At 42.2% G+C, this 61,056-nt stretch overlaps 1 protein-coding gene across 3 annotated transcripts; it reads left to right on the top strand.

The window, feature by feature from the left end:
- Positions 1-5,584: 5,584 nt before the first annotated feature.
- SLC25A30 (solute carrier family 25 member 30) lies at positions 5,585-29,162 on the top strand. Of its 3 annotated transcripts, none has more exons than XR_002824145.1 (10): positions 5,585-5,658; positions 14,722-14,841; positions 16,485-16,632; positions 20,660-20,754; positions 21,670-21,755; positions 23,687-23,782; positions 24,511-24,635; positions 25,915-26,053; positions 26,422-26,581; positions 28,054-28,114. XR_002824145.1 is itself a non-coding variant. In XM_004376596.2 (10 exons), the coding sequence occupies exons 2-10, from the start codon at positions 14,778-14,780 to the stop codon at positions 29,116-29,118; spliced, it is 876 nt and encodes a 291-aa protein (XP_004376653.1). In that variant the 5' UTR covers positions 5,585-5,658; positions 14,722-14,777; the 3' UTR covers positions 29,119-29,162. The 3 variants fall into 3 exon arrangements, 2 of the variants coding, with proteins under 2 accessions (XP_004376653.1, XP_023587365.1); XM_004376596.2 differs by lacking the exon at positions 26,422-26,581 and adding an exon at positions 29,077-29,162 and having other exon boundaries at positions 28,054-28,134; XM_023731597.1 differs by lacking the exon at positions 28,054-28,114 and having other exon boundaries at positions 26,422-27,179.
- Positions 29,163-61,056: the final 31,894 nt, after the last annotated feature.

Below are 61,056 nucleotides of genomic sequence, written 5' to 3'. Positions count from 1 at the left end.
TTTTGGATTTCTAATTGTTGTTTTTGTATGATTTCTAGTTGTGAATTTATTTTAGCATTTTGTTCCTGAATTATTTTCTTGAATTCTTCCATTTTTTGTTTGTATTTTCCATGAATTTGTCTATTTTTCCTCATTTTTGTCTGCTTTTTTCTTCAACTCTGGGATAATTCTGAATATTAGAGATTTGAATTCCCTGTCAGGTAGTTCTAGTGCTGTTTCTTCTACTGGAAAGTCATCTGGTGTTTTATTTTGGACTCCTACTGAAAACATCCTGTCTTTTTTTTTGTATGTATTTTGATATTGTCTGCTGTCTTTGGGGCATTCAGTAGTTATTTTCCTCGTTTATTGGTTGTAGATTTGTTTGTTTCATCCTGATTTTTTGTTTTATTTGGTTATGTCTGAGCAGGCGGGCTGTGCGTTCTTTGTTGTTTGCTTATCTGTGGGCACAATACTTTTCACCTCCTTCTCCAATGGGCAGGGTCAGTCACTCAGGTAAGGTACAGCATGGTAGGTCCAGCTGAAGGGGAGTTGCTGGGATGGGTTGTTTGTAGCACGTACTAAGGCCGACAGGGCAGGCCAGGAATCACTGCAGGGCAGGTTCCGGTAGGCCATGCCTGTGCTGCTTGGGGGTGTGATGTTCAGCACACAGTGCAGGTAGGCAGGAAGGAGGGGGGAGATTGTGATGTGTGGAGCTAAGATGGGTATGGGAAAGAGGAAAGAGGAACAGGAGCCAAAAACATACACATAAACAATCAAACAAACAAAAAAGAGTGCTAAGGGAGCTTGCTGTTGGAGTGGATAGATGAGAGACTGAGAAATGGAGAAAAACAAAAAGGAAAAAAAAGAAAAAGGGTAAAAGAAAAAAATGAATAAATAAAAATTAGAGGGGAAAAAAAAAAAAGAAAAGCCCCCAGGGATCCCACCGGTGTGGCTGCTAGGACTGGGGACGTTGCTCCTAGGCCGTGAAGTACAGCCTGGCTAGATGGGGTAGAGGTGTCACACAGCGCCAGGTATTCAGGAGACAGGAAGAGAAGGTAAGTATAGAGAGATGAGACTAGAGTTCCAGGTGGAGAGCAGAAAAGGGATTGAGTAAGCCTGACCTGGGGCTTGAGCTGGAGATACAGGAGGAGGGAGTGAGAGATGGCCCTGGTTTTGGCACATTCCCTTATCTATAAAATAGACATAACACTGGCTTGAATGAACTAATAAATGTAAAGATTCCTGGAGTAGCACCTGGCATAGAGTCGGCACTCAGTAGATGCAAGTTTTACACATAAGCTTTCACCCATTGACCCAGCAATCCCACATCTTGGACTTTACCCTGAAAGTACACCTCCACCAATACAAAAGAATAAATGCATGAGTTTATTCATTTGCAGCATTATTTGTCATAGCGAAATATTGCTAACAACCTATATCCCACATATATAGTTTATAGTTATATATAGTTTTTTATTGCCTTAAATAACTACAAACTGAGCAGCTTAAAATAACATCATTTATTAGCTTACAGCTCTGTAGTCAGAAGTCTGGCGTGGCATGGCTAGGTTTTCTGCTCAGGGTATCACAAGGCTGAAATTAAGGTGTTAGCTAGGCTTAGTTCTTGTCTGGAGAACTAAGGGAGATGAATCTGCTTCCAGGCTCATTCTTATTACTGGCAGAATTTGGTTTCTTGTAGGACTGATGTCCTGGTTTCCTTGTTGACTGTCAGCCAAGGGTCACTCTCTCAGCTCCTACAGGCCACCTACATTCCTTGCCACATGGCCCCCTCCACCCTCAAGCCAGCAATGGCATGCCAAATCCCTCTTGGGATTTGAATCTCTGACTTCCCCTCCTGAGACCAGCTAGAGGAAACTCCGTGCTTTTAAAGGAGTGGTGATTAGGCCAGACCCACTGGGGAAATCTCCCTATCATAAGGTCAAGTGATTTTGGACTTTAATGCTTTCACAGCAGTACCTAGATTAGTGTTTGAATAACTGGGAGAAGGTGTGTGTATGTTAGGAGCCAGAACTCTTGGGCGGCCATCTTAGAATTCTGCCTATAACACCGTAGGAAATTCATTGAATAATTTGATGTCCATCCATGCAATGCAGAGCTATGCTTAAGTAATAAGGAATGAGGAAGTTCTCAGTGAACTGCTCCAGAGTGATTTTCAGGATACAGTATACATTGTTAAGTGAAAAACCAAGGTACAATAAAGTGTACTGCCTTTCATAATGTAAGAAAGGAGCAAGAAAAAGAAGTATATTGTGGTGGGCAGCCTCTAAAATGGCCCCTAACCATCCCCGCCTCCTTCCTGGTGTTCATGCCCTTGTATAATCCCCTCCCCTTGAGTGTGGGCTGGACTTACTGATTTGCTTCTGGCAAATAGAATACAGCAGAAGTAGTGGGATGTCACTACTAGGTTAAAATACAAAGACTGTGGCGTCTACCTTGGAAACTCTCTCTCTGTGTCTCTCTGGGGGGAAGCCAGCTGCCGTGTTGTGAGTAGTCCCATGGAGAAGCCCATGAGGCAAGAAACTGATATCTCTGGCCAACAGCCAGCAACGACCTGGGGCCTGCCAACAGCCACGTGAGTGTGCTTGAAAGAAGCGCTTCTGAGGCCTGCCAGTTGCTATGTGAGTTGACCTTGGAAGTGGCTCCTACCCCAGTCAAACCCTGAGGTGACTGCAGCCCCAGCTGACACCTTAATTGCAGCCTTGTGAGAAACCTGGAGCCATGAGGCACACAGCTAAGCTGCTCCTGGATTTCTGACGCACAGACACGGTGAGATAATACATGTTGTGTAAGCTGTTAAGTTTTGGGTTAATTTGTTATGCAGCAATAATAACTAATACATATAATTCTGGGGGGGGGGAAGCAAAATGGTTTCTTATACCGGGTGAGTGGGAACGAAGTGGAGGAATGGGAATGGGAGTGAGACTTCTCCCATTATAACTTTTATAGGATTTGGTTTGGAACCATGTGAATGTTTTATACATATGAAAAATGCTAATAAAAAGGATGAGAAAGTAAACCCTAGAACTGATGCAAATAAAGATAACTAACTTAACAAGTATATCAAATTAATAACATAACCATCTTGAAAAGCAAATTAATTCAATAATTCTGAACACACTTACTCTGACACACTATTTAGAAGGATTTAAAAAAAAAAAAAGATAAAAGACGAAAAGAATTTTAAAGAAATCTTGAACTTTACCCAGAAAGTGCTGGTGGTAGTACTGCCAAGTCTAAACCTATTTTGTGAACGTTGTAGTACAGAATAAATGAATACATATAGTGATGCTGACGGGAACCAGGATTTTCACTGATGGAGAAGGAAGATACAAATACGGAAAGAGGAACTCTGTGGTATTAGATTTTGAATTGAAGGTATCAGGATGAAATCATGATTTAAACATAGTTTTCGGTAAAGTGTATACTGGTCACTTATATATATTCTTGGTCCACTGAAAGGTGCTAGAAGAAATGAATCCCAGGAGATATGAGCACACCAACTGCTCAAATCTAATTTCTTACTCGTATTTTTTACTAAAAGTAACTAGAATTTTTTTGCCTAGGGCAGAGAGAAAATACAAAGAGAGCTAGTAGGACTTGTGTCAGAAAGCAAGGAAGTACTCAAAGATTGATGGGATATGTAAAATGATACCCAGGTCCTTGGGTGGCACAAATGGTTTGTGCACTCCCCAGGTAACCTAAAGGTCGGCAATTTGAACCCGCCCAGTGGTGCTGCGAAAGAAAGACCCAGTGATCTACTTCTGTAAATACTACATCCAAGAAAACCCTATGGAGCTCAGTTCTGCTCTGTAACACATAAGGTCACCATGAGGTGGAATCAACTCCACAGCAATGGCAACAGGTATAAAAGCATACAGGAGCCAGGCGAGGGGACTTCACTGGCTAAATATGGGCAATTTGTGGCACCAGAAATAATAATGGTATTAGATTATAATAATTGAATACAAAAAGAATCCAGGAGTCCATACTGATATTGGAAAAGAGACAGGAGGAGTTGAGGAGGGAGGAGAAGGAGAAGGGTGAGGGAGAGGAGAAAAAGGAGAAAAGAAAATAAAGAGAAAAGGGGGGTGGGTAAGAGGGTGGTTATTTTTCTTTAGACAAGAATGCCAGCTAATAAATGTACAAGGAATGATAAATTAGAAATTACCATTTCGTAACTACTGTATTAAGTGTTCATCAGTGAATGCTACACCTACTGAGTGGAAGATTGCTCGGGGCGGGGGTGGGGGGCAAAATATTCACCTGGTTTCAGCCTGTCCCTGCAGAGATTAATCATCTGTTGCAGAGGGAGAGAGGTGCCTTTCTAGTGGAAGTATCTGCCAGACACCCCTTGACAAGTGATCAAATTTGGCGTCACTGGTAATAGGGCAAACCCACACTGTGTGCCTTCCGATGTGAAGCAGTATAAGACATCACCTCGCATTTTTTTTTTTTTTTTTTTACCAAAAAGTTTAACCTAAATTTAAACACGAGAAAACATGTTTGATGAACCCAAGAACATGGTACATTCTACAAGACAATTGGCCTGGACTTTTCAAATACAGTATGTCAAAGTCAGGAAGATTGAAGAAAAAAAAAGCCAGAGTTGTGTTGTACATTGAAGGAGCTTATACAGAGAGACAAAACCAAACGCAAACGCAGTGGGTGAATCTTCCCAAAACCAAACCCACTGCCCTCGAGTGGGTTAGGACTCATAGCAACCCTATAGGACAGAGTAGAACTGGCTGATAGTGTTTCCAAGGCTGTAAATCTTTACAGAAGCAGACTGCCACATCTTTCTCCTGCGGTGCAGCTGCTAGGTTGGAACCCAGACCTTTCAGTTAATAGCCAAGTGCTTTAACCACTGCACCACCAGGGGTGACTCTTCAGTATATCCAAATTGAAAAAAAAAAAGTGTGTATGTGAGACATTTTGGAACAAAGGAAATTTAAGTACGGAGAGTATATTAGGTATGATGGAAACATTAAATTTCTTGTATGTGATCATGGTTGAGGTTTTTAGGGGTATTCGCAGTGTGTTTTTTAAGTTTCAAAGGGTTCAGAGAAAAGAAACCTATATTTAAAGAGATAAGGCAAATGTTGCAAAGTTAGCATTCGGTGAATCTGGCTAAAGGGTATAGTTTTCAAAGTACTACTCTTTCAACTTTTCAGTCAGTTTGTAAATTTTGTAACTAAAAAGCAGCTTTCTTCCTTCACGACGGTGGAGGTTCACGTTACACAGAAAATCAGCATCAAGAAAGCTCCTTTTCCGTGGCCCTTTCCTAGCTCAGGACCTGGGCTCTCGGTGCGTTCCCGAAGTTTCTCTTTCACCCCTGAGTCGGGACCAGAGGCTGTAGGAGACGGCAGAGTCCCCAGAAGCTCCCAACCCAGCTTGTGTGAAACTGGAAGGCCCAAGCTTCCGCAGTCAGCGCCAACGCCAGCGGCCAGTAGCTGAGCTTCGGAGGGCGTGGCCCGGGCGGCTGGTGCTGGTGGTGGCCAATGGGCGCCGAGGCGGGGGGCGGGGCCTCGCGGGGCGGGCCCGGGGGCGGGGCTCCGCGCCGGCTCCTGGCTGCCCCAGCCGCTCAGAGGTCTCTTCTCCGCCTCCTTCGCCGCAGCCGGCTGTGGCGGCTGCTGGTTCTCGGAAGGCCGCCACCGCCGGGTAAGTGCCGCGCCTCGCCCTCCTGCGGCCCGCCCCCCTTCCTCCCGCAGCGCCAGGAACCTGGAGCCAACGGCCGCTGGCCGCGCTGCCGCTCTGGGCTTCTGCGACTCGCGGGCTGGAGGTGGTCGTTGGGGTGGCGGTCTCGGAGAGCCTGGCGCGGCCGGGTGTGCTTAGGGGCTGCTCGGGACTCTCCAGTTCCTGTGCAGCCCGGGCTCAGTGGGACGCCAGGTTCCGGGACTGGTCCCCGCTCCCTGCTCCTTCTGTCAGGCCGGTTCTGATGATTGTTGGTGATGTGATTGGTTCCTGTTATAATGACATCAAGACCCAAGCCCATGCTGGCATCTGGGCGTTTGCGCCCTTGCTCCCCCGCGTGTGTTTTCTCGGTCCTCTGCATCCCTCCCACTCAATGGTTCATTTAGGGTGCAGCTGGAGCACCTGCGAGCTTCGTGCCCTGAGAAAGGGGACGCGATACTTTGAACTGCTTGTGGAACATGCCAGGTTGTAAGGACGGGGAGAATTAGTGTGCTCGTAAAGTTAATACAGCTCTCTAAGGTTTTTCTAGGTCTAAGTAATTTCATGTAAAGTAGTTGCAGTTATCAGCATTATCGTTCCTGCGCAAACATAGCAAATAATGTTCAAACTGCCCTGCAGCCTAGATTTTTCCTCATGTAGTGAGAATAGTTGTGCTGTCAAAGTTGTGACAGTAAACCAAAAACCAAATGCTGTGAGTGGATCCACTCATGGCGACCCCATGTGTGTCAGAGTAGAACTGTGCTCCATAGGGTTTTCAATGGCTAATTTTTCAGAAGTAGATTGCCAGGCCTTTCTTCTGAGGCACCTCTGGGTGCACTCAAACCTCCAACCTTTAGTTCAGCAGCCAAGTGTGTTAACAGTTTGTACCACCAAGAGACCATGGGAAAATTCATGTGAAATGAGGGGTTGATCTAGATATGATTTCTCAGATTCCTTTTAAACATTTCATAAGTCTGTGATGAGCTTTTTTTGGCTCTGTATCTTTAAAAAGAATAGGAAAAGTCTGGAAAGGGCAGCCCTGTAGGGAACGATGATTTATGAGAGCACAGACCTTTAGAGACTGATTGCTTATGACTGCAGACCGAAAGGGGAACACCAAGTAACATTGAAAGGGCTTACCCAGAATTAATTATATAAGAGAAACTTGGAAAGCTTTCACAGACTTGGAAAGTTCCAGCAGCAGTACTGTATTTTAATTACCTCTTCTCAGCCCTGGTGGTGTAGTGGTTAAGAGCTTGGTTGCTAACCGAAAGGTTGGCAGGTCAAATCTATTAGCCGTTCCTTGGAAACCGTATGGGGCAGTTCTACCCTGTCCTATGGAGTTGCTCTGAGTTGGAGTTGCTCTGAGTTGGAGTTGACTCAATGGCAACAGGTTTGGTTTTTTTTTCCCTGCAGCTGTTCAAAAGAAGTAAAGAGAAAATAAGTGCTGAAGAACCATATTAGAGAAAATGTAGTAGAAAGGACATGTAACTTAGCACATACCTTAAGCACAGGGAGAATCGTTTGGATTTCTTTGTTTGTACGGACATTTCCGCCCTGAAAACGCTTAGTTTTTTAATAGATGTATTTTCCCACGTAGGAAAATGTAGTATTTATTCTGAATATGTAGAATTCCTCACTCTGTCATCCATCAGTATTTTTTAGCAGCCTTTGGAAGATAGTGTTGGCTGTGTAGTGCATAGAGGAAGATGGTGTGTTCCTTCAGTGAGACCTTAGTTTGAATACTTGGTAGCTGTGTGATGTTGGGCAAGTCACGTTTCCTCTCTGAGGCTGTGTTTCCTCAGTTGTAAAATGACATCAAGTGAGCATGAAATAAAATCCCTAACGCGGAAGCCATACAGCAATGGCTGACGTATCACACATTCAGTAAATGACTGTGATTGTTCGATTGTGTTCATAATGCAGCAAAGCGAGCTGGTCAGTGGGTTTTAGCCTGGCTCCAACCATCATGCACTAGGCTACTAGCTGAAAGGTTGATAGTGGGAACCACTCAGAGATGCCTCAGAAGAAAGGCCTGTAAGAAGGGCCTGGTGATCGGAAGAGTTCCTAGGTGGTGCAAACGGTTTAGTGCTTGACTGTTAACCGAAAGGTTGGCAGTTCAAACCCACCTAGAGGCCCCTCGGAAGAAAGTCCCGGCAATTACTTCTAAAGGATCATATCCTTGAGAAGTCTACAGAGTGCAGTTCCACTCTGCAACACATGGGGTTGCCATGAGTCAGACTCAATGGTTATTGTTTGGTTAGAAGGCACGGCCTAAAGGGGAGTACGGTGGTCAGCAACCGCGTCTGGAATTTATGCAAAGTCCTAATCCCTTCCCTAAGCTCATGCTGAGATGTTGCCCTAACACTCTTGTCTGCCAAGGACACTTCAATCTCCCTGACTCTCTTTGCCTGAGTACTGCCAAATGCACCTCAGTAGATAGACTTGGGATTTTTCCCAAGAAATGTGTTAGGAAGTTAAGGATTTTGGTTCAGGAGAACCCCTCAAAAGAGAGCCCAAATGCAAAGAATAGTTTAATTTACAGAACAGAGATGTCAGCCTAAAATAACTAAAGCCTTGTTACAGGTTGCTCTGCACAGCACAGCTTACTGGGTACATGGCCCCCATGCTAGCCTTAGCTAGAACCTTTTCTTGTTTGGCTGTTTGACCAATTGCTGAGACCCTCTGCTTCTATTTAGACCAAACTATTTTCCTGTTACTCAGCAAACATTATCTGTGGGAAGGTCCAATAGTCTTAACTGCTCAGGGATCTAGTTCTAGCATTTGGAAAGAAAAGAGGAAGAGAGCCAAAAGTAATTTTCACCTGCTCTTAAAAATTGTGGCTGATTCTAACTCACAAAAAAAGACCAGATTTACTGGCCTGGCTGATTCTAACTCACAAAAAAAGACCAGATTTACTGGCCTGACAGACTGGAGAAACCCTGAGAGTATGGCCCCTGGACACCCTTTTAGCCCAGTGGTGAAGTCACTCCCAGAGTTCACCCTTCAGCCAGGGATTGGACAGCCTCATAAAACAAAACGGGACTAATGAGGCACAGCAGTCCAGGGACAAGGACTAGTAGGCAGGAGGGAACAAGAAGGCTGGTGATAGGGAACCCATGGTTGAGAAGGAACAGTGTTGCCATGTCGTGGGGTTGTTAACCATTGTCATAGGGCAATATGTGTACCAGCTGTTTAATGAGAAAGTATTCTGTCTGTAAACCTTCATCTAAGGTACAAAAAAAAAAAATTATCTGTGTGAGATCAGATTGACAATAGCACCTCAAAAGGTTTGATGGGAAGCCTGGGGGGCAGTGAGTTGAAGATAATGGTGATGGAATAATTTGGAAAAGGACAGTGAAAATAGCAGCACAACGGGAAGAATATAATCCATGTCACTGAATTGTACATGTAGAAACTTTTGAAATGGTGTAACTTTGGCTATGTGTATTTTCACCAAAAAAAAAGGTCCTCCAAAGTTGAGAAGGGAGAGTGTTGACATGTTGTGGGGTTGTTAACCAATGTCATAAAACAACATGTGTACTTACTGTTTAACGAGAAACTATTTGTTCTATAAACCTTCATCTAAAGTACAATAAAAAATATATATATATAAAACAAACTGTAGTTGAATAGAAAGTACTTTCTTATAGATTAACCAGGGATACTGCTAAGGAGAGGACACTAATTTGTAGAAGGTAAATTTATTGTGGCGGCACATCTCAATTAGAAACGAATGAGTGCGTGATTCCATCCTGTGTGATTCCAAACCCAAAACCAGAAAAACTAAACCCATTGCCATCAAGTCAATTACTACTCACAGCGACCCTATAAGACAGAGTAGAGCTGCCCCATAGGGTTTCCAAGGCTGTAAACTGCCGCATCTTTCTCCCGTGGAGGGGCGGGTGAATTTGAACCGATGACCTTTCTTTTGGGTTAGCAGCCAAGGGCTTAATCACTTCGCCACCAGGGCTCCTGATTCTAAACCACCGAGAGGCAATTCCATAACAAATCTGAGCTCTAGTTGAGTATTTGCATATGGGTATACCCCAGACCCTCTGGGCTTTTATTCTAACTAACTAAAAACCCAATATAAAACTTGACAAGGGAAAAAGTAGCCAAATCTCATTAAAAAGAAACTAGCAAAACAAATGAAAGCAGTGACAGGAAATCAGAAAGTTAATCTGTGATGGTATTAGGTCATATGACAGTAGTCTTAAAAATGTTTTAAAATTAAAAATAACTTATAACCCCATTTCCCATTCATCTTTGATGACATTCTGAGGATCTTCTTCATGTGTTTGTGTGCGTAGTTTATATATTCCCTGTAGAGAGAAGAATCACTAAATAAGATAAATAGAAAGAATCAACTCTAACATCATCATCCAGAATTACCTACTTAAAATAGGAATCTAAGTGATAGCACAGTGTTCCATTGCATGAATTGGCCCCCAATTCTTTAAATAACTGATTTTCAATAACAACACAGATGCTTGGGCTGAGTCCCGAAGATCCTCATTCGATAGACAGAGCCCCGGTGTCTGTACTTTAGGAAGCTCTGCAGTGCGGTTAAGAACTACTAGTAAGGAACCCTGGGTTCACATGCTCAGCTGCTAACTGAAAGGTTGGAGGTTTGAGTCCACCCAGAGACACCTCAGAAGAAAGGCCTGTGATCTACTTCTGAAAAATCAGCCATTGAAAACCCTAAGGAGCACAGTTATACTCTTATGCATATGAGGTCACCGTAAGTTGGAATGGACTCAATGGCAACTGGAGGAAACAAAAAAAAAGATCCAATGTAGATGCCTTGTTGCATGTATGGTATCATACCTAAGAAAATAAGAATCATATAAGCACTATCTTTATATACTAGTTGTTAAAAAAAACAAAAACATTGCTGTTTAGATTGACTGTCTCCCTTTGAATATTATTTTTTTCTCAGGATTTTTTTTTTCTTAATTTAAGCCCGTTTTTATTGTTTATAAGATGCATCTTATCAGTAGTACCTTTTGGAAACTGCTTACTAATATTTTCTCCTTAATTAAAATGAATAGGCTATCTTAAGTCATTACAACCTACCTGCAGGTTCTTTGTTTTAAAAAACATCATCACTTCCTTACTGATAGTGTATAGTCTCAGGTTGCAGCAAAAAAAAAACCCTACAGTTGGAGTCAGAGCAATTGAGGTTAGAGGCCCAATTCTGCCCCCATTAGCTGTGTGGGGCTCAGTTTCCTAGTCTGTTTGTGGGAATGGTGATATCTGTCCTCCTACTCCAAACTTGTTGGGAGGAGTCTAATGAAATTATTTATATAGATCACTTTGTAATGGTAAACTCTAAGCCAAAAAAACCCGTTGGTATTGAGTCAATTCCAACTCATAGTGACCATGTAGGACAGAGTGGAACTGCCCGATAGGGTTTCCAATGAGTGGCTGGCAGATTCGAACTGCTGACCTTTTGGTTAGCAGCTGTTAGCTCTTAACCACTGCACCACCAGGGCTCCAGTGGTAAGCTCTAGTACCTCCAAATGCCACTGTGATGTAGTTGTTGTTTTGTTTTTTAACTTGCAGTCAGCACATTCCAAAAATGGATTGAGGAAGGTACTAGCAGACAGTAAATGAATTACTGGATTTATTATTAATGTGTTCTTACAATCTGTAACTTATCATGTTAATCATTATATTAACTATGAATTTCATGAGGTTAAGAATTAGTTAGGAGTCCCTGGGTGGCACAGAAGGGTAAGCAATTGACTACTAACTGAAAGGTTGGTGGTTCGAGTCTACTCAGAGGCGCTTCGGAAGAAAGGCTGGGCGATCTGCTTTCTGAAGGTCATAGCCTTGAAAACCCTATGGAGCACAATTCTTATCTGACACACATGGGGTCGCCATGAGTTGGAATCAATTCGACAGCAACTAGGTGTTTTTGTATTTTAAGAATTCGTTAAGTAGAGGTATTAAATGTTTCTAAGGACAATAGGGAGATGAGAGTTTGTTTTTTGTTGGGTTGGGGGCCTTGTCCTTCAGTGCTGAAGTACATGAGAACAGAGGACAATTTTCAAGATCTGTGCTGAGGGAGACTTCTGCGTTGTTCATTTGTGACTGCTCTGATCTTGGTTAGTACCCATAAACGAGGAATAGCTCTCGGTAGATTTATTCAGGGTCCTCTTTGGAGTCCTTCCTTGTGACTTCTCTTACTTAAGCAAGCCCCTTGCATTGTTGAGAACTGGAATTCTGGGCAGTGGTGACTTGTGATGGGCCCCTCCTGGGAAATGCAGACTTGTGAAATCCCTAGACACGTGCAGAATAAACACATTGGGTATATTGTTGGCCGTAATGACTATAATAAGAAACTTCCTTTTAAAACAACAGTTTTAGTTGATAGTATATACACGAAAGTGAATTAATTTGCCCGTGTGTCCTGTCTGGGCATGAGGTCAGATTAACTGCAATCACATATGATTACAGAGCATCTAGTGCACGTGGAAAAGGGCCCCCAGTGGTGCAGTGGTTAAGAGCTGGGCTGCTAACCAAAAGTTCGGCGGTTCAAACCCACCGGCCACTCTGCGGGAGAAAGTTGCGGCAGTCTGCTTCCGTAAAGATTTACAGCCTTGGAAACCCTATGGGGCAGTTCTACTCTGTCCTAGAGGGTCATGATATGTTGGAATCAACTCGACAGCAGCAGTTGATTCCACGTGGAGGTCCTGGGCTGTGGCGTGCCTGTAAGTATGTGCCGCAGAGCATATGTGCCGCAATGTGTGAGTAGGTGCCACGGTGCTTCAATATGTGTCACAGCATGTGCCACAGTGTGTGAGGACCTGCTAAGGGAAAGGAAAATGGAAGGCAACATTTGTGGAGTGCCTTTTTTGTGCTAGGTTTTTAAATATGTGATAATGAATCCAAACCAAAAATCAAACTTATTACCATTGAGTCGATTCCAACTCACAGTGACCCTATAGGACAGAGTAGAGCTGCCCTAGGGGGTTTCCAAGGCTGTAAATCTTTATAGTAGCAGACTGCCACATCTTGTTCCTGCGGAGCTGCTGGTGGGTTTGAACCACTGACCTTTTGGTTAGCAGCTGAGCACTTAACCACTGTGCCACCAGGACTCCTTTTAATCCACACAATAGGCCTAAAAGGTAGGCATTTCATTTAGCTTAGTGATATGGGCTCTACCCCTAACTGGTTGTGTTGGCTGTTATGAGGATGATGCTACTGATGAAGAAAACAGCCTAGACTGAGGTTCAGCAGGAACTTCCCTAGGAAGGAAGTGGGTGGTGTGGCTCTGACCCCAGCTTCTGCCTCCTTCCTCATGCTGGGCCACCTCCCAGCTCCTAACAGAATTTGAGCAAGAGAAGAGAGCTCCATTTGTTGAGTGTGAGTAAAAGTTTATTGTGGTAATTTTAAGTAATTAAGTAATTAGTGGGGAGAAAGTTGAGCCTGTTAACCAATACAGGAGTTTTAGGACTTATTCTGGATTGCATTTTCCCTTATGACACTGTATATTCATTTCCCAGGGCTGCCGTAACAGAATTCCACAAACTGGGTGACTTATAAGAACAGAAGTTTATTGTCTCACAGGTCTGGAGGCTGGTAGTCCAAGGGAGCATCTTTCTGCAAAGTCTGCCAGTTTCTGGGAGCCCCCAGTGTTCCTGGGTTTGCTGATGCACGTTTGCAGGGCCGTCCTGCCTCTGTCGGTCTCTGTTTCTTCTCCTTTGTTTATAAGGATTCCACTCAGATCGGATTAGGGCCCACCTTCACAGGCACCAGCGGTTAGACTTCAGTATACCTTTTTTTGGGAACACCATTCAGTGGTTTGCAAAATTTTTCTGCTCTGGTGCACACTGGGGGTGTGATGCCCCCTCTTGTTAGCTGCCATGAGTTGGCACAGTGGAATGAAACACTGCCCAGTCCTGTACCATCCCTGTGATTGGTTGCATGTCTGACCATTGTGACCCATAGGGTTTTCATTGGCTGGTTTTTGTCAGTAGATCACCAGGCCTTTCTTTCTAGTCTCTTTAGTCTGGAAGTTCCACTGAAGCCTGTTCAGCACCATAGCAACACGCAAGCCTCCACTGCCCCCCTGTAGGGACTGTCTCCAACAGTGACAAAAGAACAGCAGATATTTATTGGGTGAGGAAGAACTAGATGTAAGATAAAATAGACTACCCAGAAAATTGGCTCCACTGCACCACACTGAATACATACACACATAGCAAGATGTCAGCATGCTCAATTACGTCCTAAGGCATGAATGAAAATTAGGGCAACTGATGAAGTGAGGGATGTATATGTATGTGTGTGTGTAAGTAAATATAATGTTCCCTTCCTCCTCTGTGCAGTTGGGACAGCAGCCCCTACACTGTCACCATCACCATGCAACCATTTTTTTCTATGAGATTAGTAATTGCTGATTTGGGGTTTAGGACATAGGGGTTCTTTGTCTTATCAAGGCAGGGCTCCCCTTGGGGATTGTTACAGGACTGGAAGGGTGGTTGCAGGGGGTAGAGGGGGATTGTTGCAGGGGGTGGAGAAGGCTTGTAGGGTGTGAAAGTGGACGTTGTTGTTGCAAGAGTTGGAGAGGGGTGTTTTGCAGGGAGTAGAGGGGGCGTTGTTGCAGAGGGTGAAGGGGTTGTTGCTGGGGGTGGAGGGGAGTGCTGTTGCAGGAGGTGGAGGGACATTGTTGCAGGAGGTGGAGGGGGCGTTGTTGCCGGGGGTGGAGGGGGTGTTGTTGCCGGGGGTGGAGCGGGGTGTTGTTGCAGGAGGTGGAAGGGGGTGTTGTTGCAGGGGGTGGAGGGATGTTGTTGCAGGAGATGGAGGGGGGCGTTGTTGCAGGGGGTGGGGGGGGCGTTGTTACATGGGTGGAGGGGGGTGTTTTGCAGGGAATAGAGGGGGTATTGTTGCAGGAGGTGAAGGGGGTGTTGTTTCAGGAGGTAGAGGGAGGTGTTGTTGCAGGCAGCAGAGGGCATTGTTGCAGGGAGTTTAATAGAGTTGAGAGAAGAAACTACCAGTGTGAGAATTTACAACTTTGAAACATCTTGCTTTTGCATCCAGGAAAACCCCTGTTGGAGGCTATGTTCCTGTAAATCAGAGAAGGGAGGTTGGTGAGAATGTCGGCGCTCAACTGGAAGCCGTTTGTGTACGGGGGGCTGGCCTCCATCACGGCCGAGTGCGGTAAGCAGCATCCATTCTGGACTCGCTTTGCCTGTAATGGTGTTTAAAATTTAACGTCACACTTTGGGAGTTGGCGTGCATGTAGTGCAAGCACAGAATGTGTGTACTTAGGAACCCTTAATCTCCTAATTCCAAATTTTTTCCTTCTTCTGGTATATTTTTCAGACAAAATAGTCATTTTGGCTACTTATTAACAGTGTAGGGTTTAAAGTTTAGTGGAGAGAAAGTTGGGCTTGCTGATCAAACAGAAGTTTTATGATTCCTTTTTAGACTGCATCCATCCCTTTTTTCCTGGTCTTTTTCTGCACTGTGCCGCAGTTAACACATTGGGCTGTAAGGAGGTTTTGAGATGCTCAAGGGTCTTCCTTGAGCCAGAGTAGACCGACTGTAATTATTCACTTCATTTCTGCTTGTGCACATTTGTGACTTCCTCATCCGGTGGTTCCACACCAGATCCTGGTAGTCTGTTTATTCTCTCGATTCATTCATTCAACAAATACCGACTGAGCAGCTGCAGAGTGCCAGGTGCTGGGCTGGATGCCTGATTTGCTCCCAGGGCTCTGGTCACTGCTGTCTGAGGACCCACTGGAGCAGCAACCCCTGAGGAGCCAGCAAGGACCTGAACTGAGGGGCTGAGACACATTAACCCCCCACCAGCTTAGGTTCTCTGCTCTTGGGCTTTCCCACTGATGTCATGAATCAACTTTACTGTCTGAGTATGGGCTTTATATATTTGGGTGAACTGTCTGTTAGGTCCCTCGGTGGCGCAAATGGTTTGCACTCAACTGTTAACCTAAAGGTTGGTGGTTCGAACTCACCCAGTAGTAGCATGGAAGAAAGGCCTGACGATCTGCTTGCTTCCGTTAAGATTACAGCCAAGAAAACCCTATAGAGCAGTTCTACTCTGTAACACACAGGGTAGCCAAGAGTTGGAATTGACTCAATGGCAACAGGTTTGTTTTTTTTTGTTTTTTGTTTTTGCTACATTAGGTACTATATTAAACGTTTTTAGCTGCATTATCAGTGGTTAAGAGCTTGGCTACTAACCAAAAGGCTGGCAGTTCAAATCCACCGGCCGCTCCTGGGAAACCTTATGGGGCAGTTCTACTCTGTCCTGTAGGGTCACTGTGAGTTGGAATTGACTCAACAGCAGTGGCTACAGGCATCAGATTTAATTTTAGACTATAAAATCAGTCTTTCTTAAATGAGAAACGTGAATCATTAAGAAAATGAACTCTTCTACTTCATTCATATTGAACCCAGTTTTAGCCTTCACATATGTAAAGAATAGTAACTTGTTTCTTAAATGGATTTTTCTGTTTGTATAAATCACTCCGTGTATTGGTAATATCAACAGCAATGTAGGCTTCTCAAATCCTGTGGGGAATAAGGCAGGGTGAAAATTGTAAAAGTACAGAAAGGAAAATGCATATGTGTATATTTTTTTGAGTTTTGTTCATCTTTTGGTTCCTAAAAATAATTTAAAAAAAGAAAAAAGACTGCTAAGTGCCTACCATTTAGTTTTGTTTCTTGGTTTATATTATAGCCTGAATGTTTTCTCAGTAATATACCACTATGTATCTTTTATTTTGTGGAACTTCTGTTAGATTAAATGAAATTTTTTCTTTCTTTAAAATTTTAAGGTACATTTCCGATCGATTTAACCAAGACACGTCTCCAGATTCAAGGCCAGACACATGACGCAAAGCTTAAAGAAATGAGGTATCGCGGAATGTTGCACGCGTTAGTGAGGATAGGCAGAGAAGAAGGGCTGAAAGCACTGTATTCGGGGTGAGTAGACCTTTGTGCATTACAGTTCAGTGTTTAGTATGTATTTTATGTAGTAAGTGTTTGGTGAAACTACATTTTTATGATATTCAAGTGCAGACAATAATGTAAGAATTACGTTTGTTTTAAAACATTGATTTTGCACTCTGAAAATAGCCCTGCCCCTTAGCTGTTCTGAATTGCTGAGGTTTTTTCCATAATAGAAATGGTACGGCATCCTCCATGGGTGAGAGTTGCAGTGAACTCCTTTTTCTTCCTTCAGCATTTAATGAATGGTGTGCTATAGGCACTGGATGGGAAAGTGAATAAGACTCTCCCTATACCGGAGTCCCTGTAGAAAACAGTTCCTCAGATGGTTTAAATGAAGGAACTATTTAAGGGCTAAGGGGACAAATGAAAGATGCTGTGGCAGCTAGAAACTAGCAAAGTGAAACTAGCAAACCCTAGGACCGAGGGGCGAGGGCAGGGAATAGTGTCACCAGAGCCCACCGAGAGTGGGAGCCTTGCAGGAGAGCCCACCTAGCTCAAACAATACTTGTAGAGGAGGCTTTGGTAGAGCCCAGGAAGGAGGGAGTCGGGGAGAGGACTCCCTCCTTCCCTCTCTTCCTTCCTGTCTGCTACCCGTGGAACCCGCCTGGAAGTCAGCTGGCAAGGGAGCGTGGGTGATGCAGTGTGTAGGTGTAGTCCATAGAAATCATCCTCTCAGGGCCCAGAGCTGGACAGAGACGGGTAAGAGCTGATCTAGGGGGACAGACAGAGACTCAGCAGCACACTGTCCTTAAGGAGCTGTAGTTTTGTGGGGGCTGCAGATGTGTAAACAGGGATTACGGTGGAGTCTGATAATCACGAGAGTCTGGTAGAGGCAGGGCATCCATCCCAGACTGTGGGAACAGGGGAGGTGGGAGGTTTCCAGCTGCTCTATCCAGGTAAAGTTAGAGGGGACCTATATTCACACACAGCCAGTAGCATATGTAAGAAAGTGTGACACATTTTAGGGACTGCAAGTAATTTAATTCTGCACGGATATGTTGTGGGGGTAGGTGAGGAGAAAGAGATGGAGCTGGAGTGGTGGTAAGGGATCAGGACATGGACAACCTCATGCCATGCTAAGCAGCTTGACTTTATCCAGTACACAAGAGGTTGCAAACTGGCAGCCCACAGCCCCCTCCCCAACCTCCAAAGGTTTTTGTTTCAATGGATCCAATATTTTAAAATGAGAAATTACACGTGAAAAATCTGTGGTTTCATCTTCTCAAAAAATTCAGCACTGGATCCGCATGCATTTGTTTATTAACCACAGTAGCTGGAGTTCAGGATGCTTTCTCTGGTTTACCAAGACCTCTACTGCTCACGTAGTGTACGTGTGTGCAGGTAGACCCTGGCCACTTCACTCACTGTGGCGTCTGCATGGTTAACTGTAACATTTTAATTTGCTGTGATTATGGTAGGAGTCCCTGGGTGATGCAAACAGTTAATGTGCTGGCTGCTAACCAAAAAGTTGGAGATTCGAGTCCACTCAGAGATGCCTTGGAAGAAAGGCCTGGCAATCTACTTCCGAAAAAAGCAGTCATTGAAAATCCTATGGAGCACAGTTTACTTTGATGCACATGTGGTCGCCATGAGTTGGAGTCAACATGTTGGCAACTGGTTTTGGTTTTGTGTGCGTGTGCTTATTGTGGACATAAGTCACTGAAGGGTTTTAAGTAGGGGGAGCAACATGATAAGATTTCCGTTGTAAAAAGATAGCTGCCTGCCGTGTGGAGAAAGAATTACAGATAGATTACACTAGAAGCAGGACTCACGTAGGAAGCAAGGACAAGAATCTGAACTGTGTATCGGTCTTGGGGATGGAGAGGAAGGAACAAGTTAGAAAGCTATGTAGAGGGTGGGACCAACAGTATTGAGTAACCTCATATATTAGGACACAGTGAGGAAGGAGGAGACAAGGCTAATGTTTAGGTTTCTGGTTTTGGCCAACGTGTAGACGGCTGTTCCATTCCCTGGTCTAGGAAATGAGAAGGGAAGCTGCTTGCTTGGAGAGGGAAGAAAATGAGTTCAGTTTGGGCTACTTGATCTGGAGGCATGTGGAGGACGTTTAAATGGAGAAGTCTAGGAAGCATTTGAGACACATCTTTGGCTCAGGGACAGATAGATTTAGGAGTCATCTACCTCTAGACAGCAGTTGAAGCCCTGGGAGTATGAGCTCCTCAGGGATTGTGTTGAGTAAGGAGAGAAGAAAGCATGGGGTAGAATTTTAGGGAACACCAGAGTTACTGCAGAGGAAAGCAAAGAAATGAATGAGGGTGACATTACAGCAAGGAGCCCTGCTGGCACAGTGGTTAAGCACTCGGCTTCCAACCGAAAGGTGTAATTCCAACCCACCAGCCGCTCTGCGGGAGGAAGATGTAGCAGTCTGCTTCTGTAAAGATTGCAGCCTTGGAAACGCTATGGGACAGTTGTATTTTGTCCTGTAGGGTTGCTAAGAATCGGCTGTATGGCATAGACAGCATACAACAACAATAACAATAACAATGTTACAGCAGATCAAGGAGGAGACAGCAGTGAGGAGGACAGAGGGTGGACAGTTGTGCATATTTCAAAGAGAATACATAAGATACTAATAGAAAAGTGTCTGATTTAGCAACAAAGATGATTGGTCCCCTTGGTGAGTAGAGTGGGTAAAGGGAGGCCAGGTTGCAGTTTGAGGAGGTGTAAAGTGCTGAAAGAGAGCTGGGGAGTATAGATGCCGCCACAGGATGGTTTTGGGGTGGGCGAGGATCGCCGGAAGAACCTATAGGATGGAGGCTTGTGTTTCCTGTTATTGGATCTTGAACTTGGTTCAGAATTGCAGTGGGGAAAGAACTGGAGAGGAGATAACTGGATCAGGGCCCCCAGGGAGGTAGGAAATGAGCTCCAGAGCAACAGTGGAAGAATTAGAGATGCTTGCAGTGTGCTTAGCTGATGCTGATGCCAGATTTCAGATGTCACGGAGTGCTTTGTATTCAGAAAAGAAAGCTTTTTCACTTTAACATGAATGGGCATATTAAGGCGCGCTGGTGGTGCAGTGCTTAAGTGTTTGGCTGCTGACCAAAAGGTCTGCAGTTCAAATTCATCAGCCACTCCTTAGAAACCCTATGGGGCAGTTCTGCTCTTTCCTGTAGGGTCGCTATGAGTCAGAATTGACTCAATGGCAACAGGTTTGGTTTAGGGGGTGGTGACATATTAAACTCCACATTCATTTATATTTTCATTGAGGATAAATAAGAGGGGCTGATTTTTTACTTAATGAACTAATAATTTGCACACATTTAACTGAACCCTCCTGTGTTTTTGTTGGATTTTGAATTAAAGAGCACTGTTTTAGCCTAAGGAGCCCTAGTGGCACAGTGGTTAAAGTCATCGACTGCTAACCTAAAGGTCGGAGATTCGAAACCACTGGTGGCTCCATGGGAGAAAGATGTGGCAGTTTGCTTCCATAGAGATTTACAGCCTTGGAAACCCTATGGGGTCACTGTGAGTTGGAATTGACTCGATGGCGATGGGTTTTTTTTTTTTTTTTTTAATTTTAGCATAGGAGCCCTGGTGGTACAGTGGTTAAGAGCTCAGCTGCTAACCAAAAGGTTGGCAGTTCAAATCCACCAGCTGCTCCTTGGAAACCCTGTGGGGTAGTTCTACTCTGTCCTATAGGGTCGCTGTGAGTTGGAATCGACTCGATGGCAGTGCGTTTTGGTTTTTTGGTTACTTAGCATAAGGAGCCCTGGTGGCGCAGTGTTTAAAGTACTCTACTGCTAACCAAAAGCAATTCGACCCCACCAGCTGCTCACAGGAGAAAGATATAACAATCTGCTTCTGTAAAAGATTACAGCCTTGGAAACCCTATGGGGTTGCTGAGTCGGAATTAACTCAACGGTGGTGGGTATTTTAGCTTAGTTTGATTGTGAAAGGCAGATGCATGATTGTATCTCTGTATGGGTTTCCTAGAGGATTTTAAGTGAGTTTTTTTTTGTCCCTCTGCACGTTGGTTTGACAGAATTGCCCCTGCAATGTTGCGCCAGGCTTCTTATGGCACAATCAAGATAGGCACTTACCAGAGCTTGAAGCGATTATTTGTTGAACGGCCAGAAGGTGAGTGGGGAATCCTTTTTCCACTTGTGGACAGGAGGGGGATGTTTGTCTTTTTATTTAAGTGGTTTTGGATCAGATTTTCTTCAGCTTATTTGTGATGACACTCCTGCCTGGGGAGAACGCTGGGTTTAAAGTCTAAAATGAACCGTGCTTAAAGCAAGTCAGTCATCGGCTGAACGTAGGGAACCCATGGGAGTTGGGATGGCAAGGAGCAGTCTGCCTTAGTTGCCCTCATTTCATAATAACTAGACTAGAGGATGTATTATTCCAGTTCTCGCCTACTTAAACGTTTCTAAAGTCATATGAATTATTGCCTGTTTTCCAGGAAAGCAATGGATACATTTCTTAGAATTAACAACTCTGCGTTCTAATACTCTTGTTGCTGGTTGGTTCTGTGACTTTGTTTTAATCCATAGAATTTTCTGTCTCTTTTTCCCAATGGAACAGGCACCAGTCACTGTTAAATAAGAGTGGTGAACAGGAGCTAAGATGCTTTGGAAGTGCTTCAATAGTGTTTATTTTATTTTGAAATAGATAAGATGTGCTTTAAAACTTTCTGTGCCAAATGAATCTCCCAGTTATCTCATAGAAGAAGTATGTCTTTTTAATTCTCCTAACAGAAATGCTTCATCTTGATTAGGGTGGTCTGAATTTACAGACAAGAGTAAAATGATAGATGGTTACTCACTTTGTATGATGATTCACATTGCTCTTTAGATATCAAAAAATTTTGCTAAGCAGAATCTCTTCAGTCAGCAAAGTTCCTAATCCTTTTAAAATTACTTGATTCATAAAGTATAAATTTCTTTAATATCTTAAGCTGAACAAGCGGCATGTAAATGAATTAGGTATTTGACTTACAGGAAGAGCTCTAGAAATATCACAGGGCAGATGATGACATGTCTTTGTTTACAGATGAAACCCTCCTGATAAATGTTGTGTGTGGAATTCTCTCTGGAGTCATATCCTCAGCCATTGCCAATCCAACTGATGTTTTGAAAGTAAGCAGTGCTGTCTGTATCTTACATAGTCACATTCTACATTTTCTAATTGAGAACATTATTCAGATAATGAAGATCTGCAGAGTTAACATACTCCGTGTAGATGTGGGTCGCTGGGTGGCACAAACAGTTTGTTCACGACTACTAATGGAAAGAGTGGCAGTTTGAACCCACCCAGCAGCACCACAGAAGAAAAGCCTGGTGGTCTGCTTCTGTAAAGATTACAGCCAAGAAAACCCTATAGAGCAGTTCTACTCTGTAACGCATGGGATTGTCATGAGTTGGAATCAACTCAGTGGCAGCGGGTTTGGTTTGGTTCAGGTATATGTGAATCTATTTATAATTTATGTGCTGTGAAGACAGTAACTTTTAAATATCCACTAGGTCAATTTCCCACTGATACAGATGAACTCAAAAGTAGAGCTCAGGTTTCTGGTAATTAAGCAGGAAAAAATAGTTTAGATTTAGGCACATTTGAATTTCTTTTTTCATTGAAAATCTCTTATTTTATTGGTTCATTAAAAACAAATGGGCTGCTATAATCAGATGTAACACATCGGGTGACCTTATTGAGAATACGAGGAATACAGCCTCCTTAAATCCTCTTTGGAGTAAGGCAGGAGTGTAACTCATTATATAAAACAAAAATAGGGGATGAGTTACTGGCTTTGTGGAAGAAAAGCCTAATGACGGGCTTCAGTGAAGATTACAATCAAGAAAATCCTATGGAGCAGTTCTACTGTGTAACACATGGGGTTGCCATGAACTGGAATTGACTCAGTGGCAACGGGTTTGGTTTTTTTGGTTTAAAAGTTAGAGGTAATGGATTTGGTCCTCGGATTAGTTTTATAGGGCTGCCATGAGAAATTACCACAAAATTGGTAGCTTAAAACAACAGAAATTTATTCTCTAACAGTTCTGGAGGCTTGAAGTCTGAAATCAAAGTGTTGGCAGCCTCCTTCTGGAGGCTTTGAGGGGGAAACTGTCCCATCCCTCTCTCCTAGCTTCTGGTGGTTGCTGGTGATCCTTGGCCTTCCTTGGTTTGCAGGACACACCACTCTAGTCTCTGCCTCCATTTTCTCTCTACTTTTCTTACAAGGAGACCAGTCATTGAATTGAGATTTCATCTCAACATCCTAAACTAATTACATCTGCAAAGACCTGATTTCCAAGTAAGGTCACATTCAGAGGTTCCAAGTAGATGTGAGTTTTGGGGGGATACTATACAACTCACTACTACTCACAGCTCACTTAAAATCAGGTACTCATTTTTCAGTGAGAAATCCCTTTTCATTCTGAAAAGTGCAAAGAGCTACATCAAATGTTATTTTTATGTCAGAATCTAGATCACGTGGCGTCCACGGCCATTGTGAAGTTCAGTAGTGAGTTTAAGTGTAACTGAGCATAGCAGGCATCATGTGGTGGCTCGTGGCTGTCTTGTCTGCATTCCTTTTGGTTCAGCTGACTGGAAATAGTTGTGGATCAGAGTAACCAATTTAGGAACTCTGCTTGCACGTGCTTAGTGCTGCCAACTACACTGAATGCTGTTATTAATTATATACAATCTTTAGAATTACCAACATTTTGTCTCTTTCCTATATAGTAACCTATAGGGAGACACATTCATCCCTTCTCAAAAGGCTATTTAAAAAAAAATCAATTTCTTTTTGCCAGTTAATGAACCACCATATGCAGGACTCTCTGGTCTCTGTGCTAGATGCTTTATGGGGACTCCAGAGTTCTTAGGAGCCAATCCTTACCTGTTTTTGGTCTGCTGAGGACATTTTAAACTAACATCATAGTCATACTTGACTTACAGTTTTTTCCTTTATCATTATTGAGCAACAGATGGAATGGTTGTTCAGAGGGATACACTGGGGTGGGGAATGTGCTCGTTTCCTTCTCACGTTGGTCTTTAAAACAATCTCTAGATACGGATGCAAGCACAGAGCAGCACCATTCAGGGAGGAATGATAGGCAACTTCGTGAACATCTACCAGCAAGAGGGAACAAGAGGGCTGTGGAAGGTGAGCAGGAAAAAGGGATCCAACTGACTGATTTCTTACTTTTTTCCCTTTTTTTGTTGAATTTATTTTTCCTATTTCCATCATTTTATCTTAATCCAAATGGCAGAATGGAGTAAGGGGAGAAAATGACATTATGTGCTCTTGAAGATAACATCTTCCTTAACTTCCTTGTCTGTAAAATGGAAATACAAGAACTGCGTTGTGATGTAAAGTACCGTTTGAATAATTCATATGTAAGAAATCCTGTGAATGGTCAAGCGGTTTTTTGATTTTGTTTGTTTGCTTGCTTTTTCTTTTTTTAAAGTCTTACAGGAAAGGTTTCTGGGTTATGGTTATATGGGATTTTTGACCTCTCTGGTTCCATGGCTCTTAAAGGAAGGCTGTGTTATTAGACAAGCACTGGGATGAAGTGCTACTTCTAGGATTCTAGTGACTCATCAGTTCATAGAATAGACCCTAAAGGTCATTCAGTACAATCCATCGGTCTGTAAAAGGAAACTGGAGGCTCTGAGAGGTGACTTGTCCTGGGCAGGGTCATATGGTTAGTGCCAGAGCCAGAATTAGACTCAGGAGCTTCTGGCTTCTAGCCCGAAAGTCTTTTCTACTCTGTTGCTCTACATAAATATTGTCCATAGTTTGTGGATTTGAACCTTTGTAAATTTGCAAGGCTTATTCTGTGGAGTGTAACTAAATACTGAATCATTTTTTTTATTAATATTTTTACCCAGGGTGTGTCCCTTACCGCTCAGAGGGCTGCTATTGTTGTTGGCGTGGAGCTACCTGTCTATGACATCACCAAAAAGCATCTGATTCTCTCTGGCCTGATGGGAGACACTGTATATACCCACTTCCTGTATGTTTATGGTTTTTAAAAAATTGTTATTTTATGTATGAATGAGGTTAGGTGGAAATTTGGTAGAAATTTAAACAAAATTTATTATAAAAGTATTATATCCCCATATTTGAAAAATCACAGTACAGAAGTGTACCAGGAAGAAGTAAAAGTCCTTATCCTTTTACACAGACAACCCTTCTTAAACAATTTTATATGTATCTTCCAGGCATTTTCTATCTATATACAAATATGTCTATGAAAGTATATTACATGTACTTTATTATACAAATAAGATCATGGTTTTCATTCTCTCAATTGCTTTTTAAAATTTAATAATACAGTCCAAATACCTTTTCATGTCAGTACATACAGATTTATTCATTTATTTGTAATAGCTACAGATTATCATGTTGTATGGGAATATTGTAATTTATTTAATTTATTGCGGGGACAGTTTTGCCCCCCAGAGGACATATGACAATGTCCAGAGACCGTTTTGATTGTCACAACTTGGGCAGTTTGCTACTGGCATCTAGTGGGTAGAGGCCAGGGATGCCGCTAAACATCCTACGTACCATATGCAGGCCCACCCCTCACAACAAAGAATTATCTGGTCCAAGATGCCAGTAGTGCTAAGGTTGAGAAACCCTGTTCTGAGTTAATTGGTACAAAGTGTGGCCTCTAGTATTGTGATTCTGAAAGTTTAGACCCCTGCTGGATATTATAGTGAGGAAGTCTTTTTTTCTGATCTTTAAGAATAATGTAGTTAGTATATAGCTAGAATTACTCTGATGCCTAAAAAAAGAAACAAAACCACTGCCATTGAGTCAATTCCAACCCATGGCAACCCCATGTATGCAGAATAGAATGCTCCATAGGGTTTTCTTAGCTATAAACTTTACAGAAGCAGTTTGCCAGGCCTTTCTTCCTCAGAGCCTTTGGGTAGGTATGAGCTGTCAACCCTTAGGTTAACAGCTGATCGGAAATCGCTTGTGCCACCCAGGCTCCTGATGCCTGCAATAGATAGAATAGTTCATCCTTAGAGGGCACTCCTTCCATGTTGCCATAATTCTGTGACTTCCAGAACCTCAAAAATATTCTTAATCGTGGCTGGAATTTCTAGCCAGTGTGAAGAGTGCTGGTGTTCAAGAAGTTTGTGCAGCTCCTAGATATGGAGCTGGCTCCTGACCCATTTCTTCTTGTCAGGTGGTCCTTTAACATAGTTTGGGAGGAGCCTGTTTCCTGCCTTTGGTAGTGGTGGTTGAAGCTTACGTGCCCAATGGTATCTTCCTCGTAGCTCAAGTTTCACCTGTGGTCTGGCGGGAGCCCTGGCTTCAAACCCTGTCGATGTTGTGAGAACCCGCATGATGAACCAGAGAGTCCTCCGAGACGGCAGTCGTTCCGGCCCCACAGGTACCCTGGATTGCTTATTACAGGTGAGGATGAATGAATGCGTGGGCTTATGGTCCCTTCCGTATCCCATTGGCTTCTGTGTTACCCTCTGAGAGCTTATTTTCATAATGATTTAAGGACACAGGCTTTGGAGTAAGAAAAACTAAGGATCTGTCACTTATAAATTGTGTGACTTTGGTCAAAATACTTACTCTCCGTATCCTTCAGTTTCCTCATCAGTTCAGTGGGGACAGTAATGGCACCTCCATCATAGGATTATTGTGAAGAGTGAGATAATGCTTGTAAAGCAGTTAGCATAGTGCCTGGAATGTAGCAAGTCCTCAATAGTTAGTAACTACTATTGGTAATAATAAGGGACACTGTTATGAAATTTATTTTGCTTAATTTTCAGTGTTCTAGTGGATTGCTTCAATCAATGAACCCTTCCCCCCAAATAGATAGATCTGACCTAAGAGTGTCTAAATCGGGAGACCTTTGAAAACTAAGATGAGGGGCACTGTCAAGCCTTGAGATGCCACACTGGGCTTCACTTTTATAACTACGAACTCTCGGTGAATATTTAGAAATGAAGGTTCATTTTCTTTATACCTGTACTGTGCTCTGAAGAGGGATGAAATTGGCACTGTGATCTTAGTAGAACTGCGTCGCCTTCCAAAATCCACCTCCTTCCTGTGGAGTCACACTGGAATGAGTATCCTTCATTCTGATCCCTCTCTCAAAGGAACTCATTGATCTTACTGGAATTCTCAGCTTGAATAAGTGGGGCTACTATTCCTGAGTGGGTGAAAGCTCGTGGCTGTCTTCCCACTAGATTGGTAGCAGCCAGTGGTTAGGGACCACTTTTGTGGTTCCAGTTTCCAGACTTCAAATATCTGCTTAATGAAGCAAAGATACTTGCTATTTTTGTCCATCCAGCATCTTATAAAATCATGGTGCTCCCTATGAAATCTTTACCACCATTGCTTCTTTCAGACCTATTTATGAGCCCAAATGGCATGGAAGTTGGAATCAAGCCTGATTTTATATTTGTTCAACCACTGTTCATCTACTCTGCATGCCGTTGTTTGGCATGGAGCCTTAGTCTTCCATCTGTGCAGAAGCTTTAAAAAACAAAAAAGAAACAGAGGCTAGTGATTTCTTAGACAGTCCTTCCAAACAGGATTTTATTTTCAAGAAGAGTACATCAGTCCAGCTGCTGTTTTTTTTTTTTTTTCTTAATTGTTTTATTGTGGTAAAAATATACATAACAAAATATTTACCAATCCAACATTTTTTACATGTACAATTCAGTGACATTGGTTATGTTCATCATGTCATACAACCATCACCATTATCTTTTTCTAAATTATTCCACCATCATTAAGAGAAACTCATTGCCTGCTAAGCTAAACCAAACCAAACCAAACCAAACCCATTGCCATCGAGTCAATTCCGACTCATAGTGACCCTATAGGACAGAGTAGAACTGCCCGATAGAGTTTCCAAGGAGCATCTGGTGGATTCAAACTGCCAGCCTTTTGGTTAGCAGCCATAGCACTTAACCACTACGCCACCAGGGTTTCCTCCCCTCCCCTCCACCCGCACCCCTGGTAACCACTAATAAACTTTGGTATCTATACACTTGCCTATTCTAGATATTTCATATAAGTGGAATCATATAATATTTGTCCTTTTCTGACTGACTGATTTTACTCAGCATAGTGTTTTAAAGGTTTATTCATGTTGTGGCGTGTATCAGAACTTCATTTCTCCTTATGCTAGAGTAATATCCTGTTGTATGTATGTAGCATGTTTTGTTTATCCATTTATTTGTTGATGGACATTTAGCTTCTTTTCACTGTTTGGCTATTGTGAACAGTGCTGCAGTGAACACTGTATAAATTTCTATTCCTGCTTTATTTGGGTATATACCTAGGATTGGGATTGTTGGGTCATATGGTAGTTTTATGTTTCACCCACTAATTATTAATGCATTTGACATAATTTGGAAGTAAAGTTAACTTTTTTTCCCTTCTTATAACAGACGTGGAAGAATGAAGGTTTTTTTGCTCTATATAAAGGGTTTTGGCCAAACTGGTTGAGACTTGGTCCTTGGAATATCATCGTATCCTTTTCTGTTGGTCTGAAAATCAAAAAATGTAGTAAGAAGAATATTGTTTTTATAAATTATCATGTTAACTATAATTTAGAAGTAGGTTCTTATTCTTTGGAGTTTCTCTGATTGTAAGAAAATACCTACTCAGTTTCTTTTTTAGGAAATATAAAGTTTCTGTGCTAGGCACTATGAATCTTATCTTAATGATGGTGCTATTGGAAGGTAATGATATCAATAAAAATAATTTTTAGACTGTTCTAGAAGCTGAGGATATTTATGAGTTCAGAAAGAGACAAGGAGTGATTTCCTATCCCCAGCCATCCTTGGGAAGGGTGTGGCTTGTCAGCAGTGTTCTGGAACGTGTATTTTAGAGGGTGCCTCTGGATCAACTGGACTGAGCTCCAGGATTATTTGGCTGATTGGCACTATTTCCTGCATGCTGCTGTGGGAAGTGGGAAATGAGTAGCAGTTTATTAGACGCAGAAGGACAGAATTATTAAGTAGGGACTGTTGGTTTTTACCACCCCCTTGCTTCTCTTTATCTGCTCTTCCCTCCCAAGGACGACCTGCCTAGCAGAAACCCTGGAGAAGCGCTTCCCCAGGGCTTGTTAACACTCTCGCTGAAATTTGCTGTCTGTAAATTCCTCCTACCCCAGCAAAGTCACAAAAGCTACTCACTGTGGTTGTCATCTTAGAAGAGGCTCACGGAGCTAGTGCTAGGTGATTTTTATATCTCACCTGTGATCTTTCTGTTCCAAGTGGACCTTGGGAAGGCTTATGGGGAGATACTTCGGGGTGGTTGAGCATGAATTCCTTCATATTTAACCATAATCATGGCATGTGGTCTGCTCATACATACTTCCTAGCAGATGTGCTATTTGCGGCTCTGTTTTTATGTGTTGGAGTTGTTAAGAAGGCCTTTTCTTTGTCAGCCTTAACCGATACCTGCAGTTCTTCGTGACATATGAGCAGTTGAAGAAATTGGACTTGTGACAAGCCACAGGCTGTGTGAGATACCCTTTGAAAATGCTAACTTCCAAAACAGTACAGCTTCCTGCGTTTCACACTGCTTCTCACTGCTTGGCTCATCACAGATTCCTGGGTGTGAGCAACAGATGACGACTAGGTTAGTTCAGATTGCTGTGTTGGCATTGGACGTGCCTCATCCAGTGTTCAATGACATAAACTGCAGCATCCAAACACTAGTCTTTACCATTGAAGTGCCCTTGGACATCAAAGATAATATTCGAAGTACGTGTTTCTGCTCCAGAAACCTGGCGAGAAAATCAGGAACTGTGGGTGGTTTCTTCAGGGGAGAGTAGCTCCTGATGCATCTCAGTGCTCAGCAGAGACTCTCAGACTGCTCTGAAGAAGGTCATTGGAACCGTGGATTGGAGCCTCCAAGAGGGTATTACTGTTCCTGAGCGTCAGGGGGCTTTTGCTTCTTGTCCACTGAAGAAGCGTCACACGTGAAGACCTGGACTTCCCAGGAAATTGACCTTTGGAATACTGCACTGTGTTTTAATTTCCTATTTTGACAGGATCTCTCACTTACAGTAAGTGATTTGAAGCTTTTGCAGACTTCACCTTTGTGAGGAATTGTTACAAAGTATTAATATCTAAACTCATTGTGTGATTTGTTGGCTTGGAAGGCGGCACAGGTGTTTTCGAGCAGCGTGGGTTCCATCTTAATGTTAGTAATTCACTCTGATTTTAAACAAAGCTTATTAGCCTTTCTTGTTTTTCCTTCTCTCCCTGGAAAATGGGGATGATGACATATTGCAGTAGAGGTCAAATAAAGAAAAAGTAGCTACTGGGCCTCTTTTAATGATGTTGATGCAGCTGCTTGTCTTGTAGGGTAAGTGTGTGTACATCATGCTGTCCTATAGCTGTAACCCCTCCACGAACAGTCTGAATGTATAGAAGAGAGTCATGTTATCATGGGGTTCTCACTGTAATCATCAGGGAAGCCCTTTATGAAAGGCCTTGTTAAAGAAAGAGCACCGCGTAAGTTAAGGTTTCAGTATGCTTTGCCTATCAGAATGTGGCTAGTGAATTGAATTGTGGATTTTTTCCAGCTTTTCAGTTTTTACTTTAGATCACGCCACGTCACCTTAAAATATGTCCTATCTTGGACTTCCTAGTTAGTTTAGGTGACAAATACATGATTGAAATTTTAAAAGCTGTTTCTTTAGTACATCTATTTATCTCATTTGTAACAGTGCATACATCATATTTTTCTTTATTTTCTCTTCTAAAGACAGTGAGGATAAATTGTTCTCCCTCTTTCTTGTCTTCATCCTATTCTTTTCAAATAAAAGGTTACTCTGAGAAGCCCAGAGTAGCTGGATAGTACAAACCATTAACGCACTTGCTGCTAACCAAGAGGTTAGTGGTTCAAGTCCACCCAGAGGCACCTTGGAAAAAAGGCCCGGCCATCTACTTCTGAAAACTCAACCACTGAAAATCCTGTGGAGCACAGTTCTACTCTGACACACATGGGGTCACCATGCGTCGGAGTCGACTCAGTGGCAACTGGTTTGGTTTTTAGTTTTGGCCTGAGAGCCCCATGAACTTTATACCCATAGAAGACAGCCCCAGGACAGCTTGGGTCCTTCAGTTCTACCCTTTAAGAGTATTTAAATGTGTCCTTCCTGCGACTCCCGAGCAGACCACTTCTACGGTATATGCAGGGCAAATTACTAGCCTTTGGGGCTCCTTCCTCCATTGAGGCAGGATAGGAGGAATGCAGGCTGTTTGGGGACCAGGCAGTTTTCCTCACAGTCAGTTTCACCTTGCCTTCTTTATTAATGTTTCCTTTGAAAAAGATTTTGTGAAGCAGAATTTTATTTCTGAAAGTAAGAGCTAAGATGTAGTCATTAAAAAGAGGAAGGAAGAAGGGTGGTGGGGTGGCAGGTATGTGTTCATTGCTAAAGGACGAAGGTGAGAAGTCCAGATGTCATCCTGGCCTGGTCTAGATGGCAGTGGAGGGTCTTGTGATGCACAAGAGCTGAGCTCATTCAGGCTTCAGCCCTGATACACTGAACCCGTGTTCAGAGACAGGCGATTTTGTTTCCTTACCAAGCATTCCGTTCATGAGGTCAAGGCTTTCTATAGTGAGCCTTTCAATTTTGAGTTCTTTGAGTATAAAGAATTGCTTTTCATGAACCACTCTTGTTTTTGCTTTGTTTAATGTAGAAAACATTTTGTTTTTTAAAGCGTACGTATAATTTCTGAAACAGTAGAAGCAAGGTCATTTAAAGACCATGTAAACAATGACTGTTAGGTCATATTGATTATATTAGTTTATTCACATAATGTTCATATTCAGACCAAGATGAGAAGAAATTCAAATGTCATTGTAAAACTTGAGCACGTTTTTAAGACAAAAACATGGCATTTCTTCAGTGTAGATGTGTTAAGCACCCTATAGAACAGAATCTTAATCTGCTTTTGTTTTCTGCTTCCCAAAGGAATTCTTGAGACTTCTATTAAAGACACAACAATGGAATTAGGAGAATTGGTTCCCTTATTTTCAGGAGTGTAGCTGCAAGTCTTTTCTCCCGCCTTTTTGGATACTGCTTAAATATGGCAGAAGGGTTTCTAGTTTTTATAGTCAAGTTGAAGAAAATGTTTTCATTGTTTGCTTATGGGTTTGTGTAATCACTGCTGGCAGACGTTGATCTGTGATATAAAAAATGGCTCCTGTTCTCCATATTTATTTATACGCTTGAGATAGTATATATTATATAAACAGTATACATTTTTCACAAGCCTTTATATGTGGAGCTCTTTATTTAAACAGTGTTGGAATATGTGCTGTATACCTTGTTTCATTTATTTAATAAACTGGAGTAATATATAATAACAAAAAATGTTTGGTGGTTATTTCAGATACAGAAACGTTTAAACAAAGGAGAGTGCAGAAGCCTGTAGTAGCAATGCTGTTTTTGGCTGCCATCAAGTCGATTCCGACTCATAGTAACCCCATGTGACAAAGCAGAACTGCCTGATAGGTTTTCTTTGCTCTAATCTTTACAGAAGCAGATTTTCAGGTCTTTCTTTAGTGGAGCTGCTGGGTGAGTTTAAACCGCCAGCTTTTAGGTTAGTAGCCAAGCACTTAACCAGGGCTCCTTGGCGTAGCAATAGTGTTAGTGAAAGTGGCTATGGATATTTCTCTGCATAGAGAAGTTGTTGGGGTCATCTTCATCACACAGACCTGTGGGACCTCCCATAATAGGAATTACTCTGTAGCTCAGTGCAGGCCAGGGCACTTGATTCATGCATGGGCTGGCTTGTCAAGGCAGCTTGGGAATTCAGAACACCAATGTGATGATGTCACTGCTGTGTGAACTGCCAGATTGGGTCACTCAGTCCCAAAGTTTACTGTTGAAGAGAGGCAGGTGCTGGGATCCTTGGCCCACTGTGGGCCAGGCAGAGACACCTCTGGTTGGCAGAAAACAAGCAGTGGACTAACTAAATGCAAACTCAGTTCATTTAATTTTTCACTTGGAAGTGTTTTCTAGGTGCCTGTCTTCTCTTTTTTTTAATTTTATTGTCTAAAAATATACACAACAAAACATACCTTCTCAACAGTTTCTACATGTACACTTCAGTAACATTGATTACATTCTTCAAGTTCTGCAACCATTCTCACTATTCTTTTGCAAATCATTCCACCATTCTTAACATAAACTCGATGCTCTCTAATAAACTTCCTCTTTCTCCCTCCCTCTCACCCCTGATAACCACTAATAATCTTTGGGTTCTATATGTTTGCTTATATAAATGACATCAAGCAGTATTTGTCCTTTTCTGAGTGACTTACTTTGCTGAGCATGATGTTTTCAAAGCTTATCCATGTAGTGGCATGCATCAGGACTTCGTTTCTCTTTATGGCTGAGTAGTATTTCATTGTGTTTATACAGTGCCTGTCTTCTTAACATTTAAATATAGTAAAAAAATAATCAGGGAGGGAGCCAACATGGCGCTATAGACAGAAGCACCGTGCTGTCCCTCCACAGCAAAGACCCGAAAAACTAAGTAAAACAGAGACAAATGTCAATCCTGGAACTCTAAGCATCAAATGAAGGGATAAAGAACTCAACCAAGCACTGAATGGAATAAGAAACTGACAGAGAACAGAGAGCAAGGAGAGCTACGGAGTTCGTGGAGTGGAGGTCCCATATCAGCTAACGAGGCACAGATTAACCAACTTAGACCCCTCAGCCACCCAAGAACAACAGACAGGGAGTACAGGAGGACAGCTTCATGGAGCTCCCAGCAGGAGACAAAGCACCCAGTAACCAGTGATACACGCTTTCCTGCCCCCAACCCTTCTTTCCCCTGCTCGGCCTCTGCAGCTTTCTTGCAGGCTGCGGTTGCTCACTGGGGAGACGCTGGCTTCTTGCCACTTGGATTTGCCCCTCCCACACCGGCCAGCTCCTTCAGTGCCATTTTTTGTTGGCTGTTGTTGCGTTTTTTTTTTTTTTTTTTACTTTTGGTTTCTTCTCTCTCACCTCCTTCCTTTCCTTTCTCTCGAACACCTGGCTCTGTGTGCCATCTCCACTCCTTGACAGGCTGTGCAGTGCCACTCGGCTGAGGAGCCATTTCCCTGGTCTGTGCCACCAGGCCGGTGGACTCCCTGGGGATGTTTTTCTTTTTTTGTTTTTCTTCATTTCTCAGTTTCTTGTCTCTCTCTACCTTCCTTCGTTTCCTTTCTCCTGAATACCTGGCACCGTGTCCCATCTCCACTCCTTCGAGACAGGCTGTGCAGCAACGCTCGGCTGGGGACTCGCTTCCGGTGGGCTCCCATGGGACATTTTCTTTTTATTTTTTTCTTCATTTTTTTTTCCCTCAGTTTCATGTCTCTCTCTACTTTCCTTTCCTTTCTCCCAACCACCTGGCTGCGTGTGCCTTTCTCTGTCCCTTTTTTTAAATCTGTGGTTTCTTATCTCTCTCCCTTTCCTTTTTCCTGCCCTCCTAGCTGTGTGTGCCATATCTGTCCCTTCTTGACAGGCTGTACCACACCACCTGGCTAGAAAGCCACCGATACACAGCTTCCCCAGGTCTCTGCCATTCCAACGGCAGGCTCCCTCAGCACATTTTTTTAAAATTCTGTTTCTCTCTCCTCTTTCTCTTCTTTCCCACACCAACTTAGCTCCACACATCACACCCTCCCCCCTCCCTCCTGCTTATCTGCATTGTGCTCTGGGCATTGCATCCCTGAGCAGGACAGGACAGCCTACCGGAACCTGCCCTGCACTGCTTCCCCAGCCCTGCCTTGCTGGCCCCAGTGCATGCCGTAAATGACACATCCCAGCCCCTCCCAATCTGCTGGACCTGCCCTGCTGCACCATAGCTAAGCGACTGGCCCTGCCCATTGGACAAGGTGGTGAGAAGTATTGTGCCCACAGATGAGCAAACAGTGCAGAATGCCCAACTCACCTGCTCAAACACAACCAAATAAAACAAAAAAGCAGGACGAAACAAACATCTATAATCAATAAACAAAGAAAATAGTTACTGAATTTCCTGAAGACAGCAGACAATATCAAAACATGTTAAAAAAAAAAAAAAAAAGGATCGTTCCAGTAGGCATCCAAAATAAAACACCAGATGACCTTCCAGTAAAAGAAAAGGGCCTGGAACTACCTGATAGGGAATTCAAATTTCTAATATTCAGGTGTATCCAAGAGATGAAGGAAAAAGACAAAAATGAGGAAACAATAGACAAAATCATGGATAATACAGACAAAGTCATACAAAAGACAGACAAAACAATGGAAGAATTAAGGAAAATAATACAGGAACAAAATGTAAAAATCAACTAGAAATCATACAAAAACAGCAATTAGAAATCCAAAAGATAAACAAGATTTCAAAAATGGACAGTGTCATAGAAGGTTTGAGGAGCAGGTTAGAAACAATGGAAGACAGGATCAGCAAAATTGAAGACAAATCCTTGGATACCACTTTGAGGAAAAATCAGAGAAAACAATGAAGAAACCCTGAGAATGATGTGGGTTACAATCAAAAGGAAAAATTTGTGAGAGGCTGGAGCTCCAGAAGTGGGGGAGAAAAAGGAAAACACAGAGGATCATTGAAGAATTACTGACAGAAAACTTCTCTAATATCATGAAAGATGAAAAGCTGACCATCCAAGAAGTTTAACAAATCCCATATAGTATAGACTTCAAAAGAATAGCTCACATCTTAGGCCCCAAAGCAACCCTCAACAAAATCCAAAACATTGAGATAATACAGAGTATCTTCTCTGATCACAACACCATTAAAGTAGAAATTAATAACAGGAAGAAAAAAGAAAAAAAAAATACATGGAAACTGAATAACACCCTGCTTAAAAACTACTAAGTAACAGATGGAATCAAAAAATTCCTAGAATCAAATGAGAATGAAAACACATCATACCAAAATCTTTGGGACACCGCAAAGGCAGTGTTCAGAAGTCAGTTTGTAGCAATAGATGCACACATCAAAGAAGAAGAAAGGGACAAAATCAAAATATTAGCTATACAACTCGAACAAATAGAAAGAGAACAGCAAAAGAAGCCCATAGCCACTAGAAGAAAGGAAATAATAAAGATCAGAGAAGAAAAAATGAAATATAGAATAGAAAAATAATAGAAAGTATCAACAAAACCAAAATTGGTTCTTTGAAAAGATCAACAAAGTTGACAAACCATTGGCCAAAGTGACAAAAGAAAAGCAGGAGAGGATGCAAGTAACCCAAATAAGAAATGAAATGGGGAACATTACAACAGACCCAACTGAAATAAAAAGGATCATAACAGAGTACTATGAAAAACTATATTCCAACAAATTTGAAAACCTAGAGGAAATGGACAAATTTCTAGAAAGACACTACTTACCCAAACTGACACAAACTGAAGTTGAAAATCTGAACAGACCCATAACAAGAGAAGAGATTGAAAAGGTATTAAAAAACTCCCAACAAAAGATTAGTTCAGAGGACTAATGGACAACAACTACCATGGCCTCCACCAGACTGAGTCCAGTACAACTAGATGGTGCCAGCCCACTGACTGCTCTGACAGGGATCACAACAGGATCCCAGACAGAGCTGGAGAAAAATGTAGAACAAAATTCTAACTCACAAAAAAAGACCAGACTTACTGGCCTGACAGAGACTGGAGAAACCCCGAGAGGATGGCCCACAGACACCCGTTTAGCTCAATAATGTTGTCACTCCCGAGTCACACCCTTCAGCCAAAGATTAGACAGGCCCATAAAACAAAACGAGACTAATGGGGCACAACAGTGCAGGGACAAGGACTAGAAGGTAGGAGGGGACAGGAAAGCTGGTAATAGGGAATCCAAGGTTGAGAAGGGAGAGTGTTGACATGTTGTGGGGTTGTTAACCAATGTCATAAAACAATATGTGTACTAACTGTTTAATGAGAAACTATTCTGTAAGTTTTCATCTAAATAATCAAAAAAATAAAAAAATAAAAAAAAAACCCACAAAAAAAGCCCTGGCCCAGATTGTTTCCCTGGAGAATTCTACCGAACATTCAGAGAAGAGCTTACAACAGGACTACTCAAACTATTTCAGAACATAGAAATGGAAGGGATACTTCCGAATTCATTCTATGAAGCCGCATAACCCTTATGCCAAAACCAGGCAAAAACACCACCAAAAAAGAAAATCAGAGGCCAGTATCTCTCATGAATATAGATGCAAAAATTCTCAACAAAATTCTAGCCAATAGAATTCAGCATCATATCAAAAAAATAATATACCACGACCAGGTGGTATTCAAATCAGGTATGCAAGGATGGTTCAACATTAGAAAATCAATCAACATAATCCACCACATTAAGTAAAAGAATCACATGATCATCTCAATTGACACAGAAAAGGCATTTGACAAAGTCCAACAAGCGTTCCTGATAAAAACTTTCAATAAAATAGGTATAGAAGGGAAATTCCTCAGCATAATAAAGAGCATCTATGCAAAACCAACAGACATCATTCTCAGCTGGAGCAGTCAGGCAGGAAAAAGAAAGAAAGGGCATCCAAATTGGTAATGAAGAAGTAAAACCGTCCCCATTTGTGGATGGTATGATACTATACATATTGTTGTTAGATGCTGTCGAGTCAGTTCCGACTCATATGGACCCTATATACAACAGAGCAAAACATGGCCCGGTCCTGCGCCATCCTCACAATCATTACTATGCTTGAGCCCATTGTTGCAGCTACTGTGTCAACCCATCGCATTGAAGATCTTCCTCTTTTTCACTGAGACTCTACCAAGCGTGATGTCCTTCTCCAGGGACTGATCCCTCCTGATAACATGTCCAAAGTATGTGCGACATAGTCTTGCCACCCTTGCTTCTAAGGAGCATTCTGGTTGTACTTCCTCCAAGACAGATTTGTTCCTTCTTTTGGCAGTCCATGGTATATTCAATATTCTTCACCAACACCACAATTCAAAGGTGTCAATTCTTCTTCAGTCTTCCTTATTCATTGTTCAGTTTTCATGTGCGTATGAGGCAATTGAAAATACCATGACTTGGGTCAGTCGCACTTTAGTCTTCAAGGTGACATCTTTGCTTTTTAACACTTTAAAGAGGTCTTTTGTAGCAGATTTTCCCAATGCAATACGTCCTTTGATTTCTTGACTGCTGCTTCCATGGGTGTTGATTGTGGATCCAAGTAAAATGAAATCCTTGACAACTTCCATCTTTTTTCCATTTATCATGATGTTGCTTATTGGTCCAGTTGTGAAGATTTTTGTTTTCTTCATGTTGAGGTGTAATCCATACTGAAGGCTGTGGTCTTTGATCTTCATCAGTAAGTGCTTCAAGTCCTCTTTGCTTTCAGCAAGCAAGGTTGTGTCACCTGCATATCGCAGGTTCTTAATGAGTCTTTTCCAATTCTGATACCACATTCTTCTTCATATAATCCAGCTTCTCGGATTCTCGGCATATGAACAGAATAAGTATGATGAAAGGATACAACCCAGACGCACACCTTTCCTGATTTTAAACCATGCAGTATCCCCGTGTTTTTTTCAAACAATTTCCTCCTGTTTTATGTACAGGTTCTGCATGAGCACAATTAAGTGTTGGGGAATTCCCATTCTTCACAATGTTATCCATAATTTGTTATGACCCACACAGTCAAATGCCTTTGCATAGTCAATAAAATACAGGTAAACATCTTTCTAGTCTTCTCTGCTTTCAGCCAATATCCATCTGAGATCGGCAATGATATCCCTCGTCCCACATACTCTTTTGAATCCAGCCTGAATTTCAGGCAGTTCCCTGTCAGTGTACTGCTGCAATCATTTTTTAATTACCTTCAAAATTTTACTTGTGTGTAATATTAATGATATTGTTAAATAATTTCAGCATTCTGTTGGATCACCTTTCTTTGGAATGGGCACAAATATGGATCTTTTCCAGTCGGTTGACCAGGTAGCTGTCTTCCAAATTTCTTGGCATAGACGAGTGAGCTCTTTAAGCATTGCATCCATTTGTTCAAACATCTCAATTGGAATTCCATCAGTACTTGGAGTCTTGCTTTTCACCAGTGCCTTCAGTGCAGCTTGGGCTTCTTCCTTCAATACTGTCGGTTCCTGATCATATGCTACCTCCTGAAATGGTTGAACATCAACCAATTCTTTTTGGCACTTTGTAGTGGTGACCTTTTTTTAACATAATACTTTGCATATAGTAGAAACGTAATAAATACTTATTGCATTAAACAATACTTGTTGTGTTAAAGTAACCTACTGAAATTTGCTCATTACTTCTGGAGTTCTTATCTGGTGTTATCTCAATCTTGTCAGTGGAGAACCTTAACGTCCCCAAAAGATGAGTGGCTCTCTCAAGGTTTCCAAGGGGTCAGTGAGAATTAGGATAGATGAGAGTACTACTTGTAATATTTCTTACTGATTACTTTATTCACCAGTTTTCTCTTTTGATGCTCAAAGAAATCAAAACCTCTGTCAGCTAGTGTTAAATGCAGGCTGAGATGAATAATTTTGAATGGATCTTGGTCCTTAATTCATTCAGTAGTGCACATCCTTGTGGAAAGAAAAGAACCTTATAGCAAAGCACACATCCACTCTCAAAGCTTTTGCCCAGAAGTGATATGTGTCACTTCTGTTTACATTTCATTGGCCAAAGCAGGTCACGTGGACAAGACTGAATGGGGTGGGAAAGTCTAATTCTTCCCCAGGGAAGGAAGCGAAATATTTGGCAAACAGTTGTACAAGCTGGAGCCAATGTTGTACAATGGTGGCACAGTGGTTAAGAGCTCGACTACTAACCAAAAGATCCGCAGTTCGAATCTACCACATGCTCTTTGGAAATCCTACAGGGCAGTTCTATTCTGTCCTGTAGGGTTGCTATGAGTCAGAATCTACTCAAAGTTACAGGTTTTTGGGTGTTAGTAAAATCTACCACATAGATCATTTCCCTTTACCTCTCCATTTAACTTGCTTATTTGACCTGGGCAAAAGGCAAACCGATCTTGGAGAATGAGACCTGTTTAGACATTATACCCAAAACCCTGTTGTCGAGTCAGTTCTGACTCATAGCGACCCTGTAGAACTGCCCCATAGGGTTTCCAAGCCTGTAAGTCTTTACAGAAACAAACTGCCACATCTTTCTCCTGCAGAGTGGCTGATGGGTTCAAACCACTGAACTTTTGGTTAGCAGTCAAGCTCTTAACCACTACACCACCAGGCCACCTTTGAGAGATGATAGTAAACTTACTTGCTCCGCCTGTTCCAAAGGTATTATCTTTACTAGAGTAAATTGGCCAGGCTCTTGGCATTTGGTGTACAGCCATTGATCTAGAAAATGCTTTTTCCCCCCTCTCTATCGGTTAGCAAGCACCTCTGGAAGCTGTTTGCTTTCACGTAGCAGGAACAGCTGTGGATCTTCACTACTTAACCTCAGGGCTATGGCACCTTTCCTCTTCTGTCATAATCAAGGTTTTAAGGGATCTCGATAGTCTCCACATCCCACAAAACAGAAGTAGTCCATTACGTGGATAGTATATTGAGCATGTGAAGTTTCAGGAAGTTCAATGGTCTGAGCATGTTGGATATCCCCACCAAAGTGAAAACAAATTATAGCACTATGCCCCTCCTACACTAGGAAAGAGTTATAATACTTAGTGGGCCTTTTTGAATAACATACAGCACGTTTGAGTGTGCTGCTCTGACCTGTTTATGCAGTAACTTGAAAGGCTGCCAACTTTGACAGGGCCCAAAGTAAGAGAAGCTCTGCAGCAAGTTCAGGCCATAATGCAAGATGCTCTATCACGTGGGCCACGTGCCTACAGTGTCTGTGGCAGATAGGGATCCTGTATGGAGCCTTTAGCAAGCTCTGATAGGAGAATCACAGTGCAGAACCCTGGGGTTTAGGAGCAAAGCCATGTCCTCTAATGCCAATAGCTATTTTCCCTTTAAGAAGCAGCTCTCGTCTTGTTACTTGGCCCTGATAGAAACTGAACATTTGAGTGTGTGACCTGAGCTGCCTCTCATGAACTGGGTGTGATTGGATCCACCAAGGCATGAAGTTGGGCATGCACAGCAGCACTGTGTCAACAAATGGAAGCAGTATAGTATATACAATCTGAGGCTTGAGCAGTTTCTGAAGGCATCTGTTGTATGAGTAGGTGGCTCAATTCTATGGCATGTAGTTTGGTTGCATTGCTGCCTTTCCCTTAGGCCACGCCTATGGCATCATGAAGATTTCCCCGTGACCTATTGACCTAGTTGGGGAAAAAAAACTTAGGCCTGTTTTATGGACGGTTCCGAACAATATACCAGCACCAACAAGAAGTGAGCTGCTGCAGTATTGTAGCTCCAATCAGGAGTGTCCCTGAAAAATAGTTGGGAAGGAAAATCCACCAAGTTTTGGAACTTCAAACAGTGCATATATACTGCCTGGGTTGGAAGCCTTGAATCCATGATCGTGGGCAAAGTGGTTATTCTCCATTTGCCTCCCAGATCCATTACTAGCCCATCTGTGCTTTTGGATGCTGGCTCCTGGGACAGCATTACCCAGGTTCTCTTACCCTCTTGCTTCCAGGTGGGTTTAGCCAATGAGAAACACCAGCAAAGATTGGAGGGAGAGAGAGAACAGGATATTTTTTCATGCTCTCCCTGCTTTGCTGTGTCCCTGGCTATAACTGTGCCCCTCTAGGATCACAGCTCCTGCCAAATGGACCTGCATCCACAGTGACAACTTTCACTGGGCCCTGGTAACACTATTTCCTAACTTTGTCTCTTCAGCATATGAGGGTAGTAATGGCCTCCCACTGTTGCTAGTTTCCAGGTGCCTCAACATCCATTGTTGATCTTAACTCTGCCCACACATCTCTGTGACTGTTCCCTTCAATAAAGTCTCTTCATTTGAATCTTACCAGATAAATTCTGTTTCTTGATGAGAATCTGGCCAGATGCAACCTTTTCATTCTGTCCTCCTTGTCTCTTAACCTCTCACATTTTCCATCTTCTTGCCTCATGCTGTATTTGGAGAAATTTCTTTAGATCTATTTTTTATATGATTTATTATTTTTTTGTTGCGGAGAAAATACACAGCAGAACATACACCAATTGAACAATGCCTATGTGTACAATTCAGTGACGTTGATTACATTCTTCAAGTTGTGCAACTATTCTCACTCTTCCTTTCTGAATTGTTCCTCTCCCATTAACATAAACTTACCGCCCCCCGAGTTACCTACCTAATCTTTTGAGTTGCTGTTAATCTGATCCCACATGGATAGATATTAAAAGAACGCAATGCTCAAGGCAGACATTTTTTATGAGTTAAACTAAACTATTGTTTGGTTTTGAGACGACTTCGCGGAATATTTTTGGTTTAAGGTTTAAAGATTATCTCAGGGCAATAGTTTTGGGAGTTCATCCAGCCTCCATGGCCTCAGAAAGTCTGGATGCCTTGAGTATTTTAAATTCTATTCTGCATTTCCCCCCTTTTGATCAGGATCCCTGTATAGAATCTTAGATCAAAACATTCAGTAATGGCAGCTCTTTAGATCTATTTTCCAGTTTACTAATTCTCTCTTCACCTATTTACTCATCTGTTTTAATTCCAACAATAATATTTTTCACTTTCAAAGTTTATATTTTAAGAATACATTTTGTTTTTTTTCACTTTTTATGGTAAAATTATATAAAATTTTCAATTGAAAAAATTTTAATTTTATTTGATAAAATATTTGCCATTTCAACCATATTTATGTGTACAATTCACTGATATTAATTATATTCACCATGTTGTGAAACCATCAGCACTACCTGTTTCCAATTTTTTTTCTCACCCTTAACAGAAACTCAGTGACCCTTAAGCAATTAGTCACCTTTTTCCCCTTCTACTCTCCCCTGGTGTCTTAGAATGGGTTCTTTAGAGAAGCAAAACCAGTGAAGCCTATCTATATGTACATACATAGAGAGAGAGAGAAAGGAGAGATTTATGTCAAGGAAATAGCTCATGCGATTGTAGAACTGCCAGGTCCCAAGTCTGTGGGTCAGGCATCAGGCTGGAGGCTTCTCCTGACTCACGTAGCTGCAGCGGCTGACAAATCCAAGATGGGCAGGTCAGTTAGCAAGCTGCTGGCTCACAGGCTACAGAGGCTGACAAATCCAAGATTGGCAGGTAAGACGGTAGGCTGCTAGCTCAAGTCCCAAGAACTGGAGGTCAGACGATGATGAGCCGGATGCAGGATCCAGTACAAGCAAGCGAGCTTTGCCAGAACATCCATATATATATTGGATGCAGGCCACACCTCCGAGGAAATTGCCCTTACAACTAATTGGCTGATCACATCAGATCATATCATGGAAGATGACTACATCATTACATAACTGCCAAACTACATCATTACATAACTGCCAAACCACTGAGACTCATGGCCCAGCCAAGATGACACAAAACCTTAACCTGCACGCTTGGTAACCACTAATAAACTTTGGTTTCTATGCACTTGCCTATTCTAGATATTTCCTACAAGTGAGATCATACAATATTTGTCCTTTTGTGTCTTCTTTTCCTTAGCATAATGCTTTCAAATTTCCTTCATATTGTAGCATGTATCAGAATTTCACCTCTCTTTATAGCACAATAGGAGTCCTGGTGGCACAGTGGTTAAGAACTTGGCTGCTAACCAAAAGGTCAGCAATTCGAATCCACCAGCCACTCCCTGGAAACCCTATAGGGCAGTTCTACTCTGTCCTATAGGGTCGCTATGAGTCAAAATCAACTTGATGGCAATGGATTTGGTTTTGGTTTTTTGGGTTATAGCAGAATAACATTCCATCATGGATATACCATGTTTTGTTTAGGATTGCTATATGATTTCAGCTTACACCCTTCTTGTTTGCATATGTGATGTTGTTATTGTTAGCTGCCCTTGAGTCAGCCCCTAACTCATGGTGACCCCATGCATAGTGGAACAATATGCTGCCTGGTCCTGTACCATCCTCATGATTGGATGCAGATCAGACTGTTGTGATCTATAAAGTTTTCATTGGCTTATTTTCAGAAGTAGTTCACCAGGCTTTTCTTCCTATTCCATCTTCGTCTGGAAGCGCCACTGAAACCTGTTCAGTATCATAGCAACACGATCCACTGACAGACTGGTAGCTGTCCACGAGGTACATTGGCCAGGAACTGAACCCAGGTTTCCCGCATGGAAGGTGAGAATCTACCACTGAACTACCAATGTGCCCCATTTGTGTATATAAAAACCAAACAAAACCAGTTGCCATCAAGTCAGTTCCAATTCATGGTGACCCCATTTGTTTCAGAGTAGAACTGTGCTCCACAGGGTTTTCAGTGGCTGATTGTTTGCATGTAGATTGCCAGGTCTTTTTTCTAAGATACCTCTGGGTGGAGTCGAACCACCAACCTTCCGGTTAGCAGCAGAGCTTGTTAACCACTTGCACCACCCAGGAACTCCTTTTGTGTACATAGATGATTTTAATTAAGTTCCTAAGAAAAGAACAAGGGCTGATTTGATATGCAAATGATATGTACAAGTCAATTAAAGGTAAAATGATATTAGGAATATAGTCTGAGTAAAAGTTTCATAGTAATTAAAATATCAGGGGACTTGAGCATATTGCCACTATAACATAAACTCAGTGAACTCCAAAGCAGCTGTGTGGCCGCAGTCAATACCATCTTCATGTTGTCAGAAACACTTTAGTTTTCCAGCAAAACAACATCATCCATCTCATTCATGTTATTAATTTGAATGCTATTGGTGTTACACTTTTGTTGGTATGTCACTTGTAAATCTATTTTGGCATAATCATACATGTCTAATGTCAAGTTTTATTTTTGTTCATATTTAAGCAACATGGTACAGTTTGTTACATCAGCATTGGGGACCTACACTTGTTTTTAAGGGCTTTGTACATCACTCAACTCAGAGAAACACTGTGGTGGGGTGAAGAGTCACAGAAGTCAGGATATCTAAGTTCTGGTCGCGACTCTAACATTAACCACCTGCAGGACTTTGGACTGGTGCTCTTACCAATGTGGGCCTGTTTTCTCATCTGTGCAATGAAGGCATTTATTATATGAAATTGTCTTTCAGCTCTAAATTCTGTTCCTAAAAGGTCAGAGCCCTCATTTGGGAGCACCACTAGATACTGGTTTGTGCTATTTGTACTCTGAGAATAAAGCCTAAAGTCCTCGTGACACTTGAACCAGATGTGGCCCAAGTCATCATGAAGCTGTTTCTAGCTGCCCTGACTACACAGAGGAGCAGGAAGAGGCCTTCATAGCTGTTGTTGGTTCAGATACAAGGCATACAAGTTAGGTCTCTTCTATTTTTTGTTGTTGTTGTTGTTGTTGTTAATTAATTTTTTTTTTTTTTGGTTAGCAGCCACTACACCACCAGGGCTCCTTTGTGTATTTTTTAGGAACTTTATTAAAATCATCTGTATACACATACACAAATGTGCAAATGATATGTACAAGCCAATTAATGTCAAAGATTTTGTTACATATACATTTACCAAATACATATACATATAAATGTATATGTAACAAAATCTTTGACATTTCAACAATCTTTACATGTACAGTTCAGTGACATTAATTATGTTCATGATGTTCAACCATCACCCGTATCCATTCCCAAATTATACCATCACCCTTAACAGAAGAAGAAGCTCTGTGTCCCCTAAGCATTGAGTCGTCCTTATCCACCTCCATCCCTCAACAATGATTCTTTATGGGGCACTGACAGGGGAAACATCAGAATCACTAGGCTTCTGAATCCCACGACCCTCAAGAGTTTTGGAGCCCCACTTGAGAACTTGAGAACTGCTCTGAAATAGCCCCCTATTGCTGTTGGGACTAAATCAAATCCCCCTGGAGTGGTGGGGTAGCAAAATGGTTGAAAAGCAATTGAGGGCACTGTTCTCGGACAGTGCTTAATGCATGTTTCTGGAGGATGACCATGGGCAGTTGTACATCAAGGTCCAAGTTCTAGAGGCTTTGGAAGATCAACCTGGAGAATTCCAGAGTGATTAAAATCTAAACAACTTGAAAGTTTCTCCTTCTCCCTCTTCCTCCTCTTTTTTCTCCTCCTCTTCCTCCTCCTCCTCCTCTCCTACTTCCTCCTTCTTTTCAATAGCTAAAACTTACTGAGCACTTACCATATATGGTTCTAAGGCTTTTGCATATATTATCCCTGGTGGCTCATGGTTAAGCACTCGATTGCTAACCAAAAAGTTGGCAGTTGGAACCGACCCAGTGGCTCTGTAGGAGAAAGACCTGGTGATCTCCTCTCTAAAGACTGCAACCAAGAAAATCCAATGGGGAAGTTCTACTCTGTAACACATGGGATCGCTATGACTCAGAATCCACTTGAAGGCACCTAACAACACATCCTGAGACAAGAGCCTTTATTATTGTCCTCATTTTCACATCTGAATACTGAGACACAGAGGTTTAGAGTTGCTCACATTCACAATAGAAGAGATCCCGGATACACCCTTGAGTGGGGAGCAGGGCCCAGCTCTTAAACACTGCTGCATGCTTTGTCAGGACAGGCGCGAGAATAGGCAAGAACTGGTGAACACCCTGAACCACCCGCTCTGGGGTCTCACAGATGTTAATAGTAGTGCTCAACCAGTAATTATGAAATGAATAAATAAATGAATGTCCCTCAGCATTCTCCAGTGGGGCGCTGGGTGGGGCTGCCTGGGTGCTGCCTTCTGTGGCAGGGACAAGAGTGTCCCCATGCAACCTGCTCTAGGGCCCACGGGCTGGGCTGCACTCCTCACACATAGATGGGAAGGATTGCTGTGGACTGGAGGCCATGGGGGCTTGAAGCTGTGCCAGGGGAGAGCCTGTGGCTCTGTGGGGCTGTCGCAGCAGTCTGAGGGAACTGGCCAGGTGCACAGGCACATGGTGCCATGGATCCATGGCCACAGCCACACCCAGGAGTCAGCCCTAAGCGCAACCACTACCATCTCTCCACCCAGAGCAGACTAACCAACATGTGAGGAGGGGATTGGGAGAGGGCGAAGGAAACAGGGAGGGGGCTGGTGGTCCACATCTCTGCTCGCTGCTCAGGGGACTGTATGTGTGATCCTTGTTGTTGTTGTTGTTGTTTTGGAGTTGGTTCCAACTCCTGGTGACTTCATGTATAACACAACATGTATAACATGGTCTTGCACCAACCTCATGATCGTTAGCATGTTTGCATCCATTGTTGTGGCCATTATGTCAATCTCCTTGAGGGTTTCCCTCGCCTTTTCCAGCCCTCCACTTTACCACACATAATGTCCCTCTCCAGTGATCAGTCCCTCCTGATGATGCATCCAAAGAGAGTGAGTCAAAGTCTCACTGTGATCCACAGGGGTTTTATTGGCTAATTTTTGGAAGTAGATTGCCAGGCCTTTCTTCCTAATCTCTTAGTCTAGAAGCTCTGCTGAAACCTATCTACCATGGAAAACCTTGTAGCATTTGAAATACTGGTGGCATAGCTTCCAGCATTAGAGCAACACGCAAAGCCACCACAGTATGAGCTAGTTAGCAGAACTGGAACTAAAACTAACTTTGACCCTCAACCCAATATTTCAATCAGTAATCTTAAAAAATAAAGACCTTGTCTTACTCTTTCGACCACTCTGCATTCCTACTCCTAGGGGATAACTACTAATAACAATTTGCTATGTATCTTTTTGGACGTTTTTTCTGTGTGTGTGTGTGTGTGTGTGTGTGTGTGTGTGTGTGTGTAAATTTTTAACCAAAGATGAGATTGTATTATTCACATTGTTCAGCAACTTGTTTTCTTAATTCAACAATATATGATCAACCTTATCAAAGAAGAAAATCTTATACTCTGTTAGGAGTAAAAGAAAAGGAGTTTTATTGAAGAATAAAACAGCTTGAACTGGGTAGCACTAGGTAAAAATATAAAGCACTCCACTGTTCAAGTGGAAAGGGGAGTCTATATACATAGAGAACAAAGGAAAGGTAGGGGGGTTAATGATTGATTGTAGATAACAACTTTAAACAAAAAAACAACTTTAGACAAAAATATCTCTAAACATAATGATTAACCTTATTTTCAAAGAGCTTCAGATATAACATCAGCTTCAGCTTGAAGTCCTGTGAAATGTAAAGGTCAGCCACTTGGCTAGGAAGGAGTGAGTTACCACTTAGATTAGAGGCATCAGCTGGTTCAGTTACACATGATTGTAGTCAGCTATACATGATCATAGTTGTGAACACATTTTTTTCTGGGAATAAATGGTTTACATCTTGACACATTCTTCCCAAATGGTTTACATCTTGACCTTTGTTTCCTGAGAATAATGCATATTGGCCCCATCATTCTTACATCTGAAATGAATGCCTCCAGTATGAAACTTTTCTGTTTACATGTCCCCCTTTTGATCAAGCCTCTGCTAGGGATGCTGATCACCTACAATGGAGTAGCCTTTCTTCTGGACTCTGTCTGCTTTTTTTTTTCTTTTTATAAAAGCTAGTGAGTGAAGGAGTGGTTATCTCCACGGCTTCTCCATTAAACTGCCCAATTTCTCTGTTTTCTTGAGGAACTTTGGCCAATAAAAATTATTTTCTTCACCTTGCCAAGCTAATAGGCCTCATCTTCAGGGTGAGTAGGTTTCATAGGGATCAGCTTAACAGACAAGGCCACATTTGAAGAACATTTCTCAGTTAGGACAAAATGATTCAGGTCAAGATGAAACATACCCAAGGAGACAAAACGGAGGTGATTAAACAACATGATCATTGGTGAAAGTCTGTGAAACCAGCATGATTTTATGGAAGGGTCAAATGGTTTTGAGGTACACCATTTCATGAATAAAATACATTGAACTGAAGCAAAACAGCATTTTACATTTACAGTGATAGAAACGAGAAGGAATATAAAGTTTCCAAAATAAAGTAGCAACTGGAAAACCAGTTACTTCTACTATTTCTTCAATTTTTTAAAATAGTATAATCTAATTTAATAATACCACCCATAGGTTGGAAATCATTACATTTTCATAACTCTGTCTTTTGAATGCTTTGTAACGTCCTTTAGAGAAGCAATTTAGAATAATTTGTCTTTTTTAAGGCCTTATTATACAATCAAGATAAACAATCCATCCTTTTCAGTGCACATTTTCAATAGACCAATTTATATTAAATATTCTCAATGTAACTACTGAAGCCCAACTCATAAGACAGGTGCAAGAAACAGTTTTTGGAAGATTTCAGCAAAGTATCAAGATACAAGATAAACATAAAAAAAAATCAGTTGGATTCCTCTACACCAACAAAGAGAACTTTGAAGAGGAAATCACCAAATCAATACCATTTACAATAATCCCCAAGAAGATAAAATACTTAGGAATAAATCTAACCAGAGACATAAAAGACCTATACAATGAAAACTCCAAGACACTCCAAGACACTACTACAAAAAAGAGACCTGCATAAGTGGAAAAACATACATAACTCATGGATAGAAAGACTCAACATTGTGAAATATCAATTCTACCCAAAGAAATCTACAGAAACAATACAATCCCAATCCAAATTCCAATGGCATTTTTTAATGAGATGGAGAAACAAATCACCAACTTCATATGGAAAGGGAAGAGGCCCTGGATAAGTAAAGCATTACTCAAGAGGAAGAACAAAGTGGCAGGCCTCACACTACCTGATTTTAGAACCTATTATACTGCCAAGGTAGTCAAAACAGCCTGGTACTGGTACAACAGATACATAGACCAATGGAACAGAATTGAGATTCCAGATGTAAATTCATCCACCTATGAGCAGCTGATATTTGACAAAGGCCCAAAGTCTATTAATTGGGGAAAACACAGTCTCTTCCACAAATTGTGCTGGCATAACTGGATATTCATCTGTAAAAAAATGAAACAGGACCCATACCTCACATCATACATAAAACTAACTCAAAATGGACCAAAGACCTAAATATAAAATCGAAAATGATAAAGATCATGGAAGAAAAAATAGGGACAACGCTAACAGCCCTAATACATGGCATAAACAGAATACAAGCCATAAGTAACAATGCACAAACACCAGAAGAGAAACTAGATAACAGGGAGCTCCTAAAAATCAAACACTTATGCTCTTCCAAAGACTGCACCAAAAGAGTAAAAAGACAACCTACAGACTGGGAAAAAAAATTTGGCTACAACAAATCCCATCAGCGTCTAATCTTTAAAATCTACAAGATACTGCAAAACCTCAACAACAAAAGACAAATAACCCAATTAAAAAATGGGCAAAGGATATGAACAGCCGCTTCGCCAAAGAAGATATTCAGGCGGCTAACAGACACATGAAGAAATGCTCATGATCATTAGCCATTAGAGAAATGCAAATCAAAACTACAATGAGATACCATCTCACTCCAACAAGGCTAGCATTAATCCAAAAAACACAAAATAATAAATGCTGGAGAGGTTTTGGAGAGACTGGAACACTTATACATTGGTGGTGGGAATGTAAAATGATACAACCACTTTGGAAATCGATTTGGCACTTCCTTAAAAATCTAGAAATAGAAGTACCATACAATCCAGCAATCCCACTCCTTGGAATATATCCTAGAGAAATAAGAGCCATCACACAAAATAGATATATGCGCACCCATGTTCATTGTAGCACTGTTCACGATAGCAAAAAGATAGAAGCAACCCAGGTGCCCATCAACGGACAAATGGATAAACAAATTATGGTATATTCACACAATGGAATACTACGCAACAATAAAGAACAATAATGAAGCCATGAAACATAACATGGAGGAATCTGTAAGGCATTATGCTAAGTGAATTTAGTCAGTTGCAAAAGGACAAATATTGTATAAGACCACTATTATAGGAACTCAAGAAAAGGTTTAAATACAGAAGAAAACATTCTTTGATGGTTATGAGGGTGGGGAGGGAGGATGAGGGTTATCCACTAGCTAGATAGTAGACAAGAATTATCTTAGGTGAAGGGAAGGACAACACACACTACAGAGGAAGTCAGCACAACTGGACTAAACCAAAGCTAAGAATTTTCCTGAATACAACTTCAAGGGACAGAGTAGTAGGGGCAGGAGTCTGGAGACCATGGTTTCAGGGGACATCTAGGTCAATTGGCATAACAAAGTTTATTAAGAAAATGTTCTGTATCCTACTTTGGTGAGTGGTGTCTGGGGTCTTAAAAGTTAGGGAGCAGCCATCTAAGATGCATCAATTGGTCCCAACCCACCTGGAGCAAAGGAGAATGAAGAACACCAAAGACACAAAGAAAGTATTAGCCCAAGAGACAGAAAGGACCACATAATCCAGAGACTGCATCAGTCTGAGACCAGAAGAACTAGACGGTACCTGGCTACCACCAATGACCACCCTGACAGGGAACACAACAGAGAGTCCTGATGAAGCAGAGAAAAGTGGGGTGCAGAACTCAAATTCTAGTAAAAAGACCAGGTGTAATGGTTTGATTGAGACTGGAGGGACCCCAGAAGACATGGCCCCTGGACGCTGTGTTAGCCCAAAACTAAAACCATTCTCGAGGCCAACTCTTCAGACAAAGATTAGACTGGACTATGGGACATACAATGATACTCGTGAAGAGAGTGCTTCTTAGCTCAAGTAGATACATAAGACTAAATGGGCAACTCCTGTCTGGAGGTGAGATGAGAAGGCAGAGAGGGTCAGGAGCTGGTTGAATGGACACAGGAAATCCGGGATGGAAAGGAGGAGTGTGCTGTGACAGTATAGAGAGAGCAACTAGGGTCACATAACAGTGTATGTATAAATTTTTGTATGTAGACTAACTTGAATTGTAAACTTTCACTTAAAGCACAGCAATAAAAAAGACAATATGTTCCTCTGGGAAAAAAAAGAAACAGTTTTTCTTGGAAGAGAAAACTTGAAACATAGAAGACTGCCTCACGAGACAGAAAAAGAAAAACCTAGCGACTGCCAATCACAGCCTCCTGAGATAAGACAGAAACTCAGACACAAAATGAGATAGAAAAACAACATAAATTCACCTGTCTGTGAGGCCAGCTCAAAACCTGGGCTTATATTCAACACTACACAAGGCAAACATATAGGGAACTGAGTTTCTTAAAATGTATACAAAATTCTTGGAGAAGATTGACTCGTTTCAACAGAAAAACAGGTCCTAGATAAATTCATTAACTTGCTAGAGTCTCAGAGGGATTTTATTCAGACCCTTTGACTAAAACTGAGCATTAAACGAAAGTTCTCCAAAAAAAAAAAAAAAAAAATGCAAATGGTAATTCATTTTCCCAGAGTGATCACTGAAATTTTAAATTACTTCAAGAATATTGAGCTTATAGTGTTTTTGAACATGAACCCCAAACCAGCATCCTGGTAAGGGGAAAATCTAGGCTCATTTATCAAGGATGTTAAGAATTTTATCTCTTATGTTGAAACTTTGGTTTCCCAGAATCAAATAAAATTCCTAGCAGGGAATCTGCTTCAGGATTTGGTTAGTGTTTTGTTTCATAGTGTGCCTCCATTGCATGAGTGTTTTCTTGTGGTTGGTCGGCAGCCTAGTGCTCTGGCCCATCTTGCGTCCCAGCTTATCCTTCCCTGGGTGTCTTTCCATTGGTGGCAAGTGCTGTAAGGGCATCTAAATATGCCCACATATTTTTGCAGCTTCAAGACTCTGGGAGTCCTTTGTAACAACTATACAAAACCTGGTTTCATTCTTTCTGAAGCTAATTCATTCTGCTGGCTAGAGACCTAGTCTCTTATCTTAGGCCTTAAATATAACTAGTCTCTGCAATTGAAAAGTACCCTAAAGTGGCCACTGATTCAGTGAACTGTCATTAGGAAGTTCAAACAAAAATCCAAATACAAACAAGACCTAGACCCATAGTTCTTGACCATGTAGCAAGCCAGAGTTCCACTAGCAAAATCAGCTGCTTTCTTGGATTCTGCATACCCCATTTTATAATGACAACTACAACAAACGTTTAGTTGTAAGAACCAAAACAAATCCACAATAAAACTCAAAGAGCTATCAATGCAAGGGAGTGGATCTCAGATTTGAGAGGTTTTTTACCTTAAACAATTCCTGAGAATTCACAGAGGCAGAGAGCCCAAAGAGGTTCAGCTTGTACTGTGTCTGTGTGCAGATGCCTTGGGGATCATGAAAGATAATGCACCTTCAAAATCCCACTTCTGACATCAGAAATGTCAAAGAAGAAAATCTCTGTTAGGAGTAAAATTTTACTGAGTAATAAAACAGCTCCATCTGGGCAGCGCCAGGTAAAAATACAGACCCCTCCACCATTCAAGCAGAGAGAGGGGTCTATATACATAGAGAACAAAGGAAAGGTAGGACATTAATGATTGATTATAGATACGCTCAGCTTCAGTTCGAAGTCCTTGGAAATGTAAAAATCAGCCACTTGGCTAGGAAGGAGTGAGTTGCACTTAGGTGAGAGTCACTTGCTTGTTCAGTTATACATGATTGTAGTCAGTTATACATGATTGTAGTCACGGACACATTTTTTCTGGCAATGAATGGTTTACATCTTGACAAATTCTTCCCAAATGGTTTACATCCTGACCTTTTATTTCCCGGGAAGGCATGTTGGCTCCATCATTCTTACATGAGTGCGTCGAGTTTGAAACCTTTCTGTTTACAACCTTCTTCCATGTCAGTACCTAAAGATGCACCTCATTCTCCATCCTCCCAATATTACTGAGGTATAATTGAAGTACATTGCATGTACATATGTACACAGTCCCTGGGTTATGAATGTCTGACATACGTACAATCCATAGTTACAAACCAACCCCAATGATGCCTATTACATTAAAAATTTGAGGTACATACAATGGTTCGTAATAATGGACGCTATTTTGCGACGTGCATCAAAACATTATTACTGTATTATTATGTTAAAGATGTTTTAGTGTATCTAGAAGTGTTTCTTTAATGTTTTTTATGCATAGAAGGGTACACTATATACTATATACTAAGACAAACATTTGACTAACTGATGTTAGATAGAACCGTACCTAACTATTCTGACTTATGTACAAATTCAATTTAAAGACAGACTTAGGAACAAAACTTGTTTGTAACTCAGGGACTACCTGTACTACACATATTTAAAATGAACAATTTGATCAGTTTTGAAATATGTATACACTTGTGAAACCATCATCACAATCGAGATAACATTTCCATCACTTGCAAAAATTTCCTCATGCCCCTAGGTAATCCACAGATTACCTAGAAGCAGAATGGATAAAATACTTTGCTCCTTTTAATGGTTGCAAGTTGCTGGTTGTAATCTGTGGTAGATTTAAAATGTTGCAGATTCTTTGCTACTCTTCCTATTGAGAAGTGGAGTCAATTCTCCCCCCATATCCCAATCTGGGCTGCCTGTGGAGACATACTTGACAGAGAGTGCAGCTGAAGTGACCTTCTGCGACTTCTAAGGCTAGGTCTTAAAGAGCCTCTGGAATACTCTCTTCCCGCCTTGAGCTATGTAAAGAAGTCTGAATAGTCTGAGGCCTTCATGCTTGAGAGACCCCTGGAGAGGCCCTGAGATTGCATGAAGATATAGAGGCCTTCAGCCTGTTCCCAGCTGCTCATCTCCTAGCTGTTGAGTCATTCCAGATGTGGCTCCAGACTTTGTGAGCAGGGACAAGTCTTTTCCACTGTGCCCTATAGACATTCTTGACCCACAAAGTCATGAACGATGTAATAAAATGGTGGTTGTTTTAGGCCAAGATAAAACAACAATACAGCAATAGATAACAGGAACAAAACTATTCCCCTACTGATAAACATTTACATGGTGTCCAATTTTTCTCTATTACAAATCATCCTGTACATGTAATCGTTTTTGCACGTGTAAGGATTTCTCTAGGATAGATTCTCAGAGACAGAATTGCTAAATCAAAGGGCTAGTTCCTCTATCTCTATTTCACTAGGCTTTGTTTTGATAAGTGTCTTAGGCTGGGTTCTCTAGAGAAGCAAAACCAGTAAAGCATATAAATATCTACACAAAGAGATTTACATTAAGGAAATGGCTCACACAGTTTTAGAGGCTGGAACATCCCAAATCCGTGAGTCAGACTGGAGGCTTCTCCTGATTCACATAGCCACAGGGGCTGGTGAACCCAAGATTGGCAGATCAGACAGCAGGGCTCTTGCTCACAGGCTGCGAAGATTGACAAATCCCAAGATTGGCAGGCAAGACAGCAGGTAAGCTCTAGCTCAAATCTCAAGAATCAGAGGTCAGATGAACAGGAGCCAGCTGCAGGATCCAGAGTGAGCAAAAGCCCACAAGCCTTGCCAGAGAGTCCACCTATATTGGATGTAGGCCAAACACCAAGGAAACTCCTTTTTAACTGATTGGCTACTCACAGCAGATCCCATCATGGAGGTGATCACATTATATAAAATCTCATCATGGACGTGATCACTTCATCATACTACTGCCAAACTACATCATAAGTGCCAGACCACTAAGAATCATGGCCCAGCTAAGTTGATGCACAACTTTAATGATCATGGTCTACTCCTTGTCAACTTGGCACCTGTATACATCTCCTTAAACCATACGTAATCTCTGAATAAAGATAATTATAGAGTAGTACTTGCACCTAACATGATATAACGGACACATGCAAGGAAGAAATACTTATAACAATTACAGTCCTTGTTTCTGCAAGTGGTCACATGGTCATAACTGGAATTTAGAACTACCTTCTTGGACAACCCATTCCGTATTCCCTTTGCCTTCAGCAAGCACCTCAGATGGTCAAGGTTCTTTGCCTGGTGGGGTGACCCAAACTTTCATTCCTGAAGGTCTGGGCCATTAGTAGTCATATTGGAATTCAGTTGCTGTAGTTTTCCTCTTTTTTTCTCTTTCTTTCTCTCCTTTGCCTTTACTGCCCCCTCCCTCTGACCCTCCTAGAACTGCCCCCTCCTTCTGACCCTCCTAGAACTGCCCCCTCCTTCTGACCCTCCTAGAACTGCCCCTCCCTCTGGCCCTCCTAGAACTACCCCTCCCTCTGATCCTCCTAGAACTTCCCCCTCCTTCTGACCCTCCTAGAACTGCCCCCTCTGACCCTCCAGCACATGCCCCCACCCTCTGACCCTCCTAGAACTACCTCCTCCCTCTGACCCTCCTAGAACTAACTCCTCCCTCTGACTCTCCTAGAACTGCCTCCTCCCTCTGACCCTCCTAGAACTCTGCTGTAGTTTTCCATTGATTTTAATCACAGTGCATGGTAGTACTAAGAGATGCCCTAAGGGATCACCTGCTTTCCAGACATATTCTTCTTTACCTCCATTATGTAATATCAATTGAATTTCCTCTTGGTAATTGGTAATCAGGATCAATCACACCAGCCAATATGGTAACTCCCTTCTTTGCCTGTTGATCCAGAGGCATAAGTAGTCCGAAGTGGCCAGGTGGCATTCTTAGCTTCCGGTTCAATGGAATCAGTGATGTGTCTCCAGGTGAGAGCATTCCTCCCTTTGGAACTAAGACCTCTAGACCTGCAGAGCATAAGGTAGCAGGGACAGGAAGCAAAAACCTTGCGAGTGGGTCACTAGGGGTAATAGTGAGTGGTGCCACTCCTGTTTCTACCCCTTGATTCCTGGACCCATGAATCCTGGCTATGGGAGAAACAGCACCATATAGTGAATGCTGGTTTAGAGCATATACAGCCTCCTGGAGAACATTGCCCCAACCCTGCAAGGTATCGCCACCTACCTGGTGCCGTAATTGTGTCTTTAGAAGGCCATTCCATCATTCTATCAAGCCAGCTGCTTCAGGATGATGGGGAACATGCTAAGACCAGTGAATATCCTGAGCACGGGCCCACTGCTGCACTTCATTTGCTATGAAGTGAGTCCCTTGATTCAAGGCGATGCTGTGTGGGATACCATCATGGTTGGTAAGGCATTGGGTAAGTCCGCGAATGGTCGTTTTGGCAGAAGCATTGTGTGCAGGGAGGGCAAATCCCTATCCAGAGTAAGGGTCTATTCTAGTAAGAAAAAAACACTGCCCTTTCCATGATGGGCCACCAGGTTGCTGGCTGATCACCTCGAGGAATGGTACCATATTGGTGACTCAGTGTTGGTCTCTGCTGCTGGCAGATTGGGCACTCAGCAGTGATCGTAGCCAAGTCAGCCTTGGCGAGTGGAAGTCCATGTTGCTGAGCCCATGCATAACCTCCATTCCTGCCACCATCACCACTTTGTTCATGGGCCTATTGAGCAATGACGGGAGTGGCTGGGGGAAGAGGATGACTGGTTTCCATAGAATAGGTCATCCTATCCACTTGATTGTTAAAATCCTCCTCTGCTAAGGTCACCCTTTGGTGAGCATTCACATGAGATGCAAATATCTTCACGTCTTTGGCCCATTCAGAGAGGTCGATCTGCATAACTCTTCCCCATATGTCCTTGCCTCTAATTTTCTAATCATATTCCTTCCAAGTCCTTAATATCCAGCCAAACCATTGAACACAGCCCGTGAATCAGCATACAATTGCACATCTGAGCATTTCCCCTTCCACGCAAAGTGAACAACCAGGTGCACTGCTCAAAGTTCTGCCCATTAGGAGAATTTCCCTTCACCATTTTTTTTCCAGGGAGGTCCCAGAAAGGGGCTGTAGTGCTGCTGCTGTCTGCTTTCGAGTGCTGCCTGCATATCGTGCAGAACCATCTGGAAACCAGGCATAAGTTTTCACTTCGGCAGTCAAGTAATCATAAGAAGCTTTCCATGAGGCCATAGATGCAGACTGGGAGATGAAAGATAGTGACAGGAGTGGAGCCCATGGGCATTTGGACCACTTCCTCATAGAACTTACTTGTGCCTTCAGGTCCTGCTCAGTCCTGATCTCGTATATACCATTTCCATTTAATGATGGAATGCTGCTGTGCACATCTGACTTTATGACTCTGTAGGTCAGACAACACTCAGTTCATGATAGGCAGCTCAGGCTGAATGATGACTTAGTGTCCCATGGTTAAGTGTTCAGTCTCTACTAAGGCCCAGTACCAAGCCAAAAGCTGTTTCTCAAAAGAAGAGTAGTTATCTGCAGAAGATGGCAGGGCTTTGCTCCAAAATACTAAGGGTCTACCCTGTGATTCACCAATAGGTGTCTTCCAAGGACTCCAAACAGCACCTCTATTTGCCAGTGCCACTTCAGGCACCATTGGATCAGCCAGACTATATGTCCCAAGTGGTAAAGCCACTTGCATGGCAGCCTGAACCTGTTGCAGAGGCTTTTCTTGTTCTGGGCCTCACTCAAAACTAGCAGCTTTTTGAGTCACTTGATAAATAAGCCTCAGTAGCACATCCAGATAAGGGATATGTTGCCTCCAAAATCCAAAGAGGCCCACTAGGCATTGTGTCTCCTTTTTAGTTGTGTGAGGGGCCAGATGCAATAACTTATCCTTCATTTTAGAAGGAATATTTTGAAATGCCCCACACCACTGAACCTTTTGAGGTTTCGTTGAAGTGGAAGGCGCCTGAATTTTTGTTGGATTAATTTCCCACTCTTTAGAATGCAAATGTCTTACCATAAGTCCAGAGTCATTGACACTTCTTCCTTACTAGGTCCAATCAGCATAATGTCATCAATGTAATGGACCAGTGTGACACCTTGTGGAAAAGAAAGGTGATGAAGTTCCCTGTGGACTAAATTATGACATAGGGCTGGAGAGTTGATATAACTGTGAGGTGGGACATTGAAGGTGTATTGTTGGCCTTGCCAGCTGAAGGCAAACTCTTTCTGGTGTTCCTTTGAAACAATTATGGGGAGAAAAAGGCATTAGCCAGATCAACAGCTGCATACCAGGTACCAAGAAATGTATTAATTTGCTCAAGAGATGAAAGTACATCTAGAACATCATCTGCAATTGGAGTCACCACCTGGTTAAATTTTTGATGATCTGTTGTCATTCTCCAAGATCCATCTGTTTTTTGCACAGGCCATATAGACTAGCTGAATGAGAATGTGGTGGGAATCACCACCCCTGCATCCTTCAAGTCATTGATGGTGGCAATAATCTCTGCAATCCCACCAGGAATGCAATATTGCTTTTTGTTTACCGTTTTCCTAGTTAGGAGCAGTTCTAATGGCTTCCACTTGGCTTTTCCTACCATAATATCCCTTACTCCATTTGTCAGGGATCCAGTGTGGGGTTCTGCCAGTTGCTGAGTATATGTATTCCAATTATGCATTCTAGAACTGGGGAAATCACTACAGGGTGGCCTCAGAGACTCACTGGACCTACTGTGAGACAGACACGAGCTGAGACTCCATTAATAACATGACTTCCATATACCTGCACTCTGACTGTGGGCCACAGTGACATTGTGTATCTCCTGGAATTGGTGTCATTTCAGAGCCAGTATCCAGTAAACCCCGAAAAGTCTGATCATTTCCTTTTCCCCAGGGAACAGTCACTCTCATAAAAGGACATAGATCCCTTTGGGGAGGGCTGAGAGAAAGATTAACGGTACAAATTTTTGGCAGTGTAGTGAGGTCCTTCCTCAGGGAGACCTGGCTGTCCCTTCATTCAAGGGGTTTGGGTCTTTAAACTTACTCAAGTCTGGGAATTGATTGAGGGGCCGTGACTCTCTATTCTCACAATTCAAGTTAGATTGTTGTTCACTTGACCTAGAATTCATCCACTTGTACATATCAGGTAAATATTTAGTAGATTTCCTATCTATTTCTCTCCTAGGGACACCATGACTAAGTAGCCAATGCCATAAATCCATATGAGTCAGATTATTTTGATTACTGCTTTGACTCTGTTGTCCATTACAGTAACCATGCCCACCATATCCTGTCAATTGAGTGTCACCACTTGGCCTCTACCACCGTGGAGTCCAATCAGCCTCTTTGTAGTTAGATGTCTTCATTCAGTTACAGCAGTTCCCACTGTCAAATCTGACTTACATAAAATAACAATCACAGCAGTCTTCAAGGATGCTGGGGCCCCCTTCACAAATTTGTTCCTCATTATTGTGGTAAAAGGTGTGTCCTCTGGGCACTCCACATGTGGGTCTGTGAGTCTAACCTGATAAATCTACTCTAGCATGTCAGTTTCCCTAAGCCTTTGAATACTTTCTTCTACAGTATACCAAGGCAGATCTGGTACTTCAACTTGATTTTGTATAGGCCACTGCATAATCCATGCTTCAGCGACCCAACCAAATAAACTATTAGGTCCTTTCCTAACTTCTCGAACTGAAACATTGAATGAAGCATCTGTGGTTAGTGGGCCCATATCAATAAACTCACACTGATCCATCTTTAGTTTCCTTGCACCATTATTCCATACCCTTAATAGCAATTCCCGCACATATTTCCCAGGTTTCTGTTTGTACATATTAGAAAAATCAAGCAGTTCTCTTGGAGTATAGCATACCTCCTCCTGGGTCATACTTTGTACTTCACCTTTTGGGGCTCACTGGGACTTAAGTCTAGTTATAGGTCTAGAAGGCAAAATCGGTGGTGGGGATGTGTTTTGAGACTGTTAAGCATTGTCTTGTAAGGCATCTGCATCAGGTGATGCCCCAGGCAATGGCTCAGACAAAGGATCTTTAGACACAGCTGGGTTAATCTCATTGGATGCGGGTGGAGGGTCTGATGGTTTTACTGGGTAGGGTGGCTTAGCAGACAAAGATGGAGTATTCTCTTCAGATGGGAGTGAGAGAGCCTGGTTCTGTGGCAGCAGTGATACAATGGAATTTAGGGGCCCAGTATCCCCATTCCAAGTTTCAGGATTCCATTTCTTTCAATCAATGCCCTAACTTTAACTTCAGACATCACTTGAGGTTGGGAATTGTGTTGATGTTGTAATTTAGCCATTATTTCTATTAGACTCTGGGTTTGGTTTTCAGCAATATCAGCTCTGTTACTACAAGAAATGAGGCTTTCTTTCAAGGCATAAGTGGAAACTTTGAGGTTGTTTACATGGTGCTTGAGCTTTGACTCTGGAGCCCTGAGCTCATCTCTTTCTTTCACCACTTTGTCTAGGGAAAGTAGGACCAACCAACCAGCTTCCTTATACTTCACATTATGACAAAATTGTAGAAAGGTATCAAACATGTGATCATCCAGAGCCTTGCCTCTTACCAATACCTTATCTATCTGTGGTGATATTCTGTGTATTTCTATTGCCACCTCACACCATGGATTAGCAGTGCCCTCTTTACTACTGGAAGCAGAGTTGTCAACATCTTTAAGACTAATCAGACATGAGAACCAATTTAGAAAACTCATCCTTACAATTTTGTTTCTCTAGAACAACTCCTGGTACCAAATGTCTTAGGCTAGGTTCTCTAGAGAAGCAAAACCAGTG

Source organism: Trichechus manatus, unplaced genomic scaffold, assembly GCF_000243295.1.
Source record: "Trichechus manatus latirostris isolate Lorelei unplaced genomic scaffold, TriManLat1.0 scaffold00044, whole genome shotgun sequence".
Taxonomy (NCBI): domain Eukaryota; kingdom Metazoa; phylum Chordata; class Mammalia; order Sirenia; family Trichechidae; genus Trichechus; species Trichechus manatus.
This window is presented reverse-complemented; position numbering and strand designations above follow the sequence as displayed.

Coding starts and splice junctions, on each gene's coding strand:
- SLC25A30 (XM_004376596.2), top strand. CDS start 14,778: ATGTCGGCGCTCAACTGGAAGCCGTTTGTGTACGGGGGGCTGGCCTCC. Junction 20,755..21,669: donor ATTTGTTGAACGGCCAGAAG/GTGAGTGGGGAA, acceptor CTTTGTTTACAG/ATGAAACCCTCCTGATAAAT. Junction 24,636..25,914: donor ACTGTATATACCCACTTCCT/GTATGTTTATGG, acceptor TCTTCCTCGTAG/CTCAAGTTTCACCTGTGGTC.